Source organism: Corythoichthys intestinalis, chromosome 3, assembly GCF_030265065.1.
Source record: "Corythoichthys intestinalis isolate RoL2023-P3 chromosome 3, ASM3026506v1, whole genome shotgun sequence".
Taxonomy (NCBI): Eukaryota; Metazoa; Chordata; class Actinopteri; order Syngnathiformes; family Syngnathidae; genus Corythoichthys; species Corythoichthys intestinalis.
This window is the reverse complement of record NC_080397.1, coordinates 20,717,752-20,789,840: the sequence shown is the minus strand read 5'-3', so window position 1 is coordinate 20,789,840 and position 72,089 is coordinate 20,717,752. Positions and strand designations below refer to the sequence as shown.

Below are 72,089 nucleotides of genomic sequence, written 5' to 3'. Positions count from 1 at the left end.
CCATGATTTCCAAAGTTCCAGCAATTCTGGCAGCTCTGTGTGGTGGCAAAAATGTAGTTGTTATTTTCTTTTGTCACAACAACATCTTTAATTCTAATACACTGTCCCCTGGTGAGTAAGTAAGAAAAACAAGAGTGCCAAAGTAAATAGCCTGGTATGCTTCAGACCTTTTTTCCCCGCTATTTACGGGGGAATCACAGGGACTGTCCAGAAGTAACACAACACCTTTATTCAAAGACACAAGATTATAAATAGCCACAAAATATTGGGAGTTGATGACTCACTGGAACTTCACAAGTATCTGCCTGGTGCTATGAGGATTTCCATTGGATTAAATCCATTCACAAAATGGTTTCCGTATTATTTTTATATAGAAATGCTTTAATTCCAAAGGTAACATCCCATGACTGCAGCACAAGAAGAAATATTTGTAATGAGTCAATATTTATAGTTAATTGTTTTAATGCAACTTCCCTTATACCAGCACAAGCAACTGTGGATGATTCATTCTATTACTGGCACTAAAACTTGCATGTACAGTAAAGATTTCACAGATATCCTCTGATAGAAAAGGCCACAAACAACTATATGACTGGACTGAAATATTAGTAAATGAGCAGTGAAATCACATACTCTTGTGCAAAGTGAAGTCGAGTTCATGTCATTAATTAAACATTATTTTACCAGTAATTCTGGAAATAAGACTTTCAATTGAAAAAGAAAGAAATTGCTGCCTGGAAGGAGGGTGGTCACGTGGTTTCTCAGTGTTGCATCTGTGCTTATGACAGGATGGGGACAATTGCTGCCCTGGATTTTGTACAACTACTTTCAAAAAGATGGATCATTTTGACCCATATTTTGTTCTGAGGCCAACCTTGCACCACTATCAAGTAAGCAAGTACAAATAAATCAATCCAGATGACACACTTGTTCCAATACACAGAGGCAGTACTTTTTTGTTTATGTGTTAGTTTAGAACATTTTTTTCAAAAGCTCTAAATTCAAAACAAACCTCGTTTATTGTCGTGTGGAAATTAGAGACAGGGTTTCCCCTAGGATTTTTTGAAGCTGCGTTGGTGGGCTGCATCAGAGTCGGACCGCCTCACCACGTCGTGCCACAGCAAAACTGCGTCATATCATGACAAATTAATTTTTTTTTTTCACATTTTGTTTCCCAAGAAGAACAATAACAAAGATCTATTTGACATTTCATTTCATTAGCCAGGCTAATGTCGTAGCTCTCAGCTACGGTACATGTACGTAAAATGCGTAACTGATTACAGCTACATTACCCTACGTAATGATATGACTTTTTTCTTTTCGCAATAGTACTACTTACATCTCGTAGTCCTTATTTTTCCTTTTATTTGGCCCTAATATGTACTACATTAACACAACAATACTAGTCCTTCTGTTAATGGATCAATGGCATAGGTTTGCATAGGGACGTTAGGGACATAACACTCAGAACTTTTCAGGATGCTCAAACTGTCCCCACCAAATTTTAGGCAACCTTATTTGCATTTAGATTGTCTTCACATATTTTGTAAGGATAGAATTGACTCTACCATTAATAAGTGAATTACTTTCATTATGTTCAGACTTACAATGACACAAATTTTTTCCCCCTCAAACGCACGTTTGATTGGCTGATGACTAGTTAAATTCCCTTGTTTTCAGTGTAAATCTAATAGAAATAAGTGAAATTATCTGCCAGTGCTTCAAGTAAATTCTACTCAGATTTCTTGAAATAAGAAAAACAGCTATCTGAAAATAATCTTAACACTCTTATTTTAAACAAAAGTTATATTTAATCTGTAAAAAAAAGTTGAGGTTTTTTTTGTTTTTTTTTTTGTCAAATATGTTCTTTATTCAAGAAGTGATATTGTTCAAAACATTCTTTGAAATCATTTCCCCCCTTGATTTTGGTGAAAAATGACCAACCTCTAGATGTATGGGCTTAATAAGGAAAAAATGGTAATATTTACCTAAAGTAAATTGAATAATCTGACCCATTAATCTGTTAACTAGTCTTTAACACTCAAAACAAGATGGAAAATAATATTCAAATACATTTAAGACAAATCATCAGATTAAAACGTTATAAATTTTCAGTGTGAAAGTTAATACAAGTCAATATAGATTTATTTTTGCGTTGATCATTTAGCCTATCAATTAATTAGGTTCATATTGGTAAGAAATGTAGCCCTGACCCCCGTTCACCTATCAGTTTGGTTTTATTAACGCCCTGGCCCCAGCATAAAGGTACATGCAGGTTATGCTGTTATATCGTCCCCACCAATAATAAGACCAAACCTACGCCCTTGTAATGGACCTATTTCAAGGTGTAGGGGGAAATTCTAATTGCCTTGTAAAGAGTTTTACTAGTTTTGATGAGAAGGTGAACAGGTTTTTTTGTTGTTGTTGTTGTCGTTGTTCGTGAACTACATTTCCACACAAACGCACATCGAGCTACCCTTTAGCTTATTAAGGAGAGGTATAAGAGACATTTTTGGAGTGTCCCGGAGCTCGCAAAACGGGAAAAAAGCGCATTCATCAAGGTTTCGTCAGCCTTGATTGCGTATATCTGTCCGCTGTAACAGCTCTGCCCCTCTGCTATTGAATGCATTGTTGACATTAGCGCGGCGACGCTCTGACCGCCGCTCGACGCAAATTCATTCAAACTTGCCTTTCCGTCCAAGACGGCCGTCCCCCGCTAACTTTCGCCGAAAAGTCTGATCCAAAATACAGTAATGCCCCGGATAGAGGGAAGAAGGAGAGGAGTCTGTATTGGCTTAGCCACTTTATTGTGGCAACAATAATAAAGAATAACAAAATGACAGCGGGCTTCTGCGACATGCGACCGCTATCTCTTTATCGCTTCCCTTGACGTCACAGCTCCCCATCTGATCGTCTCTGAAGGGGGCCTCGTGTAGTTACGGACAATACAATACACAATGAATAGGTTGCTGCTAGTTTGAAACGGCCTTAAAAAAAAGAAATAAAATATAAAAAATAAAACATCTCTTTTGCACGGCACGGCAGCTTTTATTTTGGTGTGGCGGTGCGCCACAATACTTAATATGTAGGGGAAACCCTGAGGGATTGACCGATGTGGGTTTTTCAGGACCAGTACCGATACCGATTAATAGTAACATAATTTTCGGACTCAAAGCTGCTACTTTTTTCCCTTATTTTGGATCCTGCAGATTATAGTGACTTAAAAGTGGCTTTTTTGTTGATTTATTTGGGTTCATAGGTAACACTTTATTTGACAGTGTCGTCATAAAACTGTCATAAGACCATCATAAATATGACATGACACTGTCATGGGTATTACAGATTTAAAAAAGAGAGATACTGATATACAGTGGTACCTCTACATACAAAGTTAATTCGTTCCAAGACCCTGTTTGTAAATCGAAATGGTCGAATGTCATGCAGGATTTTCCCATAGGAATACATTGTAATTCCATTAATTCGTTCCACAGCCCAAAAACCTACACTAAATCCTTAATAAATACTGCTGGTACTATTACAAATGGCAATTGCACATAACAAAACACATTAATTATAAATAAAAATCGGAATAATGATATAATAATCATTCATTCATTTTCCATGCCGCTTTTCCTCACGAGGGTCGCGGAGGTGCTGGAGCCTATCCCAGCCAACTCCGGGCAGTAGGCAGGGGACACCCTGAACTGGTTGCCAGCCAATCGCACGGCACAAGGAGACATACAACCATTCACGCACACACTCATACCTACGGACAATTTAGAGTGTTCAATCAGCCTACCATGCATGTTTTTGGGATGTGGGAGGAAACCCACGCAGGCACGGGGAGAACATGCAAACTCCACACAGGAAGGCCGAAGCCCGGGATTGAACCCTTGATCTCAGAACTGTGAGGCAGATGTGCTAACCACTAAGCCACCGTGCCGCCTATAATAATAATAATAATAATAATAATAATAATAATAATAATAATAATAATAATAATAATAATAATAATAATAATAATAATAATAATAATAATAATAATAATAATAATAATAATAATGCAACAAATCAGGTTCTAATGTGGCGGACGTTTTTTTTCTGTACCTGAACGCACCGCGTGACTGAAGTGACAAGAGAGAGGAGCGGTGCAGTTGAGTTTACTTTTGCTTTCAATGTTTTCCTGAGTACACAGTCAATTGGGGCGGACATCAGGCGTTTTGTGTTGGATAAATTCTGAAATAAATGGTAAAAACCTGACAAAGCTGGCGATTTCTTTGACGATGTAACCACAATAATAATTCTCAACTTATAAAGACTGGCGAACGGTGGTCGGAGGAGGGCCGTCGAGATGTATTGTTGAGCCAGTTCACGGATGCGCACCCCACGCTCATATTTCTCTATAATTTGCATCTTCATTTAGAACAGGGGTCCCCAAACTACGGCCCGCGGGCCGGATACGGCCCGCAGCCACATTTGGTCCGGCCCCCTGAACAAAAAAAAAGAAAAAATTTGTAAAAAAAAAAAAAAAAAAAAAAATTGTAAAAAAAAAAAATTTTTTTTTTTTTTTTTTTTTTCCAATAGAGTTATTTATGTCCTGGCTTTTTTCTGTGAAGAACTGAGCAATGGTTATTTGGTTATTATCTATTTAATTAATACAGTATTATTATATTATATTACATTACATGATATTATATTATATTATATTATATTATATTATATTATATTATATTATATTATATTATATTATATTATATTATATTATATTATATTATATTATATTATATTATATTCAGGGGTGCACATAAGTGGTCCGCACATGCGTACTGGACGTAGACAAACGCGCTGGCCCTCAACGGCTTCCATACGCTTTTGCAGAGACGTCACCGGAGCTACCGAAAAAAAGGACTTTTGCTGAAAAGTGGCTACAGGAGGTACCATGGCTAGAAGTGAATGATGCTCGCACGGAAATGCGGTACAAAATGTGCCGTGAGAATCCCAATGTCACCGATTAGAGCAACGCATTTTATGTAGGGTCAAAGAATTTCAGCCATCCAAACTTTGAAAAGCACGAAAAAAACAGAGAGCATGTGGCAATTCAGCAAACTATCGATGTCAAACAGGACCCCACTCGCCCTATGGACATGTGGCGGAATAGGGCGGAATAAAGGTAATGAACAGCGACATGCACTGACAAACGTGTTTTTACTCGCATTTTACAAAGCTAAACATACACGTTCAATGAGGTCTTATGAGGAGGACATCCCACTTTTAAAAAGGCTTGGAGTTAATGTGGGAGCCGCATAATGCCCTTTATTTTGAATTGGTGCTTTTATGTTTATTTCTTTACATTTCACTTCAAAGTAATGGCAATTTTGTTGTGCCAGTTGATGTTAATCAAGCATTAACTGTTAATATAATTAATCAAAGTTAATTGGCTCTAAGTAAAGCTTGTCATAAATTTATCGCATCAGGTGGGTCGGCTCTCAAGCTCAATGAGGACCAAGTCACATCTTCAGGTCCTCCTCTGAGAACCTGGGCAAAAAAATTATGTGCACCCCTGATTATATTATATTGTATTATATTATATTATATTAAGGGCTGTCAAAGTTATCGCGTTAACGGGCGGTAATTAATTTTTTTCATTAATCACGTTAAAATATTTGATGCAATTAACGCATATGCCCCGCTCAAACAGATTAAAATGACAGCAATGTCATGTCCACTTGTTACTTGTGTTTTTTGTCTCCCTCTGCTGGCGCTTGGGTGCGACTGATTTTATGCACCATGAGCATTGTGTAATTCTTGACATCAACAATGGTGAGCTACTAGTTAATTTTTTTGATTGAAAATTTTACCAATTTTATTAAAACGAAAACATTAAGAGGGGTTTTAACATAAAATTTCTATAATTTGTACTAAAATCTATCTTTTAAGAACTACAAGTCGTTCTATCCAGGGATTGCTTTGACAGAATATTAATGTTAATGCCATCTTGTTGATTTATTGTTATAATAAACAAATACAGTACTTATGTACAGTATGTTGAATGTATATATCCGTCTTGTGTCTTATCTTTCCATTCCAACAATAATTTACAGAAAAATAAGGCATATTTTAGAGATGTTTGAATTGCGATTAATTACGATTAATTTTTAAGCTGTGATTAACTCGCTTAAAAATTTTAATCGTTTGACAGCCCTAATTATATTATATTATACTATATTATATTATATCATTTTTATTTTATTTACTTTGGTTCCGTGAAGAATCCAGAAAGGGTTATTTGATTGTGGCTTTCTGAAAAACAATACATTTTTACATTTAGGCACTCCTGCAATCGTCACACTTTTTCTGTTACAAACTGACCCCGGCCCCTCATCAGAGAAGAGAAGGGTTATGTGGCCCTCACAGGAAAAAGTTTGGGGACCCCTGATTTAGAAGGTAACCATCACCTTTTCCTTGTTTCACCACCTGTACCAACCTTTTTGGAACCTGTGTTGATTTTTGTCACAAGAAAGTCAGCCATTCGTTTATCTGCGGTGCTGTCATGTCGTCGTATTTCGACCATGTCGTCGGATGTAGAAACAAATGGCGAGTCAAATTTTACGTCGGATGTTGAAAAGATCGTGTGTCCAAGCGATCGTATGTCGGGGTACCACTGTACATCAAATTTCCAAATATCAGCGTCGATAATCGGTCTATCTCTAGAGGAAATGCAGGGATACTTTATAGCAGCTATTTATGATTTTTACACCACATTTTTTATTCACTAAGATCCTGAGCTGCCCATATTATAGCAAGCACATTAACCTAAAAGTGAGCCAAAAACTGAAAAGTACCTAATTGCTTTTGTAGTCCCAAAACATTATTAAATTGCGTCAGTCAAATATGTTTAGCAACCTTTGGCCTTAGGCTAGCTGAGGACTGTGACCGCTGGCTGCTGGTTATTACGTCACGATCATGTTGGAGAGCTGTCAAAAAGACTTTGCAGTCCATATGTGCTCCATGGAACACTGTCAATGTACGAGAATCTTTTAAATCAAACAAAGGAAATAAAACAAGTGACTCACTATGACGCAAAAGCATGTTGAAGTGATACACTTCTAGTAAAAGGCTCTCTGGAGAGCACAGTAGTTGGGATTAAAATGAAAACAGCACTTGACTGCTGATGCAAGCGATTGATCAGCAGGGAAATTTTCTGCACATGTTAAAGTCAGGACTGTCAGCAGCAACAGGTCTGGTTATTATTCAAGGGCAGTGACTAAGGGTGTCTAATGTTACAGATCCTACCTCAAGTATAAAAGCACATTTCCATTATCATGCTATGTCATGTGTTTTGTCATAAATTTACGGTAATGTTTATCTGTGGATAACAGACCTAAAATTGTGGGGGGTTTTTGCTGTGTATGAAAATATTTATTGATAATGGCCACAAAACAACAAAAACACTAAACATGGTCAAGTAATTTTTTTAAGAATTGCCAGCCAAAGCCAAAACTCTCACTGACATAAGAAAATGTGACCATATTTACAAACTGAAAGATGACTTAATTTGTATCATCGTCATTTGAATGTGAATAAAACCACTTTGTTCTGTCGACACTAACAGAATGTGATTAACAATGGATACTCAAAACGCATACATCTGTTGCGGCTTCATATGTGTGTCAAATATAGAGCTCTTTAAATGAAAACTCATGCGATGTCCATAAATTGCTCGTTTTTTTCTGGTCTAACAAAAATGTAATGATTCCTATTGTACTGTACTATCTTACAGGACTTTACCAAACTAACCATCAAAGACATACCTCATCTTCATAAAACCTCATCCAGCGCACCAAGTAGCAATTTAGAAAAGATTTTTAAGATATGTGCATCCTCTAACATTGAATAATAAAGCACATTTAGTTAACTGTCCCAGATAACAAAAATATAACTGGAGCGGACATGGGGCCAGATGTACTGCAAATTTCGGCCCAACTTCGTGAAACGGATCCACCCCAGTGTCTTTTGAACAATGCCCAAACCCAGTAAGGAGTCACTTGCTGGATCAGCAACCAGTTTTGGGCCAGAGCTGGTCCAAAGTAGCAGACATGACATCAATGTATGGCCCGGATATGGCACACATGTTAACCAATCTGGGCCAGATTTGTATCAAAACCCGTTTTCAGTATTAAATTTGGAGTCCATTGTGTTCAATGTATTACACTGTAATTTGTTTATATTGCAAATTAAAATTGTGTATTAAAAGCAATAATGACAACACTTGTTTTTCATGCCATTTATTAATGCTAACATATTAATACAACAACATAACAATATAACATTGTTTTTTTTCTCAAAGTATTTTAATTGGAACAAGCATCTCAACATCAAAGATGACAAATTTTTAGACTGTAAACAACATATTGTATTTGTTAAGGTTCTGGGGCAATGGGGGACCGAATTCACTGATGATGAGAGAGAGTGTTAGATAGTGTCTGAAGAATCCGGTGGGCAGTCGGACGGGTGAACGGTCAGTCAGGCGTTTTCCCAGGCAAGCAGTACAGGTTCTAGGAGGGGAAAAACACAAAAAATGAGCTCGTTAGCATAGCATTCACCGTTCTCATTAGCATTGGCATTTAGCATGGCGAGCGTCATCTTAATCTCTCGAGCAACTTTTTTTTTTTTTTTTTTTACACAGTTCGTTTTTTTTTCTTTTTCGTTTTTTAAGACAGTTCGTGGCGTACAGGTGGGTACAATTACAGGTTGTTTTTTTTAAATTACAGCAAAAATGCTGTGCTAAACCAAAGCATTTTTTGGCCTGATTTAAAGGAGCTAACAGTTTTAGCATACTTCAGACCTTCAGGTAACGTGTTCCAGAGGTGAGCTGCTGTCTCACCCTGCTTGAAAAAATTGTTGCTTGTTTAATGTTCGCAAAAAGGTACTTGGACACTCCACAGAAGTTTTGGCAAAATATTTTTTGGACTGATGAAACCAAAGTTGAATTGTTTGGGAGTAACACATAACGTCATGTGTGGAGGAAAAATGGAACAGCTCACCAACTTCAACACCTCATCTCGACCGTGAAGCATGGTGGAGGGAGCATCATGATTTGGGGCTGTTCGCTGCCTCAGGGCCTGGACAACTTGCAATCATTAATGGAGGACTGAATTCAAATGTTTATCAGGATGTTTTGCAGGAAAACTTGAGGCCGTCTGTCAGACAGTTGAAGCTAAAAAGAGGATGGATGCTGCAACAAGACAATGATCCAAAACACAGAAGTAAATCAACTTCAGAATTATTTCAGATGAACAAAATACACATTCTGGAGAGCCCAAATCAAAGTCCAGACTTGAACCGCATTGAGATGCTGTGGCATGACTTAAATACAGCGATTCATGCCAGACATCCAAGGAATCTGACTGAACAACAGCAGTTTTGTGGAGAAGAATTGGCCAAGATTAGTCCTGATCGATGTGCCAGACTGATCTGCAGCTATAGGAAGCGTCTGGTTGAAGTTATTGCTGCCAAAGGGGAGGCCACAAAATATTAAATGTGATGATTCATTTACTTATTTTTTCCCCCTCCTGTCATTGTTTGCATACTATCCTCATTAAGATATGAAAAACGTATAAATGTTTGAGTGGTTTTAGTTAAAGCAGACTCTGTTTTTTTTTTTATTATCTGTGTGATTTTGACAAAGATCAGATTACATTTGATGGTGATTTTATGCAGAAATGTGAGAAATTCCAAAAGGTTCATACTTTTTCATACCACTGTATTAGGGGTGTGACGGTACACACAAGTCACGGTTCAGTACATACCTCGGTGCGGTGGTCACGGTTCGGCACGGGTTCAGTTCAACAGGGAAAAAAAAGGCTTTTTTTTCTCACAGTATTTGAAAATTAAGTTTGTATACAATTTCACTCTTATATAGGTGAATTTTTAAAAAATGTAAAAAGTGTCATGTTTTTTTTTTTTTTCCAAATGAAAAAGACAGTTCAATCAGTTAATGCAAACATTTGATGTGGAAGACGTTATAAAATGGATAATGTAATAACGTGTAGAACATGAAAAGTAACATCAGTTACTTTGCCGAGTAACTGATTACTTTTACATTGAGGTAAATGAGTTACTAACTCAATTGCTTTTGTGGAGAAGTAATTTGTAACTGTAAGCACTTTTTTTTAAGTAAAATTAACAACACTGGTGACAATATATTCTTATGTTGCTGCAAAAACTGTAGAACTGTTATTTTGTTAGATTTTGTTATACAGCACTACCAGACACACAAACCAATTTGAAGCGCAACACAAAGATCCACTTATAGACTTGCACTCATAAACTTTACTGTCCCCTTTGTTACTCTTTTTGTCGCGCCAGTTCATGTCAGGATGCTGCAACAATGTAAGCAGTGTTGCCCAGTGTAGACGCCATGTGATAGTTCACATTTCCTGCATGCGGTTCCATATAGGAGTGACTGCACAGACAGCGCTCTGCCAAATAAACAGCATATGTCCCCGGTGCTCCCATTAGGTTACACAACGCTGGATCACATTGTCAAACAACACAGCGTGCACTAGCAGCAGGAGCACATGTGCTCTGCTGTTACGCTGCTGTTCTGGCCACACTCTGACATCTTATGCTGTTGGTTAGCTAATTGCATGCGCCTGAAAATGCAGGTGACCATCACAGAATCATTAGATAGCCAGGCGTTAAAATGCAGGAAGCCACCTTTCATTTTATGCAATGGTTGTACAAAACACAAAACCTACACTTATACATCACACAAATCTGGCTCCTTATTTTTGGCTGAAAAAAACAAAGCAAAAATATCAACCAAACAACAGAGCTTGGAAAACTCATACATGTAGGTGAACGTACCACTGTACATGGAAGTGAAATAAAACCAATCAAGGGAAATAGAAAAAAATAACAAAAACAGTATAGTACTGTGCGAGCTTGGTGAAGACCTCAGTGACTTTTAGTCAACACTAACATGGTTCAATTCAGGTCGAAAAAGTAAATTAAGGACCAGCCCTGAACGCATATGTTGATTCATTGGACATTTATCACCCACGAGGCACATTCTGAGCATAAAATTTTCATCCGGATCTTTTGACTTCAACCAGTGATCCTACTGTAGCTGTTAAAAATCAGTGTATCTCCTTATTAGAGAAACTAACCCAAATTGGCATTTGCCTGGGGCTTTCACACAAGCATCCTTTAATATTTGTTTTAATCCAACTAGACTGAATGCTCACAGCTGACCACAGTCTGCTAGACACGACATATGACTGTATTCGTTTTTACCCTAAATGACTCCGTAGCAGGCTTTTCTTTGTATTCTGTGATTCAGCCAGTAGCACAACGATAGCATCAGCAGCTAAAAGGATGAAATGGCATGTTAATGATTTGCTGGCACCAAAGTGACTAACTAGAGGTAAATAAACAATACAGTTGACATAACAGGCACGTTGGTTGTTCAGCATGTTTGCAGGTTGCACCTGCATAGTTGCTGCCTTGCTTTTTGTTTAGATGTCTGAAAGCAGCATATCGCACAAAAGCGGGCATTGTGCTAAAGTTATTTTTTTAAGTGCACTTGGCTATTTGCTGGTAGTTAAAGGAGCCTGCTTGGCAGTACAGATAATTTATGGTAGGCTGTCAGCCTTTCTTTTTTTGTTGTTTTTGTGCATTTGTGCTGCCTAATTTGCATATCACTTGCAAGTTCGCGCAACAAATCTTTATGTACAGTATATTGACCTAAATTCTGTTTGGCTTTTTTTTTTTTTTTTTTCAAAATTCACCTTTGTATTCACATATCTAATTTTGAAACATACCGTACTCTTTGTTGTTTCCTGAAACACTCAACTATTCACAACTGCATAGGCGATTACTCTGTCCATCTCAGCATATACAGTGCCTTGCAAAAGTATTCGGCCCCCTTGAACCTTGCAACCTTTCGCCACATTTCAGGCTTCAAACATAAAAGATATAAAATTTTAATTTTTTGTCAAGAATCAACAACAAGTGGGACACAATTGTGAAGTGGAATAAAATTTATTGGATAATTTAAACTTTTTTAACAAATAAAAAACTGAAAAGTGGGGCGTGCAATATTATTCGGCCCCCTTGCGTTAATACTTTGTAGCGCCACCTTTTGCTCCAATTACAGCTGCAAGTCGCTTGGGGTATGTTTCTATCAGTTTTGCACATCGAGAGACTGACATTCTTGCCCATTCTTCCTTGCAAAACAGCTCGAGCTCAGTGAGGTTGGATGGAGAGTGTTTGTGAACAGCAGTCTTCAGCTCTTTCCACAGATTCTCGATTGGATTCAGGTCTGGACTTTGACTTGGCCATTCTAACACCTGGATACGTTTATTTTTTAACCATTCCATTGTAGATTTGGCTTTATGTTTTGGATCATTGTCCTGTTGGAAGATAAATCTCCGTCCCAGTCTCAGGTCTTGTGCAGATACCAACAGGTTTTCTTCCAGAATGTTCCTGTATTTGACTGCATCCATCTTCCCGTCAATTTTAACCATCTTCCCTGTCCCTGCTGAAGAAAAGCAGGCCCAAACCATAATGCTGCCACCACCATGTTTGACAGTGGGGATGGTGTGTTCAGGGTGATGAGCTGTGTTGCTTTTACGCCAAACATATCGTTTTGCATTGTGGCCAAAAAGTTCAATTTTGGTTTCATCTGACCAGAGCACCTTCTTCCACATGTTTGGTGTGTCTCCCAGGTGGCTTGTGGCAAACTTTAAACGAGACTTTTTATGGATATCTTTGAGAAATGGCTTTCTTCTTGCCACTCTTCCATAAAGGCCAGATTTGTGCAGTGTACGACTGATTGTTGTCCTATGGACAGACTCTCCCACCTCAGCTGTAGATGTTATGGTTCTGATTGAGCAGGGGACCCAAGCGCAGAGATGACAGGCAAAACTGGCAGTGACAACACTTTATTGGCAGGTTTGGCAGAAGGTGTTGAAATAGTCAGGTGAGTCTTTGCGATAGATGAGCAGACGGGCAAGCAGGTGTTCAGGCAGGCAAGTATCGCAGGATCTAGGGAATAAAAGAAAAATTAGCTTAATAGTATTTTTCAGTTTTTTTGAATGAGGCTGGAGTCACCAACTGTTTGAGCTGAGTTGTTGATCTGGCGATGAGGTGAGGCCAGGCACTGGTTTAAGTAGGCTGTTAACGACGATCACCTGCACCTGGTCACAGGCTCACCCATCTGTTCAAACCTGCAATCAAGACACGCACCCACACACACACACACACAAGGAGGAGCAGGGCTCAGGAGGCAGGATTCCTAACAGTAGATCTCTGCAGTTCATCCAGAGTGATCATGGGCTTCTTGGCTGCATCTCTGATCAGTTTTCTCCTTGTTTGAGAAGAAAGTTTGGAAGGACGGCCGGGTCTTGGTAGATTTGCAGTGGTCTGATGCTCCTTCCATTTCAATATGATGGCTTGCACAGTGCTCCTTGAGATGTTTAAAGCTTGGGAAATCTTTTTGTATCCAAATCCGGCTTTAAACTTCTCCACAACAGTATCTCGGACCTGCCTGGTGTGTTCCTTGGTTTTCATAATGCTCTCTGCACTTTGAACAGAACCCTGAGACTATCACAGAGCAGGTGCATTTATACGGAGACTTGATTACACACAGGTGGATTCTATTTATCATCATCGGTCATTTAGGACAACATTGGATCATTCAGAGATCCTCACTGAACTTCTGGAGTGAGTTTGCTGCACTGAAAGTAAAGGGGCCGAATAATATTGCACGCCCCACTTTTCAGTTTTTTATTTGTTAAAAAAGTTTAAATTATCCAATAAATGTTGTTCCACTTCACGATTGTGTCCCACTTGTTGTTGATTCTTGACAAAAAAATTAAATTTCATATCTTTATGTTTGAAGCCTGAAATGTGGCGAAAGGTTGCAAGCTTCAAGGGGGCCGAATACTTTTGCAAGGCACTGTATATAATCATCACCCACACACACACACACATTATTATTATGTTTTCTGAACACTCAATTAGTAAAATTAGTGGTGTCTGCTGTACAATGTGTGTACAGACCTGCTTCAGGTGGTGTATAATATTATTTTACTGCATTAACCATGGGGGGGGGGAGCATCAAACTATTTGTCCAGTCAACCAGAAGAAAGGACAGATGCTGTCCATTGTGGTGTCTATTTCTGCTTTTGATAGTTTTGCCTCAACAAAAGCTGACATTAAATTAGCTGCCTGCCTAACCAAACTTCTGCTCAAAAAAATGCAGTAGAAGGCTGTTATCTGTGTGGAAATTCAATCTGCACACACACACTCACTTGATCAATCACAAATCTAAAAGCAGTCATGTTAATTTCTCAGTCGACCGTCAGTGTTAAGACCCTTTCACAAACATATCCCAGTAATTTCCCGTGTAAGGTGACGCGGGATTTGCTCGCCTCATTGCTTTCACACATTAGAAAATTACATTGTGAAAGCTAGCGTAAGTCTGTTAGTGTGTACTAATTCTCACTGTTGTTTAACCAAACTGGAACTAAAAAACTCACCAACTGATTCAAACCAGAGAAAGTGAAATACAGCCGCCAAAGAGCCCTTTAAGAAAGTAAAAAATGGAAATGGAGATTAATGGTAAAACATGACATCAATTTGTTATGACAGCTCTGTAATCTCCTTGAACAAGGGGTCTTATACCAGGATGTTCAACGGAACATCTGGGATGTCCTCATGCAAACCCTCCCAACCTGTCATCTACGTTTGGGAATCAGACACTATCTCCCAAATAGACAAGAGCCTATTCTCCTCATGTCTTAGAGCCTCCTTGTTCAACTGGGGGCCATTTACAGTCCTCTTGTCTTGGGACACAGATGAGATTAAGCTATTTAATCTTCATACATTCCTGCCGCTACAGGTAATCAGACAAATTTTCTAACACACATATTCTTCGACAAATATTCTAAACAACACTGCAAGAAATCCATCTCTAGTTTATACATTCAACAATATTTTTGTCAGCCTGATTTATCATGTTCTTTTGTCCAGTGCATGGTGGGAAAAGGCTGACCGTCAATTTAAGAAGCAAACTGCTGTCATTCATTAACGCAACACTATGTAACTTTTCAGTTTTGGTCGATTTTAGCGACGCAGGTGGACAAAAGCGCTAGTGTTTTGCCTTAAGGAAGACAACCATTCTCATGAGGACCTGCGCACAGCATCATAAAATTCTGATCTCCAGGTCGACTGCAGATGGATAACATTTCTATTTAAAGCGGCAGTGTGAAGGATGAATGGTAATGAGGTAATGAACCCAATTGTGGCTAAAGAACAGCATATGATGATGTTGACAAAGGGGCCGTTTACATGCTGACTCTCCGAGAATAAGAAAAATTTCAAATTTGCATTTGCATTTGCGTCTCCATTCGGACAATGTCGCAATTCCGCATGAAAACGATGTAGTTTTCATGCCAGGCCCTAGGGGCAGTGCAGATTTACAGGGTGACAGAGAATGATGCACTTTGACCCCACCAAGCTCCCTCAGCCCGGAAAAAAATATGCCCGCCCACTCGAACCAATAGCATTTTTTTTTTTGCTCAAAAAGGCACAAAAATGGAAACATTCAACATCTTTAATTTAAAAATATTATTAAAACAGTAAATTAAAGCCGACATTCCGCCATATTTGCTGTTTTTAATGTTTAGTAGCACCGCTGCGCATGCCCAATGTGACGTGTACGAGTTCTGACGTTATCGGCGTGGTTTCGCGCCGCGGGAGCCTTTGATATGCATGCCGAGGAAGCCCCCTCAATCCCCCGCAATCGGATTCTTCCACTTTGGAGGCAGGATTCAGAAATGTTCATCTTCGCCGACACCGTATGCACGCGAGGCCACTCCGCAACACAGTCATTGCGTCTTCGTGTCGCAGAGTCGCCATGTAAACTGCCCCAAAGAAAAACGTTTGATTTTGTACCGGCCCTCCGACGCCCCTCACTCACACACACAAAGTAGTCAGCTTAAGTTTAGTTAAGAGAGAGAAGGGGGAGGTTCACGCCAGCGAGTGAAAACCAGGCCGATATTTATTCTTGAGTGTCTTATTAACCCGGTAGCCTACCTTTTTCTTTTTCTTTCTATGTGGTCCATTCACACATTTTTCTTGGACCTTCAAACATACGTCACAATAATATGCTTCAATACCTTGCCCATTGGTGGTCCTCCCGTCGCGGATTGCACGGAGCTTGATGTAAGTACAGAGCTCAGCCATGCCGAGCGATCGTGAGTATATAAAAATGCATAGAGGAAAATTAAACCACAAAAGGGAACTGCGTCAAGTCCGAGAGGTGCGCAATCAGTTTGACTACCATGACTTTTTCGCCTGTCAAAATTGTCGAGTTCCATGGTTGCGGTTTTACACTTCCACGAAATATATGCAGTGCCACACCATGATTCTATTTGTTATTTTCCAAGTGGTGAGTGCGCAACGATTGTGACGTATCAAGTAACGAGGTCAGGCTTTCGTTGTTGTTTTCTAAAGATTATTTCAATCACAACTCGGCGACTGCTCGTAAAAGCCGATTGTGCCCTAACTCTCTCACATGATGTGTTCAAATACGCTCACGGAAGAAAAAAAAACAAAACAAAAAAAACAATCATCACAAAGCTGACTCAGACAAGCTGGCAACAGAATATGTAAATATGTATATACACACAGTATATAGACAGTGTATGGCTCTCGTGGAATCATATTTTAAAATATGTTGGATATTTGTCTCTTTTGGTCAAAAAAGTTCCCGACCCCTGCCCTAATGTATTACCAAACGTAATTGCTTATATTTCGTGAAAAATGGAACTGAGTGTAGATTTACTATACTTGCGAAAGCTGCCCTTCCCACAATGCAACCGCAGAGCATGTCCTGCTGACAACGTCAGTAGGATTAATTTACCAGCCCTCAAAAGGTACATTGAATTACAAATATTAATGCCTTTATATATATATATATATATATATATATATATATATATATATATATATATATATATATATATATATATATATATATATATATATATATATATATATATATATATATAAAATCGATGTCTCGCCCACCCGGGTGGTATGGTCTCTCCTTTCAAACTCGGGTCCTCTACCAGAGGCCTGGGAGCTTGAGGGTCCTGTGCAGGATCTTAGCTGTCCCTAGGACTGCGCTCTTCTGAATGGAGATGTCGGACGTTGTTCCTGGTATCTGTTGGAGCCATGCACCCAGCTTGGAGGTTATTGCCCCTAATGTCACAACTGGCACCACTCTTGCCTTCAACCCTTGATATTTCTCCAGCTTTTCGTGTTCTTTTTTCCTGATGTTGCTATCGCTCGGGATTGCTACATCTATCACTACTGCTGTCTTCTGATATTTATCCACCACCACTATTTCAGGCTGGTTGGCCATCACCAGTTTGTCTGTCTGGATCTGGAAGTTCCACAGGATCTTGGCTCGGTTGTTCTCGACCACCTTTGGAGGTATTGCCCACCTCGACTCCGGGGTCTCCAGTCCGTACTCGGCACAGATGTTCCTGTACACTATGCCTGCTACCTGGTTATGTCGTTCCATGTAAGCCTTGCCTGCTAGCAACTTACACCCCGTTGTGATGTGCTGGACTGTCTCAGGGGCCTCTTTGCATAGCCTGCACCTGGGGTCCTGTCTGGTGTGATAGACCACCCCGGCCTCTATTGCTCTTGTGTTAAGGGCCTGTTCTTGTGCTGCCATGATCAGTGCCTCTGTGTTGTCTTTCAGTCCGGCCTTTTCCAGCCACTGGTATGTTCTTCCCATGTCAGCTACCTCCTCAATTTGTCGGTGGTATACACCAAGCAGGGGCTTGTCCTTCCATGATAGCTCCTCAGGGTCATCCTCCTTATTGGGCTTCTGTTGCCTGAGGCATTCACCGAGAAACTTGGTTAGATAAAGATAAGAGCTCGACAGTTCTGATTGAGGCAACCCCCACAAACTTCAATTTCTTTAGTGCGCCAAGAACCCATAAGAAAGGAGGTGGGGTTGCCAGTCTGATCAGGGACAGTTTTCAATGCACAAATATTTCATGTGGTCAGTTTGATTCCTTTGAATGTATTATCATTCAGCTAAAAAGCCCTTGCAGAGCTGCCTTGGTAACACTTTACAGACCACCAAAGTATAACACAATGTTTTTTGATGAGTTTACCAAAATGCTGTCTTCTGTCTGCATGGACTTTGATTGTGTTGTTCTAGTGGGTGACTTTAACATTCATGTTGATAATCCTGAAGAAGGATGTGCTATAGAGCTTTTAAATATTTTGGATACATTTGGTTTATCTCAGCATGTCACAGTTCCAACACATAACAGAGGGCACATACTGGATTTAATAATATCCAAAGGTCTTAACATCTCTGAGGTCACAGTGAATGATGTTGCTCTGTCTGATCACTACTGCATTATGTTTAAAATGACCACCCCTGTCCATCCTCTGAAAAGGGAAACAGAGGTGATTAGGAAGCGTTACATAAGTGATAACACTTGTGCGTTATTCACACATGCCTATGCCTCACCATTAACCCCTACAATAGCTCCAGTGGAAGAACTTGTAAATAGTTTCAGTTCCAGTGTGATGACTGTAATTGACACTATTGCCCCGATTAAGACAAAATCTTTGTCAAGAAAGAAGAGGTCACCCTGGAGAAATGCCATACTAGCTATAAAACAAAAGCAAGTTTGTAGACAAGCAGAACGCAGATGGCGAAAAAACAAACTTCTAGTTTTTTATGATATCTACAAAGACAGTCTTCGCAAATACAACCAGGAACTGAAAAATGCTAGACAGTCATATTTTTCAGAGATCATTAGTAGAAACACTAACAATACCCGCACACTATTTTCTGTTGTTGACAAACTGACAAACCCACAAGCATCAATACCTCAGGAATTGGCATCTGAGGTGTCCTGTAATAATTTCGCAGCATTCTTTACACACAAAGTACTAAAGATTAGACAGACTGTGTGCAACTCCAGATTAACAAATGTTACACTAAATGCCTCCCAAAATGTCCCCCACGTCAATCTTAGACAGTTTAGCCTCTTGGACTATGCCACTTTAACAGAAATTGTGTCGAAATTAAAGCCCACAACATGCTGCCTTGACATCCTTCCTTCAAACTTTTTCAAAACTGTTTTTCACTGCATAGCCCCAGACATACTTCAGATTATAAATACTTCTCTCCAAACAGGAGAGTTTCCTCAGACTTTAAAAACTGCAGTAATAAAACCTCTCCTTAAAAAAACCTAATCTGGATGCCTCAACCATTAGTAATTACAGGCCAATATCAAATCTGACATTCCTGGGGAAAATTATCGAAAGGGTTGTGTTCGAACAGATCCAGAATTATATGATGCAAAACAATCTTTTTAACTCATTTCAGTCTGGATTTCGACCACAACACAGCACCGAGACTGTGCTTATCAAAGTCCTAAATGATATTCGTCGGAATACCGATGCAGGCAAATCATCTGTTCTGCTACTATTGGATCTCAGCGCCGCATTTGACACGGTTGATCACAACATACTACTCAGCAGATTGGAACAGTGGGTAGGGCTTACTGACACTATTCTTCAGTGGTTCACATCCTATTTACATGATAGGGATTTCTTTGTGTCAATCGGAAACCATCAGTCAGAACGAACCAAATTCACGTGTGGAGTCCCTCAAGGGTCAATTCTTGGACCACTCTTATTTAACGTCTATATGCTTCCGTTAGCTCAGATAATGGAACAGTATGACATCTCCTATCACGCCTATGCAGATGACACACAACTGTACATTTCTGTGTCCCCACATGATTATAGTCCCTTAGTCACCCTGAGCAAATGCATTCATCAAATCAATGAATGGATGTGCCAGAATTTTCTCCAGTTAAATGTGGAGAAGACAGAGGTGATCATTTTTGGGCCAAAAAAGGAAAGGTCAAAGATAAGCAGCCAACTTAGCACAATGTCACTTACAGCTACAAATCAAGTCAGAAACCTTGGCGTAATTATTGACTCAGACCTAAAATTTGATAGCCATTTAAAGTCCGTCACTAAATCCGCTTATTACCACCTAAAAAATATAACCAGAATTAAGGGGCTTCTGACTCAACAAGACATGGAAAAACTTATGCATGCATTCATTTTCAGCAGATTGGACTATTGCAACGGTATATTTACAGGTCTTGATAAAAAATCAGTCAGGAAGTTGCAGCTGGTACAGAATGCTGCAGCCAGAGTCCTCACAAATACAAGGAAGCTGGACCACATTACACCAGTTTTGAAATCGCTACACTGGCTTCCAGTAAGTCAAAGGATAGACTATAAAATACTACTGCTCGTCTACAAAACACTTAATGGCCTTGGACCAAAATACATGCTTGACTTGTTAGAGTCCTATGAAACATCTAGACCCCTAAGGTCGTCTGGAACCGGTCTTCTGCATGTTCCAAGAACAAGAACCAAGCAGGGTGAGGCAGCATTTAGTTATTATGCTCCTCACCTCTGGAACAAGTTACCCGAACGTCTGAAGTATGCTCAAACTGTTAGCTCTTTTAAATCAGGGCTAAAAACGCTTTTGTTTAGCACTGCATATCTATAACTGTCTATATATTTCAATCTACCTGCTTTCTATTCCTCTTGTTTTTGTCTCCATTGCTGATTTCAATTATTATTAGTAGTAGTAGTTTTTGTTTTATTTTTGTTTTATTTATTTATTTTTATTCTGTGATTAAATGCGATCTTTTGTCTTCATTTCTACGTTGTGTTGATTTAAATGTGATTTTTATGATCCTCATGTGATGTAAAGCACTTTGAATTGCCTTGTGTTGAATTGTGCTATATAAATAAATTTGCCTTGCCTTGCCTTGCCTAGGTCATCACTGGGTGCCATTTTCATGATGTACTCTTGGAGGGTTGTAGTTTCCTCCTGGATAGTGGCTCTGATGCTCACTAGTCCTCGGCCTCCCTCTTTCCGCTTTGTGTAGAGCCTCAGGATGCTGGACTTAGGGTGAAACCCTCCGTGCAATGTAAGGAGCTTCCTTGTCTTGATGTCGGTAGCCTATATATACATGTATATATATATATATATATATATATATATTTTATTTTATTTTTTTTTTTTTTTTAAATAAACAAATAAATAAAAAGATGGACATGTCTTAGGCACGGCTTATATTACACGCTCCTTATCCGTCATTAAAGATTATTAGTGTTTAGTGGGTTTGAAGGGTGTTTCAACACTATTGTGAAGGTAGACATGGCTGTAAAATATCCCATTTAAAACGTTTAAAAAAAAAAAAAAAAAAAAGTGGGGGCGGGGACAGTTTGAGTTATATAATTGTTTCCAAATAGATAAATTATTTTGGAGTGAGAACAAATCCGCGATTGTTTAGGTCTCAACTAAATTTAAAGTTAATTTGGTGTTACTTTTAGTTTCACAAGTGACCAAAAAGCTAGAAAAAACCGCATGTTGCACCCTCTTCAGACAGTTAGGTTGTTCATACAGATTAGATAATGCTCTTTCTGTTCCTAATAGTCAAACTGTTCTTCACTGAGTATGCAGGCAGCTGAGGGGGTTAACAATTTTTACGTTTTGCTGCTCATCTATCACCAACTGTACAAAAACCACCAGAAACCAGATCCCTTGTCAGGCAGCTGTCGCGTGCAGCTGGTAACTCAAGACCCCCCGCCCCTTTGACAAGCCTTTTAATTCCACACATGTGGCACTACCTGTCCAGTGTGGAGAGGGCGATTTAATGCTCTCTGGGGCAGCTGCCACGATTTGGGGGTCTTAAGCATTCTTAAACAGGATCCATCCATCCGTGCATGCACACATCCCTCTGCCCCTTTTCGGGTGATTGCATTCAAGTGTGCGGATAAATCTGGAGGGAGGCAATTAGTAAATTTGACCCCCAACGTGAGTCTGTGTTTATGAAACCTAACCAGCGCCTGCTGCTACTGCACAGTATGTCCACCGCAGATGCCGCAAAAGGTTGACTTAAGGACCTGCAGGCAGACCCGTGCCGCCCATAAGGCAATTTAAGCAACCGCCTAAGGGCGCACCAGTGTCCAAAAAGGCGTCAAGAAAAATATTCAAATAATATTTGATGAAAGCAGCATTCAAAAAAATTATGCAAAACAATAAAACAAAAGAACAACAAAACCGTTCATAATAAGTCTTTAAATAATAATGAAATCATTTTTCTAGTGTGCCTTCTGCCCGTTTCACTTTTTCTTTTGATGCAATAATTTCACCACGGACCCTAGTTGCACCACCCAGCAGACCAGCAAGCTACCTGAAGGTGCTGTTACCTCCCTCGCGTGACTCGTGAAGTGACAGGTGGAAAATAACAACTGCTCTTGATTGCGTTTTGCTGGTGGCGTTTATTGCCGAGTACACCCACACACGTCTGGCTGCTTCAACGTAGCTAGAAACTTCCGCATTACAGCGATCACATTTATGTAAAAACATATTCATTTTATAATTTTTTTTTGCTATCATTATCATATATAATTTAATTCATTATTATTGGATAGTCCTGTGTAGTTGCCGTGCTTCAAGAATTTATTTTCTTTTAACTACGCCCATCAAAGATAGTGGCCGGATCCAATAGACAGGTACAGTAAGCAGCAAGAATTTAAATGCGCTATTATCGTTATGTCATGCTGGTTTCACAATCAACAGCTATTTGACTAATATAATGTAACATTCCACTATTTTCTCTTTGTAGATGCTCTTCTGAAATATTTTCTTTTTACCTCTGTACATCATGGGCCATCTTTTACAGAGAACTTATCCACATCAGCACCAAGTCCAAGCCCACCAAGTCTCGGAACGAAGTGGACCTTCCAAAGCAACTGTCATATGAAAGTGTAATAGATGCTTTTGCATCAGTGAAGACAAGGTGAGTAAGGTTGTAAGTCAAGGTGTTTAAAGTGTTCTGCGTGTCTTTATATAGGTTTGTGTGGATGGGTGTTAATCATATTGTAATAACAATTGTAATTTATTTAATGCATTTGTTTTTGAAGTGTTTTCATTTGTGCTTTTGAATAGTTATTACAGCATTTTTCTTTTAATTTCTGCACTTGTTCATTGGCGTTTTTTATATAATAAATTACAACAAGATAACATGCTTTTTCAGTGTGAGTGTTTAAATATATGTGATGAGAATAAGGGGGGGGGGGGGGGGGCGCCAATAAATATGTTGCCTTGAGCACCAAATTGGTCAGGAATGGCCCTGCCTGCAGGGGAGAGGACAGTTTTCTATAATTGTGGTGATTATTTGTACAGTACTTGATGCTCTAAATGCACTTTACAAGGTTCATGTTAATTAATAAAAACCAGCTCAATTTTCTGCTCTTTCACCCCTCGGGAGGTGCCAGACTAACCACAGGGCGGTTGCTGTGACTATTATTCACAGCTCTAGTGAACACTTTGTCTTCTTGTGGGATGCAAACTATTTTGATCACCAAGTTGTTGAAAAAAGGCTGCAGTGTTGCATTGACTTGTGTTGATTTGTTGGGAGTGTCTGTAAACAATAAAAGCATGGGAAAACAATGATTTAGCGCTCGAGGAAGGGTGGGAGACAAGACGTCCTACTTGGGAAACAAGGCACAGAGTGTACTTCTAAGAATGTAACAGTATCACCATGGACTGCAGAGCACAAAAACTCCACAGGCAGAATTTTCTTAGCCTCATTCTTTGAATGAGGAGTACACCTCTACATCACATGATCACCATGCTATCTTTTCTCAACTAAACCTCGCACCCACCCTATGATCACTCAATTGTTATTGGATAGGATAATCAATAACTGCAATAAATGTGGATAATGCCATTAATATTTGATATAATTCAAATCTGATCGCCTATTAGTGGTAAAGGGATGTCTCTTTAAGATCCTCTTCAGTAACAAACTTGGTGGAATTGTATTTATCATACTTACTACAATCAATTTCCTCCAATGGGAAATTCTGCGGTACTTTTCATCATTTCTGCCTGCCTTTAGAGCACCCAAAGCCCGCTACAAACCTACAACACCTCCCAGGGGAATTTCAATAACTTTTACCCACAAATGGAGCGCTTAATTGCCACCAAACACTTTCGGGCTCTCCGAGGGGATTTTAAGCGGTACTTTTCACCATTTTTACCTACTTTGATAGCACCGAAAGCCGGCTACTAACCTCCAACATCTCCGGGGGAGTTTTAACTTTTTTTACCCGCAAATGAACCCAGAAAGCAAAATATAACTGGAGCGGACCTGGGCCAGATGTACTGCAAATTTCGGACCAACTTTGTAAAACGGATCTGCCCCAGTGTCTTTTTGAACAATGACCCAAACTCAGTAAGGAGTCACTTGCCGGATCAGCAACCAGTTTTGAGCCAGAACTGGTCCAAAGTAGCAGACACAACATGTATGGCCCGGATATGGCACACATGTTACCTAATCTGGGCCAGATTTGTATCAAAACCGTTTTCAGTATTAAATTTGGAGTCCATTTTGTTCAATGTATCAAGCTGAAATGTGGTTATATTGCAAATTAAAATTTGTCTATTACAATCAATAATGACAGCACTTCTTTTTCATGCCATTTATTAATGCTAACATATTAATGCAATATAAAACAATATAACAATGTAACGTTTTTTCACAAAACATTTTAATTGGAACAACCAACTCAACATTGAAGATTACCCATTTTTAGACTGTAAACAACATATTATATTTGTTAAGGCGCTGGGGTAAGGGGGGACCTAATTCATTGACGATGAGAGGGAGTGGGAGATTGTGTCCAAAGAATCCAGTGGGCAGTTTTGTGATAGAACAGGTGAACTGGCAGGCATGCGTTTTTGTCAGACAAGCAGTACAAGATCTAGGGGGGGAAAACACAAAAATGAGCTCAGTATCAGGATTACAAGATTCTTTGTTAGCTAAAAGTCACATACCTGTAGGTGAGTTGTTGATCTGGCGATGATGTGAGGCCAAGGACCGGTTTAAGTAAGCAGCTGATGATGATCAGCGGCACCTGGTCCCAGGCTCACCCATCTGTGCAATCAAGTTGACAATGAACTCATTTTCTCCCAAAAACGTATACCGGTAAATATGTTATGTTAAATATGTATGTACGTTTTTTTTTTTTTTTTTTTTTTTTTTTTTACAAGAGGCATCTCTAGGTTCTGTTGCACCTAAACTGCAATGCACAATGCTCAAAACTCATTTTTAGGAAGTGAAGAAAAATAGTCAGGAAACAGAAGTTGGAGATATCTTGTGAAGACGCATGAGAATTTGAGAAAAATGTGGAGAACAATCGGGGAAAAAAGGCAAACAACACTGGAGGAGTGTTTTGAAAAGAAAACGAAACCATCGTCAAAGAAGGATTCAAAAAAATGTATCTTGATCAGACAGACGGTGACGGCCACAACAGTGTCAGGTTCCACACGCGTTCTGTCGAGCTCACGTTGCGTTACTCCTGAGCCCGAGGTTGAAACCAATGATGAAGATGATGAAAATGATGAAAAAAGTGAGACCGATCTTGATCCGAACTCATCAGACTACTGGGAGCCACCTCATTCAACCAGGAGCAGCCAAGAGCCTTCCCCGTTGTTATGTACGCAAATAGTTCAACAGTTCAATAGTTTAGTTATGTGTAAATAAATTGTTACTCTGCGATCAAAAGCTCTATGTGTCTTGTTGTTTATGTTATTTCGTAGAACGAAAACATTATTCAGATGTTTGGGATGTCACAAAAGCGAAAAATAGCTGTGTTAAAGTCAGTTATGTTTGGAATGTATGCTTTTACAAAAAGCTCAATTTCTCTGTTTTTTTTTTTTTTATCAGAAATTGGAAAATTGTTCAAACTAAGCTATTTTCTAATGCTGATTTGTAAAGAATGGAAAAAGATATGAACTAACTTTTTCTCTGCTGAAAGAAGACAGTCTTATCTTTCTTTTGGTGGGTTCCATGTTTATATAGCAATAGAACAGAATTTTCTGGGGGCATTGCAAAATCAGTCAAAATCCACTAAAACGGCCGGGAGCAAAGGGCCTCGCTCCGGTGAAAATGGCTGTAAGTTAATGAGTTAAGGCAAAACTGTCACAGTGCTGATCTGGGCCGCATCCTGCTTACTGACGTTAAGCAGGAATTTGAGCACAACCGGTGTGCATGGTCCGCCCCGGAACAGTGCGTAACCTATCATTTGGACTGTCATAGTGCTGATCCGGCATGACGTTGAGAGGGTGTGATTGCTATGCGGATCTGGCGAGCTGAGGCTGGAACTGGCACGCAGTCACCTGCTATTAGGAAAGCGTCATATCATCGCTACATGCTCGCTTCGCTTGCAAGTGGCCCTCCACGACATCCAGGAGGTGTTCCAAATTCCCCCTTGCATCACGCAGTGAATGTATAAAGTACTGTAATTACTGTAAATAGATTTAAATACTTTACAGTATATGTGAAGTATTCATTCAGTCAGTCCTTCATCGTCTAAACTGCTTACCCCCACAAGGGTCGCGGGGATATTGGAGGCTAGCCCAGCTAACAACAGGCAGGAGGTAGGGTACACCCTTAATCGGTTGCGAGCCAGTTGCAGGGCACATTCAGACAAACAACCACTTATAAACATACTCACACCGAAGGACAATTTGGAGTGTTCATTCAGCCCACCGTGCACGTTTTTGTGATGTGGGAGAAAGTCGGAGTACTCAGGAGAAAATGTTCACTGGCACAAGAAGAAAATGCAAACTCCACACAGGAAGGCCAGAGCCAGGATTGAACCCTCAATTTCAGAAATGTGAGGCAGACGTGCCTTATGTGGAATGTACAACATGTATGTAAATGTAAATAGATACTGTTTACCTAAATTTTTAAACCTATAATTACCTATCATTTTTTTCTTTATTTAACCACTTCAGTTTTTTTATTTTATTTTATTTTCATAGGGGGGTCTGAGCCCCACTAAGTGTGAAAAATGAGTAATTACTGTGTCGGTATACTGTGTTGTATAGCGCATACTGTAGTTGATATATACCATATTTTTCGGACTATAAGTCACAGTTTTTTTCATAGTTTGGGTGGGGGTGCCACTTATACTCTGGAGCGACTTATGTGTGAAATTATAAACACATTATTATATCATTTCACATGTTAATTTGGTGTTTTGGAGTGACACTGATGGTCTGGTAAACTTGTTAGCATGTTCTTTATGCTATAGTTATCTGAATAACTCTTATTAGCTGTTATATGTTACGTTAACATACCGGCCACGTTCGTGTTTAGTTGTTCATGCATCATGTAACATTATCATACTGTACACTTATTCAGCATGTTGTTCTCGATTGTATTTTTATTTTAAATTGCCTTTCAAGATGACATATCTGTTCTATAGGTTGGATTTTATTAAGTAAATTTCCCCAAAAAATGCGACTTATATGGGTTTTTTTCTCTTCATTACACATTTTTGGCCTGGTGCGACTTATACTTGGGTGCGACTTATAGTCCGAAAAATACAGTACATAACATAGATAACACATGGCTCCACCCCTACTGTGTGTAGTTTGTATTTTCTCCCCTTGCATGTGTGAGTTTTCTCTGACATTTCATAAAAATGCATTCTAGGATCTTTGAAGACTTATTTGACGATATGTGTGAATGGTTCTTTGTCTTTAAGTGCCACGTGACTGCTTGGCGACCAGTTAAGTTAACGTTAAGTCACCAGGGTAAAAGCTTCAACTCAACCCAATGAGGACAAGTGCTATGAAAAAAATGTTCAATTTAAGACATTGACTTCTGCTTCAGGAGCACACAGTGCCGAGAAAGATATTTTTTGTTCTGAAGAACGGAAGCGCATCATTTTGTTAATAATAAGCATTTATGAGAAACCATGGGGATGTTGCGCACAGAGAGCGCTATTATCCTCACCTCACCTATATTAGAGTCATACAATGTTGCTGTCATTTTGTTCACTCAGCTGGCCACATTATACAAACAGGATGAAGGTACATTTTGTCATGTTAACAGGAGGCAATGTCTGGTCGAAGGTAGATGATGTAACAAAGTAGTTTGTCTTAATCACAGCAATAAAGATTCCACTCAGTTTGTTATGTTTTTACATGTTTTGTCATAGCTGGCAAAATGTCGGGTTTTACTCTTGAGGTAGGCCTTGATGTGATAATTTCTGACTAAAGCAGAAAAAAATGCACTACAAATTCCATTTGCCAATAAAATTATGTATGAAAACCGAACAATGTTGCCTTTTAGATAAGATGCCAAAGGCAAAATTTTAAAGTAAAAGTTAAAATGTCACTTTCACTCATACGTCACTGCATATCTGTAGATCAGAGGTGAGCAATTATTCTACAAAGGGCCGCTCTGGGTCCTTATTAATGTCCATACACTTTAACTTTTCCAGCTGTAAAGTGATTTCATTTACAAGACTAGGAGGCAGTGAAGTACGATGCAAAGTTTAGTTAATTCTGATTTCTCTCCTGGTATACATAAAATATGTTATTGTCGTTCATGCACATTAATTGTCCACCTATGAAGTGTTTACATTTTCTAGACTAGTGCAGTGAGGCACTATGCAAATGCATGTGTCTGTACATTGTTTTGGCATTGAATAAATGCAAAATTACAGACATTTATAGATATTTTATTTTTCTTGCACGTACTGTATATTGTTGAAGAAATTTCTTACAATATATCGAATACCGTAGATATTGTGTATCGCGATGTTATGATTATTGTGCGCCACATATTGTCACAGTATCAAATCGTGAGTTATCCGTATCGTCCCAACCCTACTTGTAAGACACTGGAATTGTAAAAAAGGTGTTCTATTGTTCGGTTGGCCAAAAACCTGCACCCACTTTGGCCCTTGGTGGACTAATTGCGTCCACTTGCAGTAGATCAATTACCAACGTGCCACTGGCTGTGAGTAATATCAGCGCTTCTTTCTACAACAACAACAAAAAAGGAAGTATTTTGAAGTAAACCATACCTGTTCGAGCAAAGAAGTTTAATGGCATGCCATTTTAAACACTTTTTTTTCTTTTTAGCTTACCGTTTGTCTCAATTCCATTTCTTTCTTTCTCCATATAAATTTAAGTGATAATTGAACATGGTTTTATGATACTGAGGTATGTGGGGTTTTTTTTGTTTTGTTTTGTTTTTTCACGTGGAACATTTTCGACTGTACCATTAGAAGACGTTATAGTTTGATAACAGATGGCGGCCACTATCTTACTTGACAAGAGCATTCTGGAATTTTCAAATGCTAACATTTTAAAACTGGTGTCAGTGGAAATTTAATTCCTAAAAAAATACCTGCTGTCTGAACAAAGCCTTAGCTAAGCAGGTCTTTAAAAAAATAACAATACAATTTGCGATAAAATCTTGATCTTTGCATTGATCTTCAGTTTAGTGTTTTGGGCTAACAAACGTAACGGATACAAGGAGAGCCATATCTTTTGCTGGTATTACCATATTTTTCGGACTATAAGTCGCACCTGAGTATAAGTCGCACCAGCCATAAAATGCCCAACGAAGAAGAAAAAATATATAAGTCGCACTCGAGTATAGGTCGCATTTCCGGGGGAAATTTACTTGATAAAATCCAACACATAGAACAGATATGTCATCCTGAAAGGCAATTTAAAATAAAAATACAATAGAGAACAACATGCTGAATAAGTGTACAGTATGATAATGTTACATGATGCATGAACAACTAAATGCGATCGTGGCCTGTATGTTCACGTAACATAGCTATTAAGAGTTATTCAGATAACTATAGCATAAAGAACATGCTGACAAGTTTACCAAACCATCAGTGTCACTCCAAAACACCAAAATAACATGTGAAATGATATCATAATGTGTTAATAATTTCACACATAAGTTGCTCCAGAGTATAAGTCGCACTCCCAGTCAAACTATGAAAAAAAAAAGACTTATAGTCCGAAAAATACGGTACTAGAAATATTATTGCAATGCTAAACATGATGGGCAAGTCTGCAAAATGTCTTCAGTGCTTGTACTGAATGTACATCCACGCTAAAACAACAATGCTTTTGTGTCCAACAGGCATACACCAAATTACTGTAATATTACACTATACACTGTACATATACTGGTACATAGACTTCATATATATTGACGGCACACAGGGTGCAGGGCCGATTAATAGGGGGCCTATCTCCGTGAAAGCTGACCAAGTGGAAACACAGACAAAAGGCGTTATACGTTGAAAGTTCTTGTGAATAAATGCTTAAATCCCTGAATTATTTTTAGATATGGACATAAAACAGTCTCGATTCTTGGTTAAAAGCATAAAAAAAAAATTAAAAAACGGGCAGTTAGCATTTATTTTACCTAAATATGTCGAATGTGCTGCTAGTCTTAAGCCACTGTGGCGCTGCCCTTACATCACAAGGAGCTTTTTACGTTGAAATTTTTGGGAATAAATGCTTAAATCCCCGAATTCTCCATAGATATGGACTAGGGCTGTCAAACGATTAAAATTTTTAATCGAGTTAATTACATCTTAAAAAATAATTAATCGTAATTAATCGTAATTAATTGCAATTCAAACCATCTATAAAATATGCCATATTTTTCTGTAAATTATTGTTGGAATGGAAAGATAAGACACAAGATGGATATATACATTCAACATACGGTACATAAGTACTGTATTTGTTTATTATAACAATAAATCAACAAGATGGCATTAATATTATTATCATTCTGTTAAAGCGATCCATTGATAGAAAGACTTGTAGTTCTTAAAAGATAAATGTTAGTACAAGTTATAGAAATTTTATATTAAAACCCCTCTTAATGTTTTCGTTTTAATAAAATTTGTGAAATTTTCAATCAAAAAATAAACTAGTAGCCCGCCATTGTTGATGTCAATAATTACACAATGCTCATGGGTGCTTAAGCCCATAAAATCAGTCGCACCCAAGCACCAGCAGAGGGCGACAAAACTCCAAAAAACACAAGTAACAAGTTGGCATTGCACTGTGCTGTCATTTTAATCTGTTTGAGCAGGGAATGTGCGTTAATTGCGTCAAATATTTTAACGTGATTAATTAAAAAAATTAATTAACGCCCGTTAACACGATAATTTTGACAGCCCTAATATGGACATAAACAGTCTTGATTATTGGTTAAAAGCAAAATAAAACAGGCAGTTAGCATTTATTTTACATAAATATATCAAATGTGCTGCTAGTCTTTAAACCACTGTAGTACCGCCTTATCGCCACAAAGAGCTTTTTACGTTGAAATTTTTGGGAATAAATGCTTAAATCCCTGAATTCTTTATACATATGAACGCAAAACGGTCTCGATTCTTGGTTAAAAGCAACAACAACAACAAAAAAACAGGCAGTTAGCATTTATTTTATGTAAATATGTCGAATGTGCTGTTAAGCCTGAGTTTTACTCCTGCGTTTCGGTGACGGCGAAGTGATTACGGTGACGACAAAGTGATTACGGCGTCAATGAGCATTCGATAGTTCAGCGGTGAGGGAACACGTTGCTCTGTAATTCGCCGCCAAGCCACTAGAGGGGTGTGGCGTTATGTTTGTACGGTTTTGGTTCATGCTTGTTGACTTCCGCTTGTCTAGTTTAACGGAGAAAAAATAAACAATGCAAGATGGAACGCTAGAATGTAAATCTTCTGCTCATCAACATTGAATAAATGTTGATAATACAAATGTGGAAGGGCAGGCGCCGCAGAAGACGGTTTCGAGGCGGTCTGGCCGACTTTTGATACCACACAGAGAGTTCTAGACTCGGGTGGAGACAGCTATTTGTGGCGGCTAGCTCCAAACTGGCGTTGAGCACTGCGTCCAAGGTCTGCAAAGCCCTCCAGCCCGATTTGTTTGCCGTGTCGTACAACCGGCCATAGCAGATTTCTGGCGTCTATGGAACTTCCCAAACTGCGTTGGGAGCCTTGATTTTAACGTTATCATAAAAAGCACCGAGGCACTCTCAATCAGTGATGATGTGTCGTGTGTGAACTGTCTGTTATTGAAAATTAAAGATAAAAACAACACTTTTGACAGCAAACCTGTGCTTTATTCTTCATATACTTGAAGTGTGACACGTCAATAAGTCACAGACTCACAGCAAACATATGTACACAATAAATTGTGAAGAGCACCAACCAAAAATACGACATGAAGTGGAAAAAAAGTTGGCAGTTTTTGGCCGACCCGAGTCACCGCTTCGTGTGGCCACTCGATTCCGAACACACGTTTCGGTGGTTCTTCCATTTTTTTTTCAATCGCCGACCTTGCCATTTGGCAATCATAATAATGTCTTGACGAGACTTGCTCTTCGATGATACTCCCGTCGGCTTGGTCAATTTTTGCCTGTAGAAAAATAATGTTTTACAATGGCGGTGATTTCACACTGAACCGGAAACAACAGTCTGAGCGAACCAATCACAGTCAATTTCCTCTACGTCTCATGCGTTGACGTGACACTAGGCTGACGCTAGGGTTTGAAAAATCAATAGGATTGCGTCAGGCTACGGCGCAGGGTCGTAAATCGGGTCTTCCTTGACGGCGCAGGTCTGACGCGGAAGTATAACTCGGCCTTTAGTCTTTAAGCCGCTGTGACGCCACAAGAAGCTTTTTATGTTGACATTTTTGGGAATAAATTCTTAAATCCCTGAATTCTTTATAGATATGGATCAATTCTTGTTTAAAAGCAAAAAAACGGGGAGTTTGCATTTATTTTACGTAAATATTGTGAATTATGACGCCAATGTCGTAGCGGTCAATTTCTCCCATTGATTTTTTCACGACGTTTCAAAATGCAGGCATGGTACGCAAAATAGAATCATTACCTTGAATCCTCGAACAAATCACTCCTGAGACAATCCTTCCTGTTTGTATGCGGTACAGCTTTCATACTTTTTCAACCTAAATCTGGCATTGGAGAATAACTGCGACCGACTTCAACCGACTGTAACGGAGTGTAGGACGGCCTCCTACTTGAAGGCGTGGCCCAGAGTCTGATGAATGTGACCTGTCAATATCATTATGAAGTCTATGACTGGTACAAGAAAACGGTTTCGGTTAAGGGCTGATTTATGCTTCTGCGTTCCGTTGACAGCGAGCAATGGCGTAGACCCTACGTTGTCATTGAATATTCGAACTTCTACGTCAAGGGAACGCTTTGCTCTGTAATTTCCTGCCAAGCCACCTTAGGGGGCTTTGTCTATGTACGATTTTAGGGGACTCTTGTTGAATTCCTTTAGTTTGCCTCCGGTCATAGACAGCAATGGCAACGGAACGTGTGTATTTGGAGTTGCAGCTAATCAATACTGAACAACAAATGTTGTTATTACAAATGTTGTGGCGTAGGCGACACAGAAGATGTTTGTAGAGGTGTTTGAATGCTTTAAAATGGTGTTGTTGTTGTGCTCAACCAGAAACAACATTCTTTATTTTTTTATTATTACAGTGCCTTGCAAAAGTATTCGGCCCCCTTGAACCTTGCAACCTTTCGCCACATTTCAGGCTTCAAACATAAAGATATAAAATTTTAATTTTTTGTCAAGAATCAACAACAAGTGGGACACAATCGTGAAGTGGAACAAAATTTATTGGATAATTTAAACTTTTTTAACAAATAAAAAACTGAAAAGTGGGGCGTGCAATATTATTCGACCCCCTTGCGTTAATACTTTGTAGCGCCACCTTTTGCTCCAATTACAGCTGCAAGTCGCTTGGGGTATGTTTCTATCAGTTTTGCACATCGAGAGACTGACATTCTTGCCCATTCTTCCTTGCAAAACAGCTCGAGCTCAGTGAGGTTGGATGGAGAGTGTTTGTGAACAGCAGTCTTCAGCTCTTTCCACAGATTCTGGATTGGATTCAGGTCTGGACTTTGACTTGGCCATTCTAACACCTGGATACGTTTATTTTTGAACCATTCCATTGTAGATTTGGCTTTATGTTTTGGATCATTGTCCTGTTGGAAGATAAATCTCCGTCCCAGTCTCAGGTCTTGTGCAGATACCAACAGGTTTTCTTCCAGAATGTTCCTGTATTTGGCTGCATCCATCTTCCCGTCAATTTTAACCATCTTCCCTGTCCCTGCTGAAGAAAAGCAGGCCCAAACCATGATGCTGCCACCACCATGTTTGACAGTGGGGATGGTGTGTTCAGGGTGATGAGCTGTGTTGCTTTTACGCCAAACATATCGTTTTGCATTGTGGCCAAAAAGTTCAATTTTGGTTTCATCTGACCAGAGCACCTTCTTCCACATGTTATGTGTGTCTCCCAGGTGGCTTGTGGCAAACTTTAAACAAGACTTTTTATGGATATCTTTGAGAAATGGCTTTCTTCTTGCCACTCTTCCATAAAGGCCAGATTTGTGCAGCGTACGACTGATTGTTGTCCTATGGACAGACTCTCCCACCTCAGCTGTAGATCTCTGCAGTTCATCCAGAGTGATCATGGGCCTCTTGGCTGCATCTCTGATCAGTTTTCTCCTTGTTTGAGAAGAAAGTTTGGAAGGACGGCCGGGTCTTGGTAGATTTGCAGTGGTCTGATGCTCCTTCCATTTCAATATGATGGCTTGCACAGGGCTCCTTGAGATGTTTAAAGCTTGAGAAATCTTTTTGTATCCAAATCCGGCTTTAAACTTCTCCACAACAGTATCTCAGACCTGCCTGGTGTGTTCCTTGGTTTTCTTAATGCTCTCTGCACTTTAAACAGAACCCTGAGACTATCACAGAGCAGGTGCATTTATACAGAGACTTGATTACACACAGGTGGATTCTATTTATCATCATCGGTCATTTAGGACAACACTGGATCATTCAGAGATCCTCACTGAACTTCTGGAGTGTGTTTGCTGCACTGAAAGTAAAGGGGCCGAATAATATCGCACGCCCCACTTTTCAGTTTTCTATTTGTTAAAAAAGTTTAAATTATCCAATAAATGTTGTTCCACTTCACGATTGTGTCCCACTTGTTGTTGATTCTTGACAAAAAAATTAAATTTCATATCTTTATGTTTGAAGCCTGAAATGTGGCGAAAGGTTGCAAGATTCAAGGGGGCCGAATACTTTTGCAAGGCACTGTATTTGAACGTGTCCTATTCAGCTGCTTGACACAGAGAATGGAAATCTGAGTGTCCGATTGGTCTGAACAGTCTTAATGTATCACATGGGAGTATGACATTCTCCCATTGTGATCATTAAACTTGCCTCGTTTATTAGGGGAAAGCAGCAAACAAGAAGGGGTTATGGGGGGACAAAAGAAAATGAGACAGACAGAAGAAGCACAAACAACAACAAGAAATACATTAAACGCCTACACTAACTATGAAACAACGTTGTGAGTGGACCAAACACAGTCCTTTGACGTTCACGTCACAACACGTTGACGTGACGCATAGTCAGGATTCTTTGGAGGCGCATGTCAGGCTACAGTGTAGGGTCCAAATCGGGTCTGCGTTAATGGAGTAGGTCCACTGTCATGCAGAAATCAGCCTTAAGACCCAGTCATTGGTTGTGTCCAAGGCGTGCGTGAATGTGAAACTTGGAGATACTGCTTGAGAATGACAGGAATCTTATCTTCCATTGTAATATTGTTAATGTGCCACAAAATGCATCACTCAATCAAGGGTTACTTTTAAATGTCTTTGTTATTGTTTTATTCTGAGAAGATCATACAAAATTCAGATGCCTCGTTCAATCTGTATCCAAACAGGAGTCACACAGCACACAAAAGCACTGTATTCTGCTGCCAAATAACTGACGGTTATTTTAACTCACTCATCTCTGGAACAAAGGACACAATGCTCAAGCTCATGATCAAAAGGCACTGATCTTCAGATCCTTTTCGCCGTCTTTTAGGCTTCAAAAGCCTTCAAATGTCTCACAAAGGAAGTGATGGGGGGGTTGCTGATGGGGCAGCTGCCTGCAAGGTGAAAGCAGCCAGAAAACATGAACGCGTCTAATAATACTTCAGCTGCGTTTTCAGACAGCGTGCCTGTTGCCTTGCTGTCTGCCTGTCTGCCTTTCTCGCTCATCGTCTAGCTGGCTCGCTGTAATCTGTGGGGGTGACACCGCACTGAGTCAGCCTGGACTTTCCAGACTCTACTCCTCACAGCCTTGCTGGAATTCACAAAGATTTTCCCTGCAAATGCAAACACACACACAGACACATTGCTTTATACTTTAAACTTTTTTCTTTATACATAGAACCTTTTTGCTTCACTTTAAACGTGTTCCTCCACCATATCACAGTTACTTGTTCACTCCCCTGCAGGATCACAGATTTTCAACCAATCATTATGTTGTTTTTACTGGATATGAGAAGTCCTCTACTATTGTATATTTACCTTAGAAACAATTTCTTCATTTGAACACTAACAGTACGTGCTTGTTGAGAATCTTAAAAACAAAATTTTGAGTTTCGTACTTTCAATGTAACTCTTTGTATGCAACATAGGGTGATTCTCATGAAAGCTATGCATTATGGTAATGAAGGACATTTACCAAAGCTATCCTAAAAAAAACCAGAATGCTACGCTGACTCAGTAATTATTTTTTCATCAATAGTTTGAGCTCCCGAATATTCTATTTACAGTAAAATATCTAATTGATTAATGTCTAAAAAAGATGTAGTATTACACATTATAGTAAGGATCATACAGTACCCTCCATAATTATTGGCACCCCTGAAAAAGATGTGTTTTTAGCTTCTCATATATATTTTTTTTTAATTCAAATAATATGGGACCTTAATGGGAAAAAAAGAGAAAAATCCAACCTTCAATACAAGTGCACTCAATCAGTGGGGAAAAAAATCCCACATAAAGAAAAAATTATTTGACATCAAATAAGGTGTGTCACAATTATTAGCACCCCTGGTGTGAATACTTTGTACAACCCCCTTTTGCCAACAAAACAAGGTCTGGGGACTGAGATGGCCATGGGAGGAGTTTGATTTTGTGTCTGTTGAACCATTTCCATGTAGATTTGGCCATATGTTTAGGGTCATTGTCTTGCTGAAAGACCCAGTGACGACCCATCTTCAACTTTCGGGCAGAGGGCAACAGATGCTGATTTAAAATGTCCTGGTATTTCAAAGCATTCATGATGCCATGCACCCTAACAAGGTTCCCAGGGCCTTTGCAAGCGAAACAGCCCCACAGCATCACTGACCCACCCCCATACTTCACAGTGGGTATGAGGTGCTTTTCAGCTCAATCTTGGTCTCATCCGACCAAAGCACACGGTGCCAGTTGAAGCCTGGGACCGTGTGTATTTTTGTGTGAGACCAAGATTGAGCTTTTTGGCAACAAACACTCTAAGTGGGTCTGGCGTGCCACGAAAGATGCGAATGTGTTCATCTTTTGTCTTGCCTTTTTTTGTGGTGCATTATGGGTTAGAATATCTTAAAAAAAAACAACAACAACAACAACAAACACTGAACTCAGTGAATCTTCTCAAATATTTTTTTAAACACATTAAGAAACATTTACACTAGGCCTGAACGATATTGGAAAAAACTATTGCTGTGATTTTTTTTGGATTTGCGATAGATTGCGATATTATATTGCGATATTAAAAAAAATGTATATATTTTTTTTTTCAAGAAATTTTCAGAAGATGACTTAAATAGCTGTTTGGAAAGACTTTAGATGACTCACCATCACCACAGTGTACAGTCATCCCTTGTTTTTCGCGGTTAATGAGGACCAGAACCTGCCGCGATAAGTGAAAAACTGCGAAGTAGCGCACCCCCCCATTTTTTTTTTTTTTTTTTTTTTTTTTGTGTGTGTGTGTGTGTTTTGTGCCCAATGTATTTATTCAGATTTAGCATTGGAAAGAGATACATAAAAGACATGTTTTTTTCTCACTTCTCTCACTTTCTCATAAATGGTTTTTAAGCACTTCAAATGTCATAATTATGATAAGTTTTAAACATAACTGTCCAACCAAATCATTTTTGAACAAGAATAAAGTACTGTAGCAGATAAATGCTTGGCTTTATTAAATGCTTCTGTTTATCTACTTTAGCTGTGACCGTTGAAGTGACATGTAGAAATTTCAAACTCCTCATGATCACTTCTGGCATTTAAATGTCTCCAACGTCCCCACAGTACACACATTCATTCCAGCGCGGCTTCCTTGCAACTGTTTAAGAAGTTAAACGATGATTGACAGATGCCCGTGTGAAGTCTGCTTCTTTGGCCAGATCAAAGCCATCGTTGTGCCCAGTGACTGAAAGGATCAAAAGGCTGGGAGAAGGAGGGTAGGAGGCTGTGCGCAGACCAGAAAGTGAGGCGTATGTGGATCAAAAAAAAGAAAAACTATCGCACGTGCTTGCGATGGGACTATCGCGCACACGCACATCGCGATGGCGATGTCTAAACGATATATCGTTCAGGCTTAATTTATACCTTATCATAACCTGCTAAATTATTGTTTATAAATATAACATTCATGATGCTGTATCGAGGTGAAAACATCAAAGCCTTTCGTGGATGCATTATGAATTTACAACTTGAAAATCTGTTAGAAAACATACAATATACTATTTTGGTAACAATTCGTGGACTGGGCCACAAAATAGACATAACCATCTTTCAACTAAAAATGAGCTATTTCCGGTTTTTAGGACTAAATCCCTAAAATCTTCAAAGACATTTGGTGGTATGAAAAAGTATCTGAACCTTTTGGAATTTCTCACATTTCTGCACGTGTCTGCTTTATCTAAAACCACCCAAACATTTATAGGTTTTCATATTTTAATGAAGATAGTGTGCAAACAATGACAGAAGGGGGAAAAAAGTAAGTGAACCATCACATTTAATATTTTTTGCCCCCCTCCTCCCCCCTTTGGCAGCAATAACTTAAACCAGACGCTTCCTGTAGCTGTAGATCAGTCTGGCACATCGATCTGGACTAATCTTGGCCCATTCTTCTCTACAAAACTGCTGTAGTGAGGTCAGATTCCTGGGATGTCTGGTATGAATCGCTGTCTCTAGGTAATGCCACAGCATCTTAATTGGGCTCAAGTCTGGACTTTGACTTGGTCACTCCAAAACGTGTATGCTGTTCTTCTGAAACCATTTTTAAGTTGATTTAGTTCTTGTTTTTTATCATTGTCTTGTTGTCTTGATCCATCCTCTTTTCAGCTTCAACTGTCTGACATATGGCCTCAGGTTTTCCAGCAAAACATCCTGGTAAACTTTTGAATTCATTCTTTCATTCATGATTGCAAGTTGTCCAGGACCTGAGGCAGCAAACAGCCCCAAATGACGATGCTCCCTCCACCATGCTTCACGGTGGGGATGAGGTGGTAATGTTGGTGAGCTGTTCCATTTTTCCTTCACACATGACGTTGTGTGTTACTCCCAAACAATTCAACTTTGGTTTCATCAGTACACAAAATACTATGCGAAATTTCTGTGGAGTGTCCAAGTGCGTTTTTGTGAACATTTAACGAGCATCAATGTTTTATTTTAGACAGCAGTGGCTTCCTCCGTGGAGTCTTCCCATGAACACCATTCTTGGCCATAGTTTTACATATAGTTAATGTGTGCACTGAAATATTGGACTGTGCCAGTGACTTCTGTAAGTGTTTAGTAGACACTCTAGGTTTTTTTTTTTTTACCTCTCTGAGTAATCTGCACTGAACTCTTGGTGTCATCTTTGGTGGACGGCCACTCTGTGGGAGAGAACCAACAGTGTTAAACTCTCTCCATTTATAGTCAACTTCTCTGATTGTCGATTGATGGGCATCCAGACTTTTAGGGATGATTATGCAACCTTTCCCAGTTTTATACAAATCAACACTCCTTGATCACAGCTCTTTAGACAGCTCTTTTGACCGAGCCATGATATACTGTACATCAGACAATGCTTCTCATCAAGACATTTCTGACCAAGTGTATGTTTTATAGTGGGCAGGGCAGATTTAAACCACTCATCAGTTATTGGGCACACACCTGACTTAAAATGTTTGGTTTCAGTTGCTCTTTAAGTCTTTTTTCCCCATTCTGTCATTGTTTGCATGCTATCCTCATTAAAATATGAAAACCTATAAATGTTTGGGTGGTTTTAGTTAAAGCAGACATCGTATTTTCATCTGTGTGATTTTAACAGAGATAGGATCGCATTTGATGGAGATTTTATGCAGAAATGTGAGACATTCCAAAAGGTTCAGTTACTTTTTCATACCACTGTAGTTCAGGTTAGCTTCATGAGAATCACTACCTAGGCAACAATGAGGTATACTGAAAGAGATGCAGCATATTAAAGTAGCAAGGCAGAGATACTTACTGTATGTTCATTTTTCACTCAGAAAAGCAAGAATGTACGTATCTGTATATTGCTGATTCATGTGTTAAAGTAGCAAGGGCATTTCACATTATCTGTTAGTATTAGGCTAGTTGACTCGTAGATAGAGAAAAAACATAATTGACACTGGTAGGAAGCTTTGTAATTGCCTATAGATTCCAACTGATGAGACAAAACACTACTTTTGTTTAAATCAAGCTCCTCAACTCACTTTATTTTGTCATTGCCTTACTATGAACATGTGAATATTCATATATTATATTATATCATATCATATATCATTTATATATATTTGGGGGGGGGTTGAAAATGTTGGTGTTTAAATATCATATGACATGTCCTGTTGATATCAATTCACTTCCTGTTGATTTGGGGACATTTCAGGGACATGTCCCGTTGGTATCAGGTTACTTCCTGTTGATTGACTTACTTGGGCTCCAGTTGAATGTCAATGGGCTGTAATGGTAAGTTTTTGGTCAAAAACCACAACCACACAGGTTTTTCTGCCATTAAAAATGGATGGGAAATTTGGACGTACATGGCTGTCAATTGCATGAATATGCATGGCTGTCAATGGCATCGACTTTACTTGGGTGCCAGTTGAATGTCAATGGGCTGTCATGGTAAATGGTCAAAACTCACAAGGACCTGTTTTCTTCCATTGAAAATGAACGGAAAATTTGGATATATATGGCTGTCAGTGGCATGAATGATTGAATGAATGACATTAGAAATGTTTTGGGGGTACCGTACCATTTTTTTTTTTTTTTCCCAAATTCATTTCATTTATGGGAGAACAGAAAATTTTGGGGTGGGGTGGGGTCATATGAAAAATTCCCTGCATCGCGGGATAATTCCGCTCCTTTTGAGATTTGAATGGTTTGGGCTATGCGGCGAGCTGAGAAAACACCATTCAAAAAACAAAAAGCAATTTTTTTATCTGGGCCTTTGCTTTGTAAAGCCCCATCTGACTTCTCTGAAGCACTTGCTTGTTGACCTACGTGAGGTCAAAAGAGCTCCAGAATTCTTCCCCAAGGTTTTGAATCAGTGAGCCTCATGTCACATGCAAGTGTGAGGCTCGATGTTCAATTTTGCTATCTTTTGCACCAAGACAGTCTGGACAGGTTGTGTGTACTGTTACCTAGGTGCAAGAGTGTGCCATTGCTTTGCATCTTAGCGCGAAACCCACCTGAGAAATACCAAGAGTTCCTTAGATATGGTGAGAACAAACAGCCCACTGACCCCAAGTCAGCTGCAAGCAGCCACTTCTTGAGGTTAGGCAGGCAGTGTTGAATACTGTGAAACAGTTGCATGTGGTTGTGGACTGAGTAAAAGGTGCATGCATTTGTGGTAAACTACAGAATTTTCAAACAAAAAAATACAGATCGTTTTCTCATTGGCCAGCAACTGAGAAAAATTCCCTCTGTCAAACTCAGAAATGTTATTCGTTTACCAGAAGACTGGAAGCTGTTGTGCCTGCCTGCATTTTTTTTCACAATATACATAACAATATACTGAAGGTGGACAAGTCTCGTCCTAATCCGACAAGTCAGGCCTTTAACGTTGTTTTTTTCATTCCCCTCATTTCATCATTTCATTACTAAAATTGTTTCCATAAAGTCATCTGAAATGAAGTGTAAGTGGTGGAACAGTTTCCTCAACATTCTTTTATTACCATTTTGGAGACAGACTAAAATCATATTCTGACTAGGTGAGTAAGTGCTTATCACACTGCTACAAGATGAAATAAAGCTCAGACGTTCTTAGGATCATCAGACCATGTTCAACAGAAAGCAAAAAGCTTCCAAATGAACCAAAAGGTTTGTGCTTTTACTTGTACTATTTTGTTATACTAAGTTGTGCTTAATTTTGTTCTCATACTGAAAGTCTCACCTGTTCAGTAAACAAAGGTTCTATGATGACGACAGTTGAAAGTATTTTCCACTGGTCATTAATAATTCTTAAATGGTTCAAGTGAATTCCCAGTACTGACGATCAGTCAGATAACATCTCACCGTTTGTTTGCACGGTAGAGATAAAAAGTAGGTCTGTTTTGATTGTAAAACATTCATGAGAAGCACATCTGGGCTTGTTGCTTAGTTTCTGCACCTAAGACACATGCACCTGTCTTTGTTAGTGCATTTTATGACGACACTCATGCTGCCTGGAGCCATTGTTAACTCACAAGTGTGTCAACTCGGTGCATCATTATGTGCACGTGCAAGTTACAGGCTTTGCATCTGCTGCTTGTTTTACCAGAAATAAAACTGACAAAAGGTTGGGTTTAATCAAAGTTGTTGACCAAAGCCTGATTCCATCTCACTAAATGATAGCATGCTTCTTTGGCTAGGTTCATACTACAGGTCTTAATGCACAAATTCTGATTTTTTTTTTGCCATATCTGTTTTTTTGGTGTGCCCATTCAGACTGCCTTTGTCCATTGAGACCGTTCAAGTATCACGCATACGCACTAATTCGCAGTGCGAGATGCGCTCAGCAAAGAGACCCGCATGCGCAGAAACATTCCAAAAAGAGGACACAAGTAACAGACATTAATAATCCCCGTTCAGTCTTCTTTTCAAAGTTTATATGGACTGATAGAACATACACGCACACATATGAGCCTTGACGTGTGTGCGTGAAATGACGTGGGTGCGTCAGTTTACCCCGACTAGGTCATGTGTGCAATAATGAAATATTGCTCATTCGGCGCACAGAATGAAAATAAAAAATTGTAAGGCTTATTATTTTCTTCATTTTATTTTTTATGACAGTGGTCAAGCCCGCTTCATGCTTAAAAGCAGATTTTAAGCTAGGCGCTAATGCCTACATGGCTGCCAACCTCCGTGCCTCTTGCTCTTTGCTGACATAATTGCTGCATGAATTCCGATTTGGGAGTCTTGACAGTTCAGACCGCCAGTCACGTTCTAAAAAAATGTGGCCCAGATCGGATTTGAACCACATACGAAAGTGACTCAGATCGGATTTGAAATGGTCCACTTCTATGATACTTGTCCCGTTCAGACAGTCAAGTTAATGCCTGACTCGAGTCGGAAAAATACGAAAAAATCGGATTCGTGCATTAAGATCTGTAGTATGAACCTAGCCTTTGTTAAGTTAAAGAGTTAATTTACCAACAATCAGCATTAACATGAGAGCCATCGTAGAAGTTAAGTCTGTTTCATCTTCGTGGGATTTTGTGCAGATTCTGTTGAAAAAGGAGTACCTCAGTACAGGGCAGCACCCAGCATCAGTTCAGAGTACTGTACTTTAAAACGGTAGTTCAAACATTCAAGTTCACACAGTAGGCTTGCATCCTATGTACACAAGTACTTAGCCGCACCTGCAACATTATTCTAGAGAAAATAAAATGTTCAAGGACTGCCTCCGTTGTTACGGTCATCTTGACATAGCTAGTCCATCTGGAACCTATAGACCCCACTCACGTGACGTCACAACCACGCCCCCGCGCCATATTGTCCGTCAACTTGTCGTGTTGATGCATTACCGCTACGTAAATTCCTCCTATTATGGCGTGTTTTTCTGCTCGTTTCTGATTTTCGTTCGCTGATTGTTTATTAACATTAATGATCAAAATGGTGAAGGCGTGTGTGGCGGTCGTTTGCAATAACAGAGAAGATAAACGTAGAGACTTAAAGTTCTACCGTATTCCGAGAGACCCGGAGAGGAGAGCGAGATGGACTACTGCAATTCGACGGGAAAACTGGGCTCCAAACGATTACCACAGATTATGTAGTAGTCATTTTATATCTGGTAAGATGCATTTAATATATATATAGAGGGTTTTGCGCTGACAACCACAATTAAGATCATTGCTAGGCTAATCGCCGACAGCATACCGTTTCAAATTCAAGATGCTTATTTCTTCCACCGTCTTTAATTTTTGAATAATATTTAGCTGGTAACAAGTGAAAGAAGCTGGCCTCGTCTACGGATCATCGGTTAAACAGGGGTGTCCAAACTTTTTGCAAAGGGGGCCAGATTTGGTGTGGTAAAAATGTGGGGGGCTACCTGGGCTGATTTACGTAGAACAATACATTTAAAGAAATTTTAGCAAGCCCTTCTGTGTGTCACATTTGCTTTATTATTATTATTTTTGATGCATAATTTCAACGATCTCGCCTTTGTGGCGTTCTCTTTCGACCCTCGGGCTCTTGTGAAATACTGCTGCTGTGAAATTAAATTAGCTTCAAGTTGCTTTAATTTCTCGTTACATATCTTCCGCGACTGTCTCTTTGCAAATGAGGCAGACACAGTTGTGTATTTTATTGAAGAAATAGTCCAATATGCACCTATCCTTGACGCGTCGCAGTCAACTTTTTTTTTTTATTGATTGTCGCCATTTTAGAAAATTGGAAGGGTCACACGGGGTAATGTTGCTTAGAGTGCTGCTCTTAAAGTTTTTCAAAGTTTCTTGAGAATAGTCTGAGTTTCTGTGGACAAGATAGTTGTAGATATCAGGGTAGCAGATGTCAGGCAGAGACGGCGAAGACAGCGGGTCGAAAAACATCGATTTAGGCATCAAATATGGATCTGGCGAATGGATAAACTGAAGCTTTTCCACATAACACCTTTTATGCAACGCATCCAATGAGTTTACAGCATCAGATAACGCCGGGGCTTCCATGAATTGCTCTATAAATTGCACGACTAATTGAAACCATTGAGAATAGGGCTAAACAATGACGGACAATATGGCGGCCGGATACAGCGACACGTCATTTTGTGACGTTGGTGAGTAGGGTCTATTGGACTGCGTACCAGCCAGTCACAGGGCATATCAACACAAAATCATAAATGGTCACGAACACAACAGTGAAAGAATATTTTATTCATGCTTATAAAACACAATTATTAACTGCTGTGAAAGTATGCGTTTTTATGCTTTCATTTGAGACTGTATCCATGTTCTTGCGCTTCACATGTATTTCTTTGAACCTATTACAATGGGTATCTGTGGACTGCCATATCTGATTTGACTCTCTCTCTCTCTCTCTCTCTTGTACCAGCTACAGCCAGTGCTCAAGGTCATAACTCAGGATGTTTTTCTGTGGAAAATCACCGGAGTTGGCCAGTAATAACTTTCACTTATGTTTTCCTAGAAGGTATCATTTCAGAGTAAGCAACGCCCTTTCAACAAGCATATAGACCCTTGGCTTGTGTATTTTCGTTGTACTCCTGTGTGGTCACAGCTCCTGGCTGGATCACACCATTTGTACTCTTCATATATATCTTGCTTATCAGTAAAGTCTTCGAAGCAGGCAATCCTTGGCTGAGTCCGATTCTCTTCTCTCATTTGAGTTGATACTTGTCCTGAAGTTAAAAAGTGAACTTCCCTGACAACAACAAAGCCAATTTTGGGTCTTCCTTTCTGGTTTGTGGGAAGAAATGCATGTACACCTTTGGAAACGAAATATATCAATGTTTTAAATGTTTAATCAGACCAACACGCTGCAAATTTGTATGCTGTCGGGTTATCGTTCCAAAAACAGAATTATCTTGATAATAATATTTTACAACAAATACCTTCGAGTCTTGTGTTACTCACGTTCCACCACATGTGTAATGGACTGCCTTAACCTTAACTTTTTTTTTTTTTTTTTAAATAAATAAATATATAAAATGATTTTTATGATCTTGGTCTTGTAATGTCTTGACTCCTTATAGTCTTGTTCTTGCTAGGTTCTGGTCTAGAGCACAACACTTGGCCCATCCCTGGTAACAAAGCAAAACTGCAAAAAACGCAAAGTGCAGATTACAATATGTCACACCAAACCCTTGTTTGCTTATTTTTGCACACAAGCCTGTTGAAAAAATGCCTCCGCCCATTGTTGACATAATGTGTTCAATGCTGGGAGACAGTCATTTAAATCATGCAGGTTAAATCAGGCACAGGGAGCAGACATGAGATGGATGGCGACAGATAAAATGTCCAACAGGAAAGACAAGTTCTACCCCCTATTAAATGCAACTAAGCACGATGTTAGTGAAAATACTGTTTGAGGATACACTCTTCATGAAGTTATCTGATTAAATCAAGGCTATTGTGGTTAGATCGGCTTGTGGATAATGATTGTAGGGGGAAAGCTAGGTTTCAACAGGTAGAAATTTTGTCTGGATTGCGAGGGCGACAGATTCTTATCAGTGCTGCAGCAGCATGCATTGTTGTGAGTGCAAATAGTTGAAGACATGGCGGCTAGAGTGGAAAATATGGCCTTTGTTTACACACATGCTTGAATCCATGTGTGCATGTGTTTGCAAACACAACAGAATGAGTGTGCCAGCTATGTCATGTTAACAGGTGTGCGTCTGTGTATGCAGCCGCTTTAAAACGTTATAGGGACATAAATTTGTGTTTGCACTGTGAGAGAGGGGGACACGCCCTATCATTTAGGGGAGAATTGAAAGTATGACACACAGGTCATGGTGCCCTGGGTGCAAGGTTAGGTGTAGTGACAGTTACACTTAAGAGTCTCCAGGACGAGAGATCAGTGGAGGTGAGCAAACAAAATTAATGTATATTTGCATGGGGATATGTTTTAAAGCTCTATTCCACCAAATTACAGTATATTGCTACATTAGTCTAGCACCAATCTGGCAAATTGCAGTGTTCAAAAACACTGAGGCAAATTCAGTGCATCACACCCCAGTTATTTGAGTTAATTGGGGCACGAAAAGCTTAATTAGCAACAAATTAGTAAAATGAAGCAGTGGTTTTTATGCAAAACACTGTCATGTGTCATTTCATTGAGTTGACTAATTTTTAGTTATTATGCAAATAAATTGAATGACAGAATGAGCTTTTTTTTTTAACAGTTGTGGAGTGACAAGATATGCCATACAGCTAAGTCACACAGCTAAGGCAAACTTGTGTACCGTGCGTGGGAATAACAACAATAACAAATTCCCAATAGTTTACCACTTATTTTTGAGAGCCTGCTAACATACTGCATTTCCACCTGGTAGGGGAGCTGCGCAGCCGCAGACAGGGAGAGGCTTCAGAGGATAGCCAAGGCAGCACAGAGGATCATTGGCGGTCCTCTCCCCTCCCTGAAGGACATCTACTCCTCCCGGTGCCTCAACAGAGCTCTAAATATCCTCGAGGACAGCTCACATCCTGGTTTCCAACTGTTTGAAATGCTCCCCTTTGGGAGACGCTATAGGTGTTTAAAAGCAAGAACAAACAGACTGAGGAACAGTTTTTTGGCTAAAGCCATCTACCTCCTGAACTGCCATATGTAACACCACATCACCCAATGTCCAAGATTCGTTTACATGCAATATGCTAAGTGCAATACTTACTCACGTGCAACATTAACGTGCAATATTTAATGCCTTCACTGTAAAACTGTTGCTACTTCACTTCTATTCACACATATTCTATGTGCAATTCTTTCTTATGTGCAATATATTAACGTGCAATATTCAATGCCTTCACTGTCAAACTGCTGGTAATTCACTTCGATTATTTGCACTACCTGAACATAGGAATATCTCATACACATTTTATATTTTATACATATTTTTTTTTTATTTTAGATTTTATACTTTTATACTTGCAAGTCACTTTTGAAATTTAAACTTATCATGTACTGTAAGGGGAGATGCTCCACAATTTTATTGCACAACTGTATAATGACAGTAAAGGGCTATTCTATTCTATTCTATTCTATTCTCTTCTATTCTATTCTATTCTATTCTATTCTATTCTATTCTATTCTATTTTGCTGTGTTTTTTTTTTTTACCAAATTATCAAATTACAAGGGTAATGCAATAAAACTGGTTTCGACTCGTTTGGCCGATTTGAGCAAAGTGAACATATTATGTGTTTTGAATACGTCATTTGCGTGTTAGTAGTAAGCTCTTTCAAGTAGGCTTTTAATAATGAAAATAGTAGTGGGCAGTCCCACCTGTAAGAGACAAAACATGTATCCCACTAAAAATTAATTAAAAAGTCCTAAATGAATACAACAATAAAAATACAACTAAATCTGTTCACACAGCTAAAGTGTAAAATATTGTTTTGCTCCCAGTCTGGCAGTGTGTATTAAATTATAGATCTCAATTTGCATTGATCAAGGGATAAGAATGTTGTATGATAAAGAAAATATAACAAAAGGTTGCTTTCACTAAGGTACCATTCAGTTAAGTGAATGGATAGACATTACAGTGTGTGGTGCGTTCATTAACAGGGCGCCATCCCGTGCAGCCGTGTGACTGCGACATTCTCCAACACGTGTTCCTAAAAAGACATCTTTTGTCTCGCTAGCCAAACAAACATATTTTTTCCATGTGTAAGACAAAGAGCTGACAAAGGCTCTCTAATCTTGTCAACCGTCAACATAATTACTTGGACGTCCCCAGACCCAATTAAATGTCGCTTGCTGCTCGTCACTAGAGACAATGACAACTTGAATAGAGCCGTCACTCTAGATCAGACAAACGTGTTGCCTTGGCAACAAGGGTCAGAGGGTTTACTACTGAGGGGGTAGATGAGGATAGAAGTATGGATGGTGTAAGTGGAGTCATCCCAAGTCACTCATGCTATTTACGAATAACTGACAACAACACACTTGTCCTCAGCATCCCTTTTAAGGATCCTTCACCTCATTTATCCTCTCACTGTAGCTAATGTTTATTTTGTTGAACTGGTTTAGCTTTCATTTGACAAGTCATTTAAGTCCATTAAGTTCAGTGCATTTGTCATGCTGGATTCAGGGGAAACACTGCATCTAAATACTGTATATTGAGAATAAAAAAGTGTCTTTCAAAGCCTTAAATGACAATAGTGTTATGCACCTTAGAAAGGCTAGTCTGTGTCAACAGAATAGGGCTGGAGTTGTGATAAGTGGAACGTGTATACAAAGCTCTAAATGCCACTTTACAGTCTACTTATCTTCACTGACAGCCTGCCTTTATATCCCTTAAAGTAAATTAAATGAGAGCCAATACAAGAGGTCTGTCCAAAAAACTTACAAATATTCAAATATTGATACATTTGACGATCACAGTTGGTGAAGAAATTTTGTGTATTTTAATATTCACCATTTTTTTATCTATTGAGATGTACAGTTTTTGTGTTAGCACAACCCACGACAGCTGCTCTTTTGATTTCAGTTCTGTGCTTCTTGCCTAATGACAATAAATGAAGATTTCTTATTACTGAATCTTTACATTAAGAAAAAAAAACCTAAGTCAAGATTATGTTGAATTAATCATAAGTTACCTACGGTGAAAAACCTTACAGTATTAAACAGTTGTATGAAAAAGTGAACCTTTTGGAATTTCTCACATTTCTGCATAAAATTACTATCAAATTTGATCTAATCTTTGTCAAAATTACACAGATGAAAAAACAGTGTCTGCTTTAACTAAAACCACCCAAACATTAATACGTTTTCAAATTTTAATGAGGGTAGTATGCAAACAATGACAGAAGGGGGAAAAATAAGTAAATGAACTATCATATTTAACATTTTGTACCCCCCCCCCCCCCCCCCCCTTTTTTTAGTAACAATAATTTCAACCAGATGCTTCCTGTAGCTGCAGATCAGTCTGGCACATCGATCTGGACTAATCTTGGCCCATTCTTCTCTACAAAACTGCTGTAGTTTCTAGCAGTCAGATTCCTGGGATGTCTGGCATGAATCGCTGTCTTTAATCGCTGTCTCACAGCATCTAAATGGGGTTCAAGTCTGGACTTTGACTCGGCCACTCCAGAATGGGAATTTTGTTCTTTTGAAACCATTCTGAAGTTGATTTACTTCTGTGTTTTGGATCATTGTCTTGTTGCAGCATCTATCATCTTTTTAGCTGCATCTCTCTGACAGGCGGCCTCAGGTTTTCCTGCAAAACATCCTGATAAACTTTTGAATTCATTATTCCATTAATGATTGCGATTTTTCGAGGCCCCGAGGCAGCAAAACAGCCCCAAATCATGAGGCTCCCTCCACCATGCTTCATGGTGGGGATGAGGTGTTGAAGTTGAGGGGCTGTTCCATTTTTCCTCCACTTACTGTAAGTCTTTAGCAGACACTCTAGGGTTCTTTTTTTACCTCTCTGAGTATTCTGCGCTTTTTTGGGAGAGAAGCAACAGTGCTAAACTCTCACCATTAGTAGACAACGTCTCTCACTGTCAATTGATGAACATCCAAACTTTTAGAAATGGTTTTGTATCCTTTCCAAGCTTTATACAAATCAACAATCCTTGATCGAAGGTCTTCAGACAGCTCTTTTAACCGAGCAGCAGACAATGCTGTTCATCGAGACATTTCTTACCGGGTGTGTGTTTTATAGTTGGCAGGGCATCTTTAAACCACTCATCAGTGTTTGGGCACACACCTGACTTAAAATGTTTTGATAAAAATTGGCTTCAATCGCTCTTTTAGTCTCTTTTCCCCCTTCTGTCATTGTTTACATGCTATCCTCATTAAAATATGAAAACCTATAAATTTTGGTGTGGTTTTAGTTAAACCAGACACTGTATTATCATGTGTTATTTTGACAAAGATCAGATGACATTTGATGGCGATTTTATTCAGAAATGTGAGAAATTCCAAAAGGTTCAGATACTTTTTCATACCACTGCATGTGCACTTGCAAGACTGGAGTGCAACAGTATTTTCCTGCTGACCCTCAATGACAATACCTACAATTAATATTACTCTACTGAATTATTTATATAGGAAATCCATGCCAAAAAGAAATGTACAGCAAAGTGAAAACTGTGTCGTAAAATACTGCAACATAAAAAAGCTAAGGCAACATAATAACCAACGGACCAAAAATATATTTGACTTTTACAATCATTTGTGAAAATATATCAAGATATTACCAATGTAAATGGATGTGATTCCATGAAATGTATGGTGAAATAAAATTACCCTAAACCAATTTTACCAATCAACACAAATAAACTGGAACCTCATCGGATGGTGTTTAAAGTCCACAATTTTAGTTTGAAGAAGCAATTTTGAGCAAATGTCAATTGGAAGCAGGTATCCTCAACAGATGGGCAGTACTAAATTCCAAAGTTGTCTAAATGTTTTTGCGAGGATTCAATATGTAGACCAGTCCTTCTCAAATAGTGGGGTCACAAAGCAATTCTGGGGGGCACATACAGTATGACCTTGGGGTAGCAATCTTTTTATCGTACTAGAATAAAGTGTAATTGCACATCCACTCAGTGGGTGGCAGTGGCGCTCTCGTTTTCAGAGTGTGCGCAATATTTTTGCGCCAAACAAGAGCACACTCAGCTCAGCAAAGAGCAGGAGACATGAAGGACATTGAACAAACCCTTCACCGACACCATTAAAAAATATATTTGACAGGGATGTCGGAGATGTCTCGCGAAAGCTAAGACGAGGAAATATGATGAAGCGTATGTCGCGTTTGGCTTCACTTTTAATCAGTGTTGTTAATAACGGCGTTACAATATAACGGCGTTACTAACGGCGTTATTTTTTTCAGTAGTGAGTAATCTAATTAATGACTTTTCTCATCTTGGCAACGCCGTTACCGTTACTGAGGCGGGAAAGGCGTGCGTTACTATGCGTTACTAAGTTGGTTGAATAAAAAAATTCAGAGAGACGGACTCACGGAGACGAGAGAGCAGAGCAGGAGTGGGGAAGACGCCGTTGCAAACGCGATGCTAGGTGGCTCCAATAACACCAGACTGTAACCTACAAACTACGCCCACATGATACGGTAGATATCACATATTATAGAACAAGATGCAAATGATAGACACGGCTGCATTGGCAACATGTTTTAAGGACTACATGCGTTAGTAAACAGCCGCCATCTTAAAGCAGTAGACCTCTCAGGAAGGCTCTGTTGTAGAGATCCTTCCTAGCGAACCTACTTTTTTTTTTGTTGAAAGTAGACAGAAGGGAACTAATGCAATGGTGGGTGCAATTTTAACAACTTTAACGGTTGATTCACAACTTTAAATGACTTCCACACATAGCAAAGGTTACTATCTAGTTATCGCAATACCCTTGTGTCTAGTTAAGTGGAAGGTAAAGAATTGGGCTAGGGCCAATTGTTCCCAAAACCCTTTAAACTTCACATTGTGTGACCTTTTTTTTTTTTTTTTTTTTTTTTGGAAACATGAAAATTATCACTAGTTACTTTGCCAAGTAACTAATTACTCTTAAATTCAGGTAACTGAGTTACTAACGCAATTTCTTTTTGGGAGAAGTAATTTGTAACTGTAATTAATTACTTTTTTAAAGTAAAATTAACAACACTGCTTTTAATACAGTGGGACACGAGGAAAGATCAGTACGTTTACTGTATCAAAAAATGTTGGCATAAGACAGCATGAAGCCAAATCAATAAAGACGTCACTTAGAGACATTAGACCCCAATCACACTGATAAGCCGCTTGACTTTTCTCAGCAAAAACCAAATATTGCCAACAATCGTCCCGATGTGTGAGTGTTACATCAGTACACTAGCGAGTACTGTTAGCATAATATAAGGTGGCATACCAAGATGCTTAATGCAAAAAAAAAAAAAAAACAGCAAAAAAAAAAACATACCATAGAAAAGGAGCTGATACTGCCTGCAGCATTAGACATGGGCTCGGTCATGCTGAATGATACAACTGCTGCAAAAATAAAAACTGTCTCTCTGTTCAAATACACTGTCGCTTTTGTTTTATGAATTTTTGTTTTCCCACTCAAATGGTTTCGCATTTTCTGCTCTGAGTTACTGTGGCTAACCAATTTGAATTCACTATTATTTATTGATTTTATTAAAATTTTCCTTTTCATTATTTAATTGTCAGGTACCTTGACTGTATGGCTTACAGTTTGCTTGTGACTTTTTTTTTTTTTTTTTTAATTCAGGCAAATTGATGCGCTTTACGTCTTTTCTGTTTCACACAAGAACAATGTTAATAAAGTTATATTTGATTGTAAGTTGATACACATTACTTTTTTTTCTTTAATGGTAACAAGGACATAATGTTAGAATAATTTTATTGACAAATTATACTATTTGCAGTGGTGGCAGTGAGTTGGGCGGGGTGCGAAACATTTACTTTTTTATGGAGGTCGTAACAGAAAATAATTGAAAAGCATCACATTAGGTGTACTGCAGGGTACTGCAGCTGAGGGTCCTGGTTTTTGTTCCTACTAATCAAGCTTTAACCAATGAAGTTTCTGCTATAACAAGCAGCACCTGACTGCAATCAACTGTTTACAGTTATAACACACCAGATAGGTGAAAAGGTGTTGTCTTGTTTTGTTGGAATGAAATCCAGCACTGAGCACCCACTGCGGCCTGATGTGGAACACAGTAGTTTGGACACCCTTGCTGTACTGTGTCCGATTACAATGTGTAGTTGCAAAGATACATTCGTGGAAGTGTGCGATTGTTTTGTACACCTTGACATGAATCCAAAGCCATTTTTTCCCTAAACACGCAATGGAGAAGTGAACACCCTGTGGCCCTTATTGCAGTCCTTGTCCTGTTTGGCTCTGATATCCTATAGGCAGGCAGAACAGCTGCTACTAAACCACCATGCCCGGCCTCTACTCTGCATCCAGCAGAGACACGCAACTCTTGGCGTCTGTCACTGCCTTGATACCGTTGTCCGCTAACCCATCATTGTTGTCTCCCTTGTGACTGTTAGAGGAAATGTGCAAGTTGTCTTTGTCAAGTTATGGATGCACACAAGGTTCTTCAAACAAGTCATCCAGAGGGTGAGGACAAGGAAAACTCCTTTAGCCTTTTATCGTGCATTAAGTGCATAGACACACACACACGTTGCGCCCCACCCCTACCGCCCTCTAATCTGCACGGTTCCACCCCAAGGGCTTGAGGCTGGGGCAGCTGCTACTGATGGAGCCACAGAGCCAGCTGTCCTCGCACACTCGAGCCAAACTCACGCATACACACAAACCCCTCTACTCATTCATTTGGGACAATGGAGTTATGGGCGTGCACAGGGCTCATGATTTTGGAGTGTGCCACAGTCAAAGGGAGGAGACGGGGGGGTTGACACTGTATGGGGGTTGGCGGTGGTGGTCTGTGGTTTGGCAGGGCTTTACAGTCATTAAAGTGGTTTTTATGTTCGCTTTGTGTCGAGGCAACAGTTGGCAGCACGTGTGCCGATGACACGCCTCTCTTCTTTATTGTCCGTGCAGGCCAAGCGTTCAGCCGGGAGACCTGGCTGCAACATGCTGACAGGTTTACAGGACATAAAGAGGCTTGCAAAAGCATACAAGAAGCTAAATGATGGATGAGTATTTTTGATTCAAGTATTGTCATGTGAGTTCTAGTGAAATTCAGTGTCTGTTGAACACTCAGTGACTAATTTTAGTTTTTTGGCATTTGTTTTATGTGGTCAAGTCACCAATTCACCATCTAGAATAGATCATAACATGGGTTTAACTCACAAGGGAGTGAAAGGCCAATGCAATTTGGTGTGGAACTTGAGTATGACCCATGGAAATATTGATTCACCTGAATTCAGGATAAAACTCAAAAAGTTGCATACAACAACAATAAAAGATACACAGCTTTACAGAACTCTATTATAAACATGATGTTGCAACAAAACCGACAAAGTCCCTTTGTGTCAAAGTCAGTGTTCAGCCTTGGATCAGGGTTCAGGACTGTGTTAAAGGTTCTCCTATACAGAGGAAATGTGGTGTCATAAGTGCGACACTTAGCTCTGAGACAAACCTGCTATGTGACTGACTTCAAGGGTGGTTGGGCACTAGGAAGATTGGATTGAGGCAAGTGTGGGTGGCAGGCTTGCATCAATATAAGGGAAAGTAGTGTGATGGTGCTGTCACTTCACATCAGCATATGATCTGAATGCCATGCCAGAGAACTAGATGGTCAGTGTAACGACTGTCTAGTCCTGTGGTCCATGCCAGGGTAATCTGGGTTCAATGATTTGCGATGGTCTCCATTAAATGACTTCTTTTGTATGCTTGACATATTTTTCTGCTTCATATACCTTTACATTATTCACTTTGAAGTTTGTAAGAATTATTCTGATAGGATACATTAGTGTTGCTGCCATATATATTGGCTGAAAGAAATTGAGTACTGATGATGACAATGAATCAAGTATTTGTGAAGGCAACTTTGTTGTCGGAAGAGCGTGGTGTTGAAAAAGTCATGGTTCAATATAAGGGGAACTCAAAATTTTCCCCATAATTCACTGAGCTATAAATTGTAGGAAATGCAATGAGAAGATCCACAGAAATGACACTACAACCCAAAAATCATGAGCGAGAAGGACAAAAGATGGATTAGGATGCAAGAGACAAGTAGCCAAAGCAAAATGGCAAGGAACTGACTGGCTGATTCTGGGGTATGTTGATGACAAGACCAGAAGAAACTAATAGAGCAATGAAAACATCAACAGACACTTGAACAGTAAAATCTATAGGTAGTTCCAAAGAGAAGATAAACAGTAGAAAAACGACTGCGAAAAGCGAATGTGAAGGTTACACAAATGTGCTACTGCTGATTTAATTCCTTTGCTCATCCCGTAGGATTTGAGATTGGACTAGAGGCACCTTTGGTCACAAGCCTCATTACCATCCACTATTCCACAGCTGCTCTAGTAAGTATAACAAAGTCCTTAAACTACTTCCTGCCACATTATCAACTTGCCAAGGAACAACAATTCATCCTATCACCATGTTTTGATTGGTTTATCTCTTATCTCCGACCGCTTCTCTTCACTGCTCATGCTGCTAGTGGCTCAAGCTCCATTGTCATGCCTGATTGGCTGAGTTGCTTTCAGCTTGAGCGGCCTGATTGGTGTGGTGTCAAGACAAACTCTACCATTCGCCAAGCTGTGTTTTCCAAATAGCACAGCTGCTTGGTTGTAGGGGGGGGTGTGCACATGTGTCTGTGCGTGAGTGTGAGCGAAGGCTGGTTTGGGTGGGCACGAATAAAGTGGGCTAGGTGTGTAGTTAGCAACTATAGGGACCATATGGCTGATGACACATTCACACACACCTGATGGTCGCCACACACCTGCTGTGCTTATGTATGGCTGAGTAAGACCCACATCAAAAGAAACCAAGCCCTCAGGGATGTGTGTGTTTATGTGTGCGTTTGAAGAGGCATCCACTGACTCTTTGCCTACAAAGAGGATTGTATTTGAATGAGAGGCGACTCATGTCTGGCTTTGCAAAGATAGAAAGATGGAGGGTGTTGAAAGGACGGAGTAGTAAGAGTTTGCGTGGTTGTTGCAAACACCACGCACGTAAGAAGCCCTCAAATAGACTCGTGTACAGTGCACCTACCCTAACGGGGAGGAGGTGGTGCAGAGGAGGCACTGGGAGGTAGTGTACGAAAGCAAGAAAGTAAGCAGGCTGTCATCACGGCATGCAAACACCCAACCGACGCACATGTGCGCAGAAAAGAGCCACACTCAAACGCCTACAAAGGCAACAGAGTGCGTCTTTGTCTTTCTTGTTCAGAGTCAGACGTCAATGAGAGTTGCCGCGAGGTTAGGCATACAAAAGTCATCCACTGTGAGGCCATCAGTATTCAAGTGACCTCCCACACAAGGCTGTATGCACAGTCTAAGCTACTGTACTTGTAAGGATTATTTAATACCCATACAAACAAAGGCCAGTCGCTCATTCATGCTCACTGACAAAGATTCTTATGTTTTTATTTCTGATACCCCTTTCCCACTGGCCAAAAAACCCGTGTCAACCCACTAACAATCGGCTTTTGGTGGCAGTGGGAAAGGTGCAGCGACCCGCCTCGATCCGTGTCAATCAACCCGCCAAGCGACCCGCGTTAAAATCACCTCGGCTCTGATCGTCATGCAGTGTGAAAGCAAAACCCCGGGTCAACAGTCAACACCCTAATCTACGTGGTGACATAAACTCTTACGTGATGCATCATAACAAGATGCCAGTCGCCTCCCATTTAACACGCCCTACAAACGTAGTTACGTCGATGCTAACAACAAAGCTAGTAGAAGAAGAAGAATTTACGTTGCCTCAGCACAAGCAGAGTGTTGATCCCTTGCCGCATTTCGACCATTTTGAGGGCAGTAAAAAGCATGAAAACAGAGAACACAAACAGAAAGGAGGCTTCCATAATGCTCTGCATTGTTTACGTCCTTGAACTGAATGAATTCGGTCGCACTTGTCGACGTTGATCTTAGCGTGGTGACGTCACGTAACCTTACGCACGGCTGAGGAGGGGTCGGGGGTTAGATGGATGGAAAAAAAAAAAAAAAAGACACAGCCTTTTTTTTGTCAATGGGAAAGGTGCCAAATGCCAATTGCTAGTGGGTTGCATCGGCTTGGAAAAAAACACGCGTTGACCCACTAGTTTCAGTGGGAAAGGGGCATGAGTGTACACAGGCCAGTTGCTGGGTAGAGTTGTATTTCCAGGGTTGCTGTGGGTGGCTCATCTTTGTTATCCCCTTATTCAATATTAGATCTGATATGAAATATTTGAATAAAGTAAAACATTAATGAACGAATGCAATCATGATAGGATACTGCTTGATCTGCACGGAACTGTATGGACATACTGGAACTACTAGTGATATACTGTACATATCGTACATGTTAGAGCTGCAAAATTATAGCCACTAGAATCCTCCAGTAACTGGAATACTGTATATCTCACCACATCTATTTCAATGTTTTTTTTCTATGCAATAATGAGGCCCTTCAAAGCAACCATGCCAGATTAAAACTGGTCTTTATTTTCACTCCTCACGCTTCTGCCACTTATATATATATATATATATATATCTTTCCTCACTCTCCCCTCTTCTCCCCTGGTAGGGTGGGTGGCTGTTCATCTCAAGCTTGGGTCTTCTACCGGAGGCCTGAGCTCAAAAACAACCATGTGAAACTCATAGTCTAGTCACATATATGCAGATTTTAAAGACATAAATAACATGAGAAACTACCACTAACTTGTATGTATGTGAGAAAAAACACAGAAGCCCAAGCAAACTACACAGTAAAGCTGGAGCTATGAAACTATGACACAAATGTGAACTTCGTTGAACAACATGCTTTTAAACAATTTTCTAGTTTAGCCACTGTTTCTCTTCACTTTAGGTTTACTGCTATTATCTAACATGCAGACATATTACTCCTGTGTATAGGCTACTCATGGAAAGTTTCTTTGAACATTCCCAGAATTCTGCAACCCCTCCTGTTGATAATGAAGTGTGCGGTGAGTGGACAAAATGTGCACAATGTTCTGCACCAGTCTAAACAACACAGGAGAAACCACTGAAGCCGCTGTGTTCTTATGAATGATTTTACAATGGGGTCGTAGTATAACAACAACAACCGTTGGCAGGTGTCACAGGCACCCACCAGACTGCCACGATAACAAAAACATCTGCGTGAGGACAACACAAGCGCACATGTGCTGCGCTATTACCGCAAAGTGCACAAACAGGACTCGAAACTGGCCTAAAATTCAAGAAAATAATTCTTATGGCAGGACATGGCATTTATCCCTTCATACACACACTTTTCATTGAAAGGATTACACTGTTGTTTTTTAATTGGTTTAGCAGCGCGTGCTTGTTTGATCCTGGTATTATAGAACAGTGTGTTTTCTTCCCTGAGAGAGCTGATTAAAAATCTCCACCCGTCAACACACAGCCAGATAGATAACACTGTTTGATTAATTCACAAACACACATGTCATAATCCCCGCCCGCTCATTGGGCACCGCCTTGGCACTGTCTCCAAAGCAAGAGTGGAATGCCTGACGTGTGTAGCACCGCCTCTTTCAGGAATGAGCCAAGTGCCAGCAAAAACAGCATGTGCAGCATGGTGTGGGCTCCATCTGACACCAAGGTAAACAAAGACTCCAGCCGCTACTATGCAACATGTTGTTGTGGTGCCTTTAAGGACATCACATTATTGACCTCCTCTTGTCTCACCACAACAGGCAGAGAAAACATGTCGTGTTCGCTCACTGCTGACTTCATTAGTTACATCTGCATGGTCAAATAATCATTTAAACATTTGTAAACATGTTACGGAAAACTAGACAAAAGAAACAGTCTTTACATGTTGCATGTATCAAATACACCACAATTGAGAACAGAATAAATGGAAAATGAATATAGTTTTGTAAATATAAAATTTCTTTGGTTGCAAAAATAAAGTCAAAAGTTTACAAGAACAGCAAGAAATGGGTCACAACTTTATGAGAATATTGTAAAAATATTACAAACAGATAAGAAGAGCACAAAGAGAATAAAGATATAAAACAATAACCCTCGAAGTTAATATGTTTTTTTTTTATGTTTTAAGAATTTAATGATGAGGTAAAAATGTCATTAAGAGGATGAAACCATTGTGTTAAAAAAGAAATTAAATCATATTTTGACGTTTGATGAGGACTACTTTTAAAGGTGCAATTAAATGGTGTCAAAAAAATGAAAATGTAATTTTACATGTAAATGGAAAAACAATTTGACACTCAAATCTCTCTGGCTTTTACCATTTCATAGACTTTCCATCCACAACAATGCATCAGGAAACGTCCACTTCTGTTACTGACATCACAATCAAAACGTGATGATAGTGCTAATTTTTTTTTTTTTTTTTTTTTTTTTAACATCGTGCTTAGCTTTCTAGTGCTGCGCAAGCTAGTAAGTTGCTAACATCATTAAAGTCAAATGTCCCTATTCTGGTAAACTGTCTAAATTTAGACCAGCACGGGTCTATGCAAAGTGAAGGGATGTTTTAGAATAGTGTTTTAGGATAGTGACCAAAGCAACTTGTTTGGCTGGTGGAAGGTTGACAAACACTTGCCTTGAGGAAGTATAGGAGCTAAAGGGCACATTACATGAATTTTGGTCGATGGAAATATGGCCCACTTTTTTTTTGTATATATATCATGCTGTTAATTTAATTTTTTATTTGCTTTTTTATTTTAAAAATTACAAGAAGTTTATTGTAACAAATGCCGTTCTTTATTTATTTATTTATTTATTTATTTATTTACCAGAATACTATTGTAATATTCAGAGTAAAAGCAACAACATTTGGAGTGTAAATTAAATAGATTTATGGTACATTATTTAATAAAATACACTGTAATGAATAGTAGCTACCAAAAATCATCCTCTAAAATGCATTTGAGGGGGGTGGTACCTACGTACCTTTATATTATACGGTATTCTGGAAATGAAGTGTTAACAAATAATGTCAAACCTATTTAAATACAAGTAAAAAATATGACTCAATACTACCCGATAAACAGCGATATTGCAAAATAAATAGTTTCATGTTGCAAGTCCAGTGGGGTGCTGGAGCCTATCCTAGCTGACTTCAAGTGAAGCATGGACTGCACCCTAAACTTAGGGTGCCCTACGGCTAGCCAGTCGCCGTAGGGCACATATAGAGACAGACAACTACTTGCATTCAAAATCAAACTGCCACTGAGCAGGAAGAGATACTGCGCTACCACTACACCATCAGCGACTATGAAAAAAAAAAACAATGATAAAAAAATAAAATAAAGAATAATGCTGTCTTTTGTGTTATGTTAGGTTACAAAAACATAGTGCAGGTGCGTCATGGACTGTGTGTTAGTGACAGTGACCTTTGCACCGGCATCACGTCATAACTTCTGTGTGTTTATGCATGTGTGTATGCCTTCACGCATGCGTGTATGCGTGTTTGCTTTAGCGGCGCAGCGTTTCCTCCTGGGTAACAAAAGTTCAAAAATGTACGCACTACATAGTGACTGACGCCTTGTATTGTGCATGGTTACGGGCAGCAGAAAATCCTCCTCAGTGGGTAACAACAAAAGGAAGGGAGGTGGGTCTAATGGGGCGTAACAAGGTTATTAAGGATCATAACATCAAATAAACACATGGAAAACATCATCCGAGTGCCCCTACATTGAGAAACCTATCCCATTGAGCAAGTACGCTGGCGAGCCAATCGCAAATCTGTTGCCAGCAGCAACAGCTCCTGTTTATCACTGCTCCGGCCGAATCCTGCACTCTGATTGGCTGCTGGCAGGGGCTCGGGAGCACGGCCCCCCCTTCCCCACTCTGCCTGCCTTTCCTTAGCTACAGATTAAATAACACAGGCCAAAACAAAAAGGGCTTATTTTTGTTTTTCATCACATACGGTGAAAATATTTAGGTTTATTCAGATTTAGGCGCATTTGCCATAAAGTGGAGAAATGTAGACCCAAACACAAAGTGAAAGAGGATGGGGAGAAGGGGAGCAGGACTGGAGGGAGGGGTAAACTTGCACCCTGTTGCCATGCACCCTCAGTGTGTTACTAGGTTAAGCATGGTGTGTTGCTAAGAAAAAAAAGTAAGTGCAAGAAAGAGGGGCAATTGCATCAGCCCCTCCTTCCAAAGCCCTTGAAAAACAACTTGCTCTATGCAAATGTTTATATTCAAATCGCCCGCTAAAGGGAGGTGGAATTCAAACATGAAAGGCAATAACATGAAAAATAGATATTACAAAGCGTGTCAACAAGTTCTTACTCACGAGTCCGGCAAGGTTTACGATGCGTTGGTCCTGACATCTAAGGTTTCAAGTTCCATACAATGCCAAATGAACTGGTTGGCACAACAGAGTTCAAAAAACATCACATGGCATGAGAGGGCAGGTTGAAGTATCGTTGTACTTTGTGGTTTTCAACTGATCAATTGTTTTGAACTCATAGAATAGAAGTGTTTTTATTAACGTTAATTATAACTTCATTATTAAACCGACAACGAATGGGCGAGACAAAGTTGACTGGGCGATATTCCGCCTTCAGATGTGGTGTCCTATACGCAACTGGGGTGGGATGGCACTGGGTGTATAAAGGAATCGGGCAGATACACACAAGGGTGTGACTTCTAACACCCAACACGAACCAGTGTTGAAAGCAATTGTCACTATTTGGAAAGTATTTTATCCATCACCACAAAAGCTAATTATATCCAGTATTTGAGGGATGGCATGTTGCACACTCTTTGCAACTAAATCTCCTGGTTTGTGAGTGAAAGGCAAAGAAAATAAATAAACTTTGAATTACCACAGCACATCGATGTGCCCAGTTCAGTTTCAAAGCCCACACCATATTTTTAACACTGTGTTCCAGGGATGTTCAAATTCTCGCTCGCTTCATTCCTTTGCATCTTGATGCATTATACTAAAAATTGTGTTTTGGCAGAGATGTGCAAGTAAGTGTACAGTACAGTTTAGAAAAGTATGTCTCAAGTAAATAGTAATCCTGCCAATAATTACTCAATTTAAAAAAAACTCAGTCAAAAATGTATAAATAAAATAAATGAGTAACTTCAGTTTTAATATTATTTCAATCTGAGCATAAATGACAAGGAGACAAAAAATATCAAATACTGATATTTAAATTCAAATCCTCCAATGCTCCAAATTAGATGCATGGAAGTTGAATTGATGACTCTAAATTGTATGTAGGTATAAAAGTACTTTTGAAAGGTTGTCGGATTGTCTGTGCCCTGAGATTGGCTGACAACCAGTTCAGGAGTATTGTGGCATTCACCCCAAAGTATGTGGGATAGGCTAGAGCAGGGGTCAGCAACCAAAGTCCCCAAAGCCGCATGACCCCTGTGATGCTGCTCAGCTTTAAAATAGAAAATGAATATTAGATTAAAACTTATTGCAGTGCTTATGAGAACAAGGCTCGCTTATTTAGTATCTCAGTTAACAGAACACTCACACACGTCATGAGTTTACCAACTATGTAAAGTCACGGTGCCACTCGGAAGGTGTGCCCACAAGTCCTTGCGCCATTGACACTTGCCAAATTCACTCTGAATGAACACTGGAGACCCTGGTGACGATTGGATGGATGGATGGATGGATGGATGGATGGATGGATGGATGGATGGATGGATGGATGGATGGATGGATGGATGGATGGATGGATGGATGGATGGATGGATGGATGGATGGATGGATGGATGGATGGATGGATGGATGGATGGATGGATGGATGGATGGATGGATGGATGGATGGATGGATGGATGGATGGATGGATGGATGGATGGATGGATGGATGGATGGATGGATAAAATCTTGGAAAGAGAAACATCAGCCCCTTTCACATACACCTGAAGACCGTTTAAATCCCGGGATTTAAACGGGCAGCCCTTGTATGTAAAAGCAATTTCATGGGTCGACTGACACAGAGATGTCGCGGACATTTACCAAATTGCGTCTTAATAAATGTCCAGGACCAGCAGTGTGCATGAAAACAGGCATTAAATTCCAGGGTCACAGCACGATGCCTGACGACATACATGTCATAGCGGTTCCATCGTCACTTCCTCTTTATTGTCTTAAAATGCAGTAATTAATGCATTAAGTCATGTTAATTCATATATTACTAAATGTTAGATAAGGGATTAAATGAATTATTGTCATGTCACTTAAACATGAGTTATTGTCTAAAAATGCATTAACTATTGTTAATTACTGGACCCTTATTGTAAAGTGTTATCAAATTCTCATCTCAACATAGCAAGCTGGAAATAGGTCAGTTAAACTGAAAATATAACAAAATGAATTTGCTACTGGATCATAGAGCTGAGGAAGAGAGTCCATCGTTCATCGTCTATCTTTAGAAATGTGTGGTTTATTTTGTTGCTGATGTTAGGATCCACAACTGCGGAAACAAGGTTGTACCTCAATGCAGAAAACAACGGAGGGAAGCGTTCAAGGGTTTGTTAAATACAAACAAAAATACACACGATCTCGGAAAATGGTGGAATAACACAATTACTCCGTGACAGTAGGTCGGCGGGGATCAATAATACTAACCTAAGCGGTAGGGAGAGAGCCGATAAGACAACAAACCAAATACACTCAAATACCAGCACAACATAGGGGATTTAAAAAAAAGGGCAGCAGACGTACAAGCTAGCAAATGCACGAAATTCGAGAGTACCAGGTGTGGAATGGCACTCAGCAAGTTAATATCTCGGCACCATTCTCTTGGATCGCTCGGACTTAAATACGGTCCTGATGATCTTTGAATTGGCTGCAGTTACGACGTGGGGACCGCTCCCACAACCGGATCTGAAACTAAACACGATCTGACCAACAGAATGTGACAGCCAATGCTGACCAAAATTGACATAGCCTGATGTTCGGGTTATAAAATCGCGCCAGCAGCCCTGCCGGCACAGAGAGCGCCGGTGGGCAACGCAGTACAAGATAGTGAAAGTGTCCAACCCATGTCACTGCTGGGATATCTCTCAATGCGTGAAAACAATGCCGCGAGTAAATCCCGCGTCACCATACACGGGAATTTACTGGGATATGTGTGTGAAAGGGGCTATACCTATCAACAGGAAAACATCTGGGATGAATTTTCCAAGCACAACTTCGATGTGGATGCTGAAATGTGAATATTTTTAGGCAAACTGCAGCTGTTTATTTTCATAGGGTGTGACCTAAACATAGATCCAGGAGTGTTGTGTTTCTTCTGACTGAATGTCAAACACCTTTGTTTCTGCCGTCACTTTGAATAATATTCCTTTGTGTGGCGCCACAGTGGCTTAATGCCAACAATTGATTGGTTAAATACAGTCAAATGACTTCACTCAATGTTGTGCTAGATTGGTGACACAGAGTCAACAGGCATGTCTCTGCTATAAGAACATTGTATAATTTAGATAATAAATACTGTCGATAAAATGGTATACATCTTAGGAGTACCCTTTCTTCACAACAAACATAATACAGTGATCCCTCAATTATCGCTGTTAATGGGGAGCTGAACAGACTGCGTGAAGTGAAAATTGAAAAACCGTGCAGTAGTGTCACCAACCCCACCCCAATTTTTACCATACTTTTTTTTTTTGTGTGTTTATACTGTGTATTATCAGTAAGTCTATATAAAACCCTACAAACATTCGTATGTTATCATTATAACATTAAAGACTAAAGAATGATTTTAATCATGTAAATAAAATATTAATAATATACTTTAAATAACATACATTAACTAATGTATAAATAATATAAATAATACATACTGAACATTCGTTCTCTCACTCTCTCTCATATGATTCGTGTGCGGGGTGGGTAAGTGTGCATATTGTCGTTGTAAATAAAGTGTACATAAATATGTGTTTAGAACTCTTTTAAATAATAATATAATATGCAGGTATTTTAAAAATCTGCTATGCACTGAGGATGTGAAAAGTGTGCCGGGAAGTAGCAAGGGATCACTGTACTCAATTCAAAGTGTGAAGACTATTAAACTATATTTGAAAACAGCTTTGACGTTACAAATTTCAAAATTACAATAATATGAAATTAATATATAATTGCGTGATGGATTGGTTTTACCTCATTCAATGCTATTGATAGTGATAGATGTCAAATCCATTTAAACTGGGATGGCTGGCATTAAGATAAATTATCATATTTCAGTGTCATTGACTGTGATGGAGTTCGAATCCATTTTGTCAATCGTGGCAGCGATCAATCAATGGCACCCAAATTTATCAAATGACATTAAAGCAGTTACAACAGTTGGTAGGTCGTTTATCTGCTTCTTCAGTTTCAATGTTGCGAGGGTTAATATGCTAAAGTAGGGTCAATGTAAAAATAGTTCATTTTGAGAGCAGAGCTGGAATTTTTTTTTACAGTAAATTGCAGCCAATGAGTTAAAGTGGTCAATAAACTTAAGTTGCAGAATGTCAAAGTAGACCTAGCCTATATGACTTTGTTTACATTAAGGGAGCACAGGAAGCTTGCACCAATATCAAAATTGCACATAAATGACCTCACATGCGTCAACAAGCTGGCAGTTAGAACACAGACATCAACAATAATGCATATATAATACGTACAAACATTATATGTTAAATACTGTTTATTTGACCTGAGTTGACATTTTCCCACTTTGATTTAAATGAGGTTAAGCGCCACATTACTCCAAAGGACTGTAATTACTTCTCTCTTTCGTCAACCTCATTAACTGAAGTCAACATTAAACCATATTTAAATACTGTACATACTGTATAATTTTGCAGTACTTTAGATCTACAAGGAGTACATTTTTATATGTTTATTTGGTTTGTGGATCATAAGTACGATTCAGCTAACCTTGCATTCCGTTGACGACATTGCTCGCATGGACAGTATGAAAAATCTATGCTCCATTAGCCCAAAATCGCAACATATTTTTTAAAAATCTGGATTCCTATTTTTAACGATGCGGCATAAAGCCATTCTTTGATGTGACGTTTTTGCAGGAAAAAGCTACTCCTTGTTAAGATCTGTTTGTTTGTATTTGTGTCTGTTGTTAGGAGAGTATCGGCACACTTAGATAAAGTATGTTGCCAAAAGGGTGGACACTGAGTCCAGATCAAGTTTCTGTTACGCAACACCTGAGCTGATTCAAGCAGGGTGTTTTGAATAGACACCTAAAAACAAGCCGCATGTGTTCAATGTAATCTTTAACTCATTTCACTGGGGTTATCGCTATGCATTTGTCACATGCGGCAGAAGGCAAGACTCTTGTAGGCAGATATACAGCAAAAATGTTACATCAGAGCAATAGGACAAGATGTATAGTGGCATTTCAGCACGTGTGAATTTTATAGTGAATCAGCAAAGAGTGCTTAATTCAGCCCAAAAAATAATTCAGTGTTTGATTTGAAATAGTCACAACTAGACATGTGCCGATTACCGGTTTCAAGGTTTTCCGTGGTATGAAAACGTCACGGTTTCAAAACCGCAAAAATGTTCCGTCATACTGTCCCTACAGTATTAGCTATTTTTTATATCCCAATAATGCAGGGAGAAATCCCTCGCTTGCAGCTGCAAAGCTCAACCCTCCCCCACCTATTCTTGCACAATGTCTGTGAGTCAGCTGTGCTACACGATGGCTGGAGGAGGTGAACCTCTTGAACTTTTTCCCTCAATGAAGAAAACGAAATCGCTAGTATGGAAATACTTCGGCTACAGAAAAGTTAAAGACGGCTGCAGCTTAGAGGAGAAGGGCCAACCTACATGTAAAACATGTTTGCGGAGGGTGGCTGCCAAGGAGGCAATACCTCCAATATGATTTTGCATTTATACAAAATTAACGGTAGTAAACACTGTCATGAACGTTTCCCACCAGCTACGAGAGTTAACTCTAGTGTGTTTAGTATGTCTATCGGTGGTAGAACATGTGGTGTTTTTTTCTCTCTGGCAACTGTCTGTGTTGAGAAAGAGAGTGTATGTTTAATGTAAACATGATACGAGTCATACACACGTGCTTTTTATTGAAAATTATTCAATTTTTGTTCTGATGGTAATAATGTTGCGCTATGGCTGTGTGTTTAAGCTCACCTAAATGACTGCATTTATTTTAATTCATCTAGAATATTTGTTATTTTTTTCATTTATTTTAACTTATCATTATACTTATGTTCCAATTTGCTAATATGTTTTGAAAAATAAAAATCCTTTTCAATAGGAAAACTATATATACAAATATATATATATATATATATATATATATATTTTTTTTTTTTTTTTTTTTTTAACCCAGATATTTCAAAGTAAGACATTTTAGAGCTGTAATTGCAATACCTTGAGACCATGAAACTGTGATATTTTGGCTTAAAGTTATCATAATGTCAGGATTTGATACCGGCACATGCCTAGTCACAACCCTCACCTGGCATTGTGCAATATCATTAAACACAGAGCCCACCTTTGAAAGTACAGGAGTAGAAGTAGTAATGATAGCAGTAACCCCTTGACACTGCCAGTAAAAATCATAAATTTAGAGAATCCTACTATTCTTCCAATACGGTAACACAGAAATGGAGTTTTCAAAGGTACAAGAAAATAAAATTAAGAGAAAAAACAGTTAAAATGTTAAGATTTTGATAATAGTGAATAAAATTTAAAATGTTACAAGAGTAATGTAATAGTACGGGACCCATTACTGTGTCTAACAACTAAAGAGAATAAAGTTGTTATCTAACTTGCACAGCAAAGCGCGAGCCATAATGTTATTAGAATAGTGTTTTAATATTCTGGAGGGAAAAAAAAAAAACTGAATGAAGCTGCAATATACAGTATTAACTTTAAAATGTGAGAGAAAAAAAGTGGCTGTTCTGAAAGAAATACAACTGCAAAATTGTAATCAGACCTGAGGCATGATCTCTGTGCGAAATACGCTTTTGCTTGTTTGTGTTTGAGTGACTGCTACATAAGGGCCTGCCCTTGTAATCCTGACCTGTGCACAAGTGACGCCAAACGATGAGCAAATATGGCCTTCACACGCCCTCCCCTTTTTGCCTTCCCTTCACTTTTCTGAGCCTTCTATCGTCAAGATCCTCATTGCTATCAGTCCCCTTCTGCTCTCTGTCCTGGGTTGCTTGACCTCTCAGGAGTTTCAGCTGTGAGAGCACTGTACGCAGTAAAGTGCAACGTGGAAGTCACATGTTTACCCAACCCCCCTCCCCCTACCCCACCTTCCCCATCCCTGAACTTGCTTTCGAAGAAAACGAGTCGGGCAGAAACTTTGACTGGCTTTGTAAAACTATTGCCATCCTAGGGCTGGATAAACGCTAGACACCCAAGTATCAAATTTGATTTTCATTCTTGACTGTCAATATACATGGAAGGTGACTCATATCTGATATTTACACAACACACCTACGCATACCTAAGATAAAAACAAAATCCATCATATAATTAAAAAATTGCTTTTCCTGTAGTAAGTGTAGAGCTGTTTAGGCATATTGTTTTGCTGAATTACCCTGACAACCTAACCAGACATTTCACACATACAATATCTGTGAAAAAGTGTCTTCCACAAATCTGGTGATGGATGTTGGTTCCCAGTTAGCCTCTAAGATACAGTTACAATGACAATGAGTAGTTGATTTATTGTACTGTTGTACTTTAATCCATAAATTCTGCCTGATTAAATTGGCTGTTTTTCCCCGGATTTTGGTAAACCACTGGTCAGGAGATTATTGGGTAGCACAGCTATAAAAACTGTCATGTCATAGTTGTAGCTTAGGCCACCAGGTTTACAAACATTCTAAAATGTTATGCACTACAGCAAAAATGGCCATTGCATGTGAAATGAATATCGTTCCAAAGTGAGCCTTTTGTGCTGTCAAGGCTGAATTTCTTGACACAGCTCTTGTCCTGACTCCAATACAAGTTATTGCTTCTATTTCAGCTTGTATTCTGCAATGCAGCAAATAACTGTCATAATTGTGTTTGGAATTTATTGCAACAATGCGAAGTGTCCTGGCATTTATTTGAAACACTTTCTGTCTATCCTTGAATTAAATCAAGTCACAATAACTGTCTGCATGCCAGGCCAGTCCAGAAAAGAGCTTTTTATGTATATGTACTGTATGCACACAGCAGCTCTGGGGTTAGTTCACTTCCCCTCCTCCAAACTTGTACCTTGTGTCCCGGCCGGCCGGGGATTCCTAGCATGGCTCAGAGTCCATGTGTCTGTGGAAGGATAAGCTCAGCTATGCCAGTAATGTGTCAGCCCCGCCGAGGTTGCTAGCTACTCCCCATATTTGGCGAATCACTTAGCGTCGCTCCACCTCGACCAGTCTGCTTTCTGCACACTAAACAGAAAAATATGAAAAGAATGTCAGCTCAGGCCGGAATGCATGCACGGGAAACAACATGCATTCATCAGATAGTTTGCGGTTAATGACTGGAAACCTTCAAATGGCTTTCAACTGGTCTCATCTCCTCATGTAGAACACAATTTGATTTGCTCAGATCTACAACGTGTTTACACACCTCAGAGGGATTTGTAGCTCATTTCCTGTAAGTGTTCCGCTGTTTCACGCTAAACACCGAGAGGAGGGGCGGAAATTAGAACTATTAGTCTGACCTGAGGTCTGCTGCCACTTCCAGACTCATGTGATATTTTGAATATATGCAATGAGGGGAAAAACACCCACCCACACATGCAGCACGCTTATACACAAACAGTTTCCATTTCCAAAGAAGAGCTATTGCACAGAGTCTACACACGTTGCAGCCATTGAATCCTTCCAGATGCCATAGAACAAACAAGCCTGATGCAATCCCAGGACATACTGTAGCCCATTGCAAAGATAAAGCAAAACACCTTCCAAATGTTCAAAAAGAAAAGTAGTTGAAAAAACAAGGCACTGTATAATTTGTATTTAAGTCAAGCCCCAAGAGACCATATAAAAAAACATATCTCATTAAAACCTACTTGAACATATTCAAAGAATATCAAAGCATTTGCCAGCATCTGTTCTCACTCCCACTGACATCCCCAAAATTTCATCAATCTGATCTGCATTCTGATTAAAATTAGGGTCTGATTCACTTGTTTTCATGGACACTAAAAATATTGATCCGTTTAGGACCTGAGTATTCATGCATCCTAATGATCATAATGATCATAATGTAGAATAAGAAGCTCCATCTATTTCTACATTAAACTTTAGTGTTATTTTGTGTATTTTTCCTGTTTTTCTACCATTAAGTCTTAAAACAAATTAAGATCTTTTAATGTCTCCAGCAACGTGTTCCTCTCAGATACAGATTAATTCAGTGTTGCACGGACGTCAAAGTTATGCACGCTAAATACGGTTTGTTCCGTTCAGAATAGAATTTTGATTGGAATGGGCAGGATCGGGTTAGAATATTCTGAATGGGGTGAGTACATGAAGCATTTTATTCCGATCGGGCTTTTAATCCAAATATAAGTGTCCATTATACTGTACTTCGTGATACTTCAAGGTAATACGTGATAGTTCGTGATTCAACGTGAGACTTGGCTCTTACGCAGTCTAATTTAGTAGTCTAAAGAAATGCAACATGAAGTCAGCTCGGAGAGGTGGCGAGCAGTGTTGTCACTAACGCGTAACACGTTAATGTAATCTGATTACTTTCTTTCAGTATCGAGTAATCTAACGCATTCATTTTTACAAACTAGTGATTTCATTAAAGTTATTTTCCGAAGTGTCTGTGTGTTACTATTTAGTTATTGCCTCATGATGTATGTAGAATGAAGAATATTGTAGTCATGCACGAAGAGCATTTTAAATAGAAAATGTTAGAAAGGTTCCCACTACATGTTCATTTCCATGGTAACCGCTCATAGGTCTTCCTTTTGTGGTCTTGAGTCAGACACGCTAAGTGTTTTGGGACTGACGTGTACCAGCGCGGGTGCACATTCGAGCCTAGTGCAGCCACTTGTTGAGATGTGTGAGGGAATGTTGATATGTGTGCATCCATGAATGAACGTGAGTATTTTTCCTTCATTCTGGAGGGTTCCAGCAATAGAGCCGGTACATACACGGCCGTTTCATAGCTTTGCCGTTGCAACGGCGGGTCGTTGTCGCTCCTGCTCATCGGCGACCATATTTAACAACATATTTGTGTTGCACATTTATGCTGTGAGATGACGTGTTCGTTATCCTCCTTAGGAAGTGTTATAAGTCCGATTGAGTATAAAGTGATTAGTTACTTGCCTGGTACACCAGACTCACCGCTGTTCCAGCTATTGAGTCGGGCCACCATTCAGCGGATACAATTTCCAGGGCGGAGCAAGCCACAGCAAACAGACAGCGGAGTGGACCAAATAGCGACGGGCAGACGTGACGTTAGTAAAACGACGAGGGCAGGACGAGGGACTTGCGCGCGGAAGTAAACATACGAGGAGAGC

The 72,089-nt window shown here is 39.4% G+C and overlaps 1 long non-coding RNA gene across 1 annotated transcript; it reads right to left on the bottom strand.

Moving 5' to 3' along the window:
• Positions 1-35,206: 35,206 nt before the first annotated feature.
• LOC130912867 (uncharacterized) lies at positions 35,207-70,353 on the bottom strand. Its single transcript, XR_009062655.1, has 3 exons — positions 70,184-70,353; positions 69,830-70,002; positions 35,207-36,208 (listed from the first exon to the last, which is right to left on the bottom strand). It is a non-coding gene; the product is annotated as an uncharacterized LOC130912867 (long non-coding RNA).
• Between the last annotated feature and the right edge of the window lie 1,736 nt (positions 70,354-72,089).